General features: G+C 38.5%; 3 protein-coding genes and 1 long non-coding RNA gene across 4 annotated transcripts; 1 reads left to right on the top strand and 3 right to left on the bottom strand.

Annotated features, from left to right (window-relative positions):
• The first annotated feature begins 34,606 nt into the window (after positions 1 to 34,606).
• LOC121992617 (receptor-like protein kinase HSL1) lies at positions 34,607 to 38,001 on the top strand. Its single transcript, XM_042547111.1, has 2 exons — positions 34,607 to 37,280; positions 37,361 to 38,001. Exons 1-2 carry the CDS (start codon positions 34,703 to 34,705, stop codon positions 37,666 to 37,668), a joined length of 2,886 nt encoding a protein of 961 aa, XP_042403045.1. The 5' UTR covers positions 34,607 to 34,702; the 3' UTR covers positions 37,669 to 38,001.
• LOC121992618 lies at positions 37,807 to 40,155 on the bottom strand. Its single transcript, XR_006114964.1, has 3 exons — positions 39,817 to 40,155; positions 38,116 to 39,654; positions 37,807 to 38,031 (listed from the first exon to the last, which is right to left on the bottom strand). It is a non-coding gene; the product is annotated as an uncharacterized LOC121992618 (long non-coding RNA).
• Positions 40,156 to 41,629: 1,474 nt separating this feature from the next.
• Positions 41,630 to 45,213, bottom strand: LOC121992616 (ras-related protein RABA1f-like). Its single transcript, XM_042547110.1, has 2 exons — positions 44,771 to 45,213; positions 41,630 to 42,254 (listed from the first exon to the last, which is right to left on the bottom strand). Exons 1-2 carry the CDS (start codon positions 44,986 to 44,988, stop codon positions 41,825 to 41,827), a joined length of 648 nt encoding a protein of 215 aa, XP_042403044.1. The 5' UTR covers positions 44,989 to 45,213; the 3' UTR covers positions 41,630 to 41,824.
• Positions 45,214 to 48,185: 2,972 nt separating this feature from the next.
• Positions 48,186 to 49,983, bottom strand: LOC121992615 (uncharacterized acetyltransferase At3g50280-like). Its single transcript, XM_042547109.1, has one exon. The coding sequence runs from the start codon at positions 49,900 to 49,902 to the stop codon at positions 48,451 to 48,453; it is 1,452 nt and encodes a 483-aa protein (XP_042403043.1). The 5' UTR covers positions 49,903 to 49,983; the 3' UTR covers positions 48,186 to 48,450.
• Between the last annotated feature and the right edge of the window lie 22,106 nt (positions 49,984 to 72,089).

The raw sequence follows: 72,089 nt of genomic DNA, 5'->3' as shown, positions 1-72,089 counted from the left end.
ATTGCTTAATCTAGTGGCAAGTGAAGTACACATCAAGAGTTTTAATCCATTTAATTACATTTTTAGGATAGCTATATTCTTTTATATTGCAATGTTAGAATTAGTGGGCCTATTTTATCATAACCAGGCCCATTAACCTAGATAATAATGGGCCAATTTTAATCAACTATAATTGGGCCTAGGTGGAATGCTTCCATGTGATTCAAATCATTAAAAAAAAAGGTATAAAATATATCATATAATTCTTCTATTTTATATTACATGGACTACTAAAATCCCACTTGGCGCTAATATGAGAGTATCCATATTTATTACCTTTAATTAAAATTTTACTTTAAATTTTATATTTTATATAAAAAATATCTATATTAGTTACCCTATCCATTTTCTAAATATATATTTTTATGAATAGTAATTTTCTAAATTTAGGGAATGAATTTCATTCCCTAAACATTAAAATAGTATTTCTCTCTCCTCCCTTTACTAATAAAAAATTTCTCTCTCCTCTATCTAATAATAAAAAATATGAAGAAAAGAAAAAGAAAAATAAATATATGGTAAATTATAGAGAAATTGATGTATTATGTAGTAAAAAATAAATATTTAAATTTAATAACATAGTTCTTTTATCCTAAATTTTATATTTTAAATAAAATTCTCATGTGGATGCTCTAACGATATTTTGTTAACATGATCAAATTATAATCACATCATATTGCTTCAAATGTGGGGAGGATTTGATCCTCACCACTAAACCAAACAATTGGCGTTTTTGGAGTGGTGGAAGTTTTTTTTTTCCCGTGTGGATGTGTGTGGGGCTATACTTTACAAAGTTCAGTCATTTTTCCTATTCTCTTGTTGAATAATTGCAAAGTTCACATGTCTTGCGATGAGAGAGAGCAAAGTCACTTCACATCTAGAAACATGTTTTAGAATTATTTTCTTTATTTTTAAATATATAAAATATTTTTAAAAATGAAGGGGTTATTCAAACACCTTTGATGAAAAGACGATCACCAATTCAAAAATAAAGATAGAAAGCAAGTTGATATTTTGGAACCTAAAAATTTAATAGAGTTGTCCTTAAAACTTTATTATGTCTCAAGTCATCCTCTATACAAATGGAGAAACTAAAGGTAATTACAAGTTAGTAAAAAAAAAATATTTTTACTAATATATCCTTTGAACTTCTTATAAAGTTGTGATAAATTAGAATACTTTTTATTGAATTTTTTAGGGGGAACACTAAATAATATAAAGTTGATAATGAAATGAACAGCATGTTTACAAAGTTAGATTCTTTCCTTATTATGTGTAATAAAAATGAGAATATTTTTGTAATGCTTTATTGCACTAATGAAATCAACTTTTTTTTCTTACTAACTTTTGACAATAATGGTTCTCATGGAATATTGTTGGCAATATGCCAATACCCACTAAGTTATAAGGTAAGTGTGCAAATTAGTGTAGTTTAAGTTCAAAAGTGGCCCATTAATTACATATTAAATAATTGTTATCACTTAGGGGTGCTTGGTTCGCGGAAAGGAATGGAAATGAGAATAAGATTGATAGAGGTGGAGAATGAAAATGGAAAGGTTTCAATTCAAACAATATTTTTTTTCATTCCCCTCAGTTTACTTGATAATGATTCATTCCCATATTTGAAGGATGAATCCATAGGATTCACTATCAATCTCCCAAATTAAATATTAACTTTTAATCTCTTTCTTATTCCCCACTTCGATTCTATCCAACCAAATACCCCTTAGGGTATTGAGAAAAATATAATGGTAGGGTAGTAGTTTTTACAACTCTTTATTACACGTGATATTCGAGGAAATTAAGTATTAGGTAGAATATTCCTTTTCCTTTAGTTTTAAGTTGCATCCTTCTCTTAAAGCATGCCTCTACTTCAACTAAGCCAAACTTACCAGCGAAGCATCCAATCAACACCTCTACTCGTGAGTGGCGTCCACGGACATTGTGCAAGTATGAAATATATATATATATATATATATATATATATAATGTCCAAGTATGAAATATATATATATATATATAATTGGTATTATGTACATCTTATCATGTGCATCTCGTGTACATTTTATATATATATATATATATATATATATATATATATAAAATTGGTATTATGTACATCTTATCATGTGCATCTCGTGTACATCCAAAATTATTTTGGATTTAAAAATTTCTTTGTACTTAATACTATAAATAACTCCTAAGCCTTAAAAATAAAATCCTAAATGGAATATCCACGAGCAAAAAAAAAAAAATATATATATATATATATATATATATATATATATATATATATATACATTACCGCCTAAGTTGCTCACTATGGGTGTGCAGACTATATATAGAGAGAGAGGGGGATGATATCCAACCATTAATTTCATGACATATATATGAAGGGGTCATCTTGAGAAAGGTCTTTGCCACGATGGAGATTAAAGTCAAGGTGGTCAACACCCTCTATCACTGGCCGAGGGGCGAGTGATTCACCCGGTCAAGATGTGAAAGGCCCGATTCGACATCATCCCTAGCTCGGCCATCGGCTGAGCTGAGACGCTCAAGACAGGAATAAGCGGAGGCATGCCAAGCGGCCACCCCGCTCGGCTCTACATTAATGACCAGATCAGCAGAGTCATGGTCGAGCGAACCACACGCGTACAACGCTACTACAGCCGAACAGCTATCTCGCTTAGTCCAAACACGTGCAACAATTAGACAGTGGAAGTATCGGCCGAATGGCTAACGCGCTTGACCAAGTAGTAGATTCATCAACCAAACAACGAACACTCCAGCCGAGCGACCATCCCGTTCGGCTGAGCAACAGACACCAAGGGATATCCTTCGACATCCTTTTGGGAGTTAGTGCTCCCGACGGACGGTATGGTCAGGTAGAAGATCGTACGACGGAAGCTTCCACTGTCACTTCAGAGATATGCTCGGCTCATTAAGGTATTGTGTCAATGGTGCTTTACTGACATGACTATTCATGAAAAACTTGGGATGACGTGCCCGCTTTAAGAAGCGTACACACACGCTACAGGAGCCCTATATAAAGGGGGGTCCAGGCATCAACGGAGGTATGCTTTTCTTGCGATCTCTATAGTTGCGTTACAGTTTTCGTTGCTTCTTGCTTTGCCGGAGGCTGACTTGAGCATCAGAAGGCCATCGCTGGGGATCTCTTCCCTGGCTCGGCACTGTCGCTGCTTGTGTTGCAGGCAGGTACGAAGTCCATCGGAGGTCAGCAGGAGCACCACGCCCCCAGCATCCACTTCCCCGACTTTCAGACAGAATTATATTTGACATTGTTTGTGGGAACGTCGCATGAATCCGAGCCGAGGAAATGGAAGACGCTGGATGACTAACCACCGTGACGCTCACGCAAGAAGAGTTGGAGATGCTTGTGCAAGCACGAGCAGCAAAAATGATGGAGCGACAGCAACAGCAAGTGATAGCCGATCGGCTAGCACCTCAACCCGCAACCTCGGCGGTCGATAAGCGAGCGGGGCAAGAAGACCAAGCGGAGCAACTTTCCGTATGGGGACAAAATCGTAGGCCGACTGACACCCAAGGGGAGGCACCGCCCACGCCGATCCCTTTCCATTGGGCTTTGTTCTAAACCCCCTCGGAGATAGCTTAAGCACATCAGGAGCGGGGGTCATCTTCTGACAAGGCACCCATATGGGACGCGAGGAAAGGAAAAGTGCCCCAGAGTGTTGCATCCCCCGAATGGATCAACAGGCAATTGTCAAAGGAGATCTTACAAGACCCTCTACCTTGACACTACACCCCGCTGGCGATCGAGACGTACAACGAAACAACCAACCTAGACGATCATCTGGATCGGTTCGACAACGAAGCCACACTGTACCAGTACACGGATGGAGTAAAGTGCAGAGTCTTTCTCACGACTCTCTCCGAATCAGCGCAACGCTGGTTCAGAAGGTTGTCGGACGGCTTGATACGAAGTTTCAAAGACTTTCGAGCCGCTTTCTAGCACCACTTCGCCAGCAGCCGACGCTACTAGAAGACGAGCGTCAGCCTCTTCACCCTGAAATAGGGGCCCAAGGAAGCACTCCAAGCATACATTCAGCGCTTCAACCAGGTGGCTATGAATATCCCCTCGGTCTCATCCAAGATCATGATGAATGCCTTCACCCAAGGGCTCGCTGAAGGGGACTTCTTCTGGTCACTTATCAAGAAGCTGCCCCGGGACTTCGACCACATGCTGAAAAAGGCCAACGAGTACATTAATGTAGAAGAAGTCCAGGCGACCAGAAGAAAGGAGGCACCGATCAAGAATCCAACGCCAATCGAGCGTCGACCTACTAGCAGCCATTTGCTGCCAAAGGGGCGGAGAGTTGAGGGAGCACGGCCACACCAAGAGGCCCGGGCGCACGCCGTACAACATGTGGCACCCGGACGACCCAAGGCATCAAAGGGCAAGGTATAGACACTTATGTTTTGTTCGTTCCACCAATCGGTGATGCACAATACACGGGATTGCTGAGGACTAACGTCGATCGTCAGCCGATCGACCCCTAGGGGGTATCGTTGTCGCTCTCCATCTACCAATCGACAGGACCGTCGCCGTTTAACCGAGCGGCAAGGCCACCACCAGCGGAGGGAGGAAACCTCTCCCTCTAAAATCCTATCCAAGCGGAATATGCCCTCCGCCTGGGAAGAGGAGAACCGAAATAACGCCTCCCGGGGTGAGATAGGCATGATTGCCGGAGAGCCGACCGACAGATATTCTAACCGGGCTCGAAAATCATACGCTCGGCGGTTAGAGATCCACATCGTCGAGTGCAGCCAGGAGAAAGTCGAAGGGCCTCAGATCAACTTCGGCCTGAACGATCTGGAAGGGGTCGAGATCCCTCACGATGATGCTTTAATCATCCGAGCGGTGATCGCTAACTACACCATCCATCGGACCTTCGTCAATATAGGGAGTTCGGTAAATATCATTTTCAAAAAGGCGGTTGATCAGCTGCAAATTGATCGCAACGAGCAACTACCCATGGCGACCCCGTTCTATGGGTTCACTGGCAATGAAGTCTTGCTGATCGGCCAGGCAAGATTAGCCATCTCGCTGGGGGAAAAGTCATTGAGGAAGACCTGGACCACCAACTTCATAATTGTGGATGCACTTTCGGCCTACAACGTCATTTTGGGACGACTGACCCTCAACGAATTTCAGGCGGTAGTATCCATGTACTGTCAAAAGATAAAATTCCCAGTATATGACCAGGTGGACGAGGTCAAGGGCGACCAACTGGCCGCTCGGCGATGCTACGTGGAGATGGTCAAAGCTGAGGCCAAAGTAGCACGGAAAGCTGCACGACTAGAGGTAAATGCTATTATCGAGAAACCTCCTACCTTGATATATGAAGAAAAGGAGGAGGTGCAGATCCACCCAAGTCGGTCGGAAGCCACGACTTTCGTGGCTGCCGACTTGGAGGAGAAGCAGAAGGCGGAATTGATCCTCTGCCTTAAGAGAAATTGTGACGAGTTTGCATGGTCAACACATGAGCTGCCCGGCATCTCCCTAAGCATGGCCCAGCACGAGTTGCACGTCCGGCCTAACACTCGGCCCGTCAACCAGAGGAAATAGGATTTCAGCACCGAGCAGAACGCAATCATCTAAGCGGAGATAGAAAAGCTGTTAGAGGTCGGCCACATCAAGGAAGTCCAGTTCCCGAGCTGGCTTGCCAATGTGGTGCTAGTCTCAAAGTCGGGCAACAAATGGCGGGTCTGCATCGACTTCTATGAATTAAACAAGACATGCCCGAAGGATTTCTATCCGCTGCCCAGGATAGATCAACTGGTGGACTCGACGGCGGGTTACGAGCTAATCTGCATGCTCGATGCATATCAAGGATACCATCAAATGTCACTCGCCCGAGAAGACCAAGAAAAGGTCAGCTTCATCACGGCCGACGGGACATACTGCTTCAACGTCATGCGTTCGGATTGAAGAACGCTGGAGCCACCTACCAAAGGCTAATAAACAAAGTGTTCCGACGACAGATCGGTCGAAACATGGAGGTATATGTCGATGACATACTCATTAAATCCCTCCGAGCAGCTGGTCTGTGCGCAGATATCGACGAAACCTACCAGACGTTAAGAGCATACGAGATAAAGCTAAATCCAAGCAAATGTCTGTTCGGCGCAAAGAGTGATCGCTTCCTAGGCGACATTGTCACTGAGTGGGGCATCGAAGCCAACCCTAGTAAGGTCCACGCCTTGCAGAACATGCCCCTGCCTCGGAACTTAAAGGAAGCTCAGAGGCTGACCGGTCAGATCATGACATTGTCCCGGTTTATATCCAAGTCATCCAATCAGAACTTGCCATTTTTTTAAGATATTGTGTCAAGGTACAAAATTCTAATGGGACGCTGAATATGACCGAGCGCTGGAGGAGCTGAAGACATATCTTAGTTTACTACCTGTTTTAGCCAAGTCAGTCGCGAGTGACCCGCTCTGGATATATTTGTCATCCAACGAACATGTCGTTGGATTGGCTTTAGTTAGGCAGAGCGGCCAGGACCAGCAACTTTTATATTTTCTGAGTTATATATTGAAGGACGCTGAATCTCACTTCACCGGTTTCGAAAAATTGACTTATGCACTGGTACTTGCCGCACGGAGGCTTCACCCGTACTTCCTAGCACACTCAATAATAGTGCTGACTAATAGTGCACTAGGGAGAGCCCTCATCAATTCAGAAGCGTTCGGAAGGCTAATCAGATGAACGACCAAGCTTAGCGAGTTCGACATCCAATATCAACCCTGAGCGACGATCAAGGCTCAAGCCTTGGCGGATTTTGTTACAGAAGTCCAGAGTGACGAACCACTAGCGACATGGAAGATATATGTGGATGACTCGTCCACTGGCAGGGCAGCGGGATTGGCTTAATCCTCATCCCACCTCAGGAACATTGAATGCAGCTGTCCGTCCGGCTGGATTATCAAGCTACTAACAACGAAGCAGAATATAAGGCACTAATAGTTGGCCTACAAACAACTCGACAGGTGGGAGTGGATAGAGTCCTCATCCATTCGGACTCCCAACTCGCCTCTTAGCAACTATCCGGGACCTTTGAAATAAATAGCCCATGGTTAAGACTCTATGCAGAGGCTTTCAAAAAGCTAAAGGTCAACTTTCAATAGGTGGTTATGCAGAAGATCCCTCGATCGGAGAATCAAGCGGCGGATGAGCTAGCAAAGTTGGTCAGCTCATTAATGTCGATCGTCATAGGTCAGCCGATCGAGCAAGTATCACTGGTGGCTCACATCGACCGTATGGAGGGAATCATCTTTCCAAACAAATAGAGGACGGGCCTAACAGAATTCTTGCATTCGGGGATTATGCCTACCAATCCGGAGGATGCTCGCCTAATAAAGAAGAGAGTCGGTCGATTCATCCTGATCGGTGACCAACTCTATAAGAAGGTCTTCGCCCGACCCCTACTCAAATGCGTCAGACCAGAAGACATCGATTACATCCTGAAAGAGGTACACCAAAGCGCTTGTGGAGGTCACCCGGGCGGCCGCGTGTTGGCTCGGAAAATACTTCTGGCTGAATACTTCTGGCCGACCCTCCAGGAGGACGTTGTTCGGGCGGTGGCCACTTTCTTATCCTTCCAGAAGTACCACAACCTTTCGCACCGACCCACAGAGGAGATGAAGGTTTCCACTATTTCCTGTCCGTTCGACCAATGGGGCATGGGCATCGTAGAACTATTCCCCATGGCGACCGGTCAACGGAAGTTCTTGCTCGTCGCAGTAGATGGTCATGAAGCCGAGCAGATGGGCATGAAGTTCATATGGCGGAACATCATCTACCGGTTCAGCATCCCTCGTCGACTCGTCTCAGACAATGGAAGACAATTTGTCAGTCAGTGGTTCAGGGAATGGTGCGAAGGATATGTCATTCAGCAGGCCTTCACTTCCGTAGCCTATCTGCAGAGCAACGGGAAAACAGAAGTCACCAACCAGGAAATCCTCCGAATCTTGCGCGCTCGGCTCGATCACATAGGAGGCAGCTGGGTCGACGAGCTCCCCAACGTGCTATGGGCGCTCCGTATGACTCTAAAAGAGGCGACCGCCGTAACCCCATTCCAATTGGTATACGGTGGCGAAGCGGTCGTCCCGGTGAAGGTCAGAGTAGAGTTCAATTGAGTGTAGCACTACGATGAAGGGAACGCCGAGCGGAGGAGGATGGAACTTGACTTGGTGGATGAAACAAGGGCAAGATCCGCCGTTCGACTAATAGCCTACCGTCAACGCATGAAGAAGAATTATAATCGGCGGGCGATCCCTAGATCCTTCCAAGTCGAGGACCTCATCTAGAAGAAGGTGAAGTCGGCCGGCGATGTCGCCAAGCTCGAGGCACCATGGGTAGGACCACTGAACGTCGTGCAGAAGCTCCGTTCGGGTGCCTATTATTTGGAGGACGAAGAGGGGAGGCAGCTCGAGAGGCCTTGGAGCGTGAACCATCTACAACCCTACAGGACTGGATGAGAGGTGCGCGAGTGAATCCTGTATTTTGCGGCTATTGTGTTTACCGAATGCAAGGAAAAATTTGAATAAAAAGGACAAAGACCTCTCTTAAAGTGTGCCTCCATCAACGGTCGAGCGGCGACCTTAAACCCAGGTGCAAGTATAAAAAAATCATCGAGTGGAGACATTAAACGCGAGTCTCCGCCAACGGTCGAGCGACGACCTTAAACGTGAGTCTCCACTAACGGTCGAGCAACAACCTTAAACGCGAGTCTCCACCAACGGTCGAGCAATGACCTTAAACGTGAGTCTCCACCAACGGTCGAGCGGCGACCTTAAACACGAGTCTCCACCAACGATCAAGCGACGACCTTAAACCCTCATCTCCATCAACGGTCGAGCGACGACCTTAAACGTGAGTCTCCATAAAAGATCGAACGACTACCTTAAACCCTCGTCTCAATCAACGGTTGAGCGGCGACCTTAAATGCGAGTCTCCACCAATGGTCGAGCTGCGACCTTAAACCCTTGTCTCCATCAATGGCCAAGCACCAACCCTAAACGCGAGTCTCCACAACGGGTGAGCGGCGATCTTAAAACTCGAGTCTTCACCGCGATGTTAAACGCGCGTCTCCATCAACGGTCGAGCGATGACCTTAAACACGAGTCTTCACCAAATCGTTGAGCGGCGACGTTAAACTCGAGTCCCCAACAAATCGTCGAGCGACAACGATTAAACGCAGGTTAACTAGACAAGCGGCGACGACAGACCCAACACTACGCAGGCGGTCGAAAGGCTGACTACAGATAAGGGTTGCCCAAAAGCCCCCAAAAGGGCAAATGAAGGGCCCGCTCAAGAGAATGCCATAGAATATTTGCAGGCCCAGAAAAGAAAGACGAGTCGTGGGGCACACGTGCGAAGCACGGCCGAAAGGAAGAATTATGAGGCTACATCGCAATTAAAGGAAAAACAGAACGTGAAAACAAAAAGAAAAAGTCACGCCAAACGGCGGAGCATGCATTGATACTGGGAAAAGCTTACAAAAGAAGTACAAAGATCAAGCTCTCAGCCTCACTTTAATTAGTCCAGCACATCGCCAGGCAGAGCGATTGTGAGCTTATCCCGACTTATGACTTTGCCCGTCACAGCGGTCGGCAAATGGCCCCCCGCCTCGTGAAGCTGGCCGATCATCCATTCGATCGCCAAGTCAAAAAGGCAAAGGGCTCGATCAAAGAATCTGTCGCAGAACGCATCTGAATGGAGGTAGACTTGCTTCATGGTTTCAAACCTGCTCCCCAGGTTTTGATGAATGACAAATAGGTTAAGTTAGTTGTGTTGTTGTCTGACACTTTGATCAAGTGTGCAGGAAAAGTCCAGCTAGGTCGACGGGCTGACCGGATAGCTGGCAAGAAGTCCAAGCGGGTCGACGGGCTGACCGGACGCTTGGCGAGAAGTCCAGCTAGGTCGACGGGCTGACCGGATAGCTGGCGAGAAGTCCAAGCGGGTCGACGGGCTGACCGGACGCTTGGCGAGAAGTCCAGCTAGGTCGACGGGCTGACCGGATAGCTGGCGAGAAGTCCAGACGGGTCGAAGGGCTGACCGGACGTCTGGCAGGTAAGTAAGGTAAGGGAGTGATTGCGAGGACACGTTCCCGGGAAGGGAACATTAGGCGTCGATCCGGCTTAGATCCATTTCGGATATCTAAGTCGAGATCGTGACTAGATTCCGGTCTCGGAAAGACGGAATCTAAGTCATACTTTGCTTATCTATAAAACTGTGCTAACAATCTTTGCTGCAGGGTACATTTTGCCTCGGACTAACCTTTTCTTGCAGGAGAAGGACTTTCTGGAGAAGAGGGGTCCGGGCGCCCGGAGGTCCGGGCGCCCGGAGGTCCGGGCGCCCGGGAGGCAAGTTTTATCCTGATTGCACGTCGCCACGTGGAGCTCACTGGTTGGACCTGCCACGTCCCACCAGGGCGCCTGGAAGGGATCCGGGGCGCCCTGAGCTTCATATAAAAGAAGGGGCAAGGGTGGAGCTTTATATCAACTAAGAATCCAAGATCTGCTGCTCTGTGCTCTTGCGACGCTACGAAAAGCTCTCCGACTCAGTGCTGGTTTTGTTTTAATTCTATTGTCGGTATTTTCTTTATCTGTCAATTCTTGTACTTAACTCTGTAATATTCGAATTGATAGTGATTGCCCAATGAAAGTGGTCAAGGACCACGGGCCTTCGAGTAGGAGTCGTCACAGGCTCCGAACGAAGTAAAAAATAACTGTGTTCATTTACTTTTCCGCTGCGTATTTATACTCTTGTTTTTCGAATCGATATTCACCCCCCCCCCCCTCTATCGAATCTAATGGTCCTACAAGTGGTATCAGAGCGAGGTTCCGCTCTGATTTGGTGCAACCACCAATCAGACAAAGAGGGGGTCTTTTTAAAGAAAAATTATATATCGTTCGTTTTTAAAATAAAACCTTACGCCTTTCGTTTTTTCCCTCCAAAACTGTTTTTGAAAAATACATCGTCATCTTTTCACTATTATTTAGTATCGACAAAATATTACATTTTCAAAAATTTGAGATAATATTTTTTATTAATATTTTAATAATATTTTATTATTTTTTAATAATATTTTATTATTTTTTAAAAAAAAAATTAGTGAAATATTATTTTTTCCAGCACTGCTAATCCAAGACCAAGTCTTGGGATTTTGTCTTTGTTTCATTGTGTGCAAGAACAATGTCTTTTTAAGAAGGATGGAACCCCAATGAACCACCACCGTACGATGAAGATTTCAACTACTGGAGGCGAAGAATGGAATGCTTCTTAGGAAGCGTAGATATCGATTATATGCTAATATTGAAAAAACCTTCTCAGAACTCGGAACTGAATAAAAATGTAAGTAAAATTATTTGTAATATTTTACCTAACAATATCATATGTAGACTAGAAAAATACAAGAATGCATATGAGCTGTGGACCCAGTTGATCAAGCTTCACGAGACGCCAATGGAGCTAGAAGATCAAGTTAAAGTCGAATCCGGACTCGAGTCAGATCCAACGGAGAAGCCTGCTGAATTAGGGGTTGCGCTCAAGGTTAGTAATATTTACCAAAACACCCTTGCTAGTAGTAGTTTAAAATATGTGCATGTTAATTTGGATATATCTGAAAGTATATGTGAAAATAGTGTACATGACAATACTTGCGAAAATACCCCTAGGATATTTTCTGATAAAACAAATATAATTAATTTAGAAAATACAGAAAATCTGAAAATAATTAATAAATCTAAAAATTCGAATTTAAACCTAAACAAATTTGAAAATTCAAACAAAAAGGATGACAAGGTCAATATCAATCTAGACACAATTAATAAATTGTTTAATAATCTAGACAATATCAATCTAGAAAATTCTATCCAAACCCAAGATAATTTAATTAACAAAAAATTAAATTTTAATGATAAGACTTATTTAATAAATTCCACTAATTATATCAACTTAAAAGGTAAAGAAAATATAAGGATAAAATCAAAACTTTGATAAAATAAGTTAACAAACTTAAAATTAAATGTTAAAGATAACATATTAAACAAAAATAATCTAGAAAATTCAAAATTAACAATTAATAAAAAGTTAAAAGATAAACCCTTAAAGAAATATAATTCAAACAATTTAATTAACTCAAAATTAAATAAAAACCTAAATTTTAAAAATAAGCTACTAAAGAAAGATAAGTCAATTAACCCAATAAAATTGAAATTGAAAGAAAATTCAAATATTAAATACACTCTCTTAAAGAAAGATAATTTGACCAATTTAATTAATTCAAAATTAAAAACTTAAATTTAAATTACAAATTAAACATTAAAACTTAACTAAAACCAACTCTAATTATACAAAAATCTTAAATTAAAGGCCAATAATTCAGGGGAGGCTCCAGAATAGCTGGCACCTCCAAAATTAATCTACCCGACAAGGGTAAAATAAGAGTAGACTACCTGGCAGGGTAGTTAGGAATAGAATAAATAGAGACAAAAGTTTAACTTGACAAGTAGTACTGGTGAAGTTTTGGATGATAGTACGTTGGGGAAGCTTGGGCATCGCATGTCTAGAAAGATATGGCTTCGATCTGGTGCATTTGGCCAAGTGGAACTGACCGAAGCTACCCCTTACGGATCCTAACTAGGTAGACCAAGGTTTGGTACTAAGCTCCGTGGATAGGACTATTCGGAAAACCTCGAAGGGTTGATTACTTCTAATGATGTCCAGGTGACTCACCAAGCTTAGAAGTTTATCCGAAGAATGCCAATTTGTTGAGACCAAAGCCAAACCTGAATCTAACACAAGTTAAACCAAACTCTGTAATTAAATCTAATTCATCTCACAAAATTATAGGATTCCCTGATTGATAATCTAGATCGGGTGAGATGAATAAGGATTAAATTAAATAAGTTTCAAATTAAAATTAATTTTCAATTTTCAAATTAAATTAAAATTAATTAAAATTAAAATTCGAATTTCAAATTGAATTTCAAATTAAAATTATAATAACTTTAAAAAATCTATTTTAAAAATTCTTTAAAAAACTATTTTAAATCCTTTAAAAACTATTTTTAAAAATTCTTTTAAAAAATCTATTTTAAAAATTCTTTAAAAAGTATTTTAAAAATCCTTTAAAATTTATTTTAAAAAATTCTTTAAAAAAAAACTATTTTTAAAAATTCTTTTAAAAAATCTATTTTAAAAATTCTTTAAAAACTATTTTAAAAATTCTTTAAAATCTATTTTAAAAATATTTTAAAATCTATTTTAAAAATTCTTTAAAAACTATTTTAAAAATTCTTTAAAATCTATTTTAAAAATCCTTTAAAAACTATTTTAAAAAATTCTTTAAAAAAAAACTATTTTTAAAAATTCTTTAAAAAAAATCTATTTTAAAAATTCTTTAAAAACTATTTTTAAAAATTCTTTAAAAAAATCTATTTTTAAAATTCTTTAAAATCTATTTTAAAAATTCTTTAAAAACTATTTTAAAAAAATTCTTTAAAATCTATTTTAAAAATCCTTTAAAAATTATTTTAAAAAATTCTTTAAAAAACTATTTTAAATTCTTTAAAAACTATTTTAAAAATTCTTTAAAAACTATTTTAAAAATCCTTTAAAAACTATTTTAAAAATTCTTTAAAAAAATATTTTAAAATTTTTTTATAAAAAAAAAATCCATTTTAAAAATTATTTTAAAAACTCTTTTAAAAATCATTTTAAAAAAAACTTTAAAAATTCTTTTAAAAATTATTTTAAAACATTTTAAAAACTCTTTTAAAATCATTTTAAACTTTAAAAAATTATTTTAAAACATTTTAAAAACTATTTTAAAAATCATTTTAAACTTAAAAAAAAAAAATTCTTTTAAAACATTTTAAAAACTCTTTTAAAATCATTTTAAACTTTAAAAAATTATTTTAAAAATTATTTTAAAACATTTTAAAAACTATTTTAAAAATCATTTTAAACTTTAAAAAAAAAAAAATCTTTCAAAAATTATTTTAAAACATTTTAAAAAACTATTTTAAAAATCATTTTAAACTTCAAAAAAAAAAAAAAATCTTTTAAAAATTATTTTAAAACATTTTAAAAACTCTTTTAAAATCATTTTAAACTTAAAAAAATTATTTTAAAAATTATTTTAAAACATTTTAAAAACTATTTTAAAAATCATTTTAAACTTTAAAAAAAATTCTTTTAAAACTTTTTAAAAATTATTTCAAAAACTCTTTTAAAAAATCATTTAAAATTATTTTAAATTATTTTAAAACATTTTTAAAAATTATTTTAAAAACTCTTTTAAAAATCATTTTTTTTTTAAAAAAAACTTTAAAAATTCTTTTAAAAAATTCTTTTAAAACCTTTTAAAAATTATTGTTATTTTAAAAATTATTTTAACTTAAAAATTATTTCAAAAATTATTTTAAAAAAAAACTGTTAAAAATCATTTAAAAAATATTTTAAAAATCATTTTAAAACTATCTAAAAATTTTGTATCATTTTGAATGAAATTTTGTTAACTTAAAAATAGTAATAATAAATTATTTCTATAGATTATTTTCACTTTAAAAATTATTATTTTGACTTTAAACTCATTTTTAATCTTAAACATCATTCTAACCTTAAAATTAATTTTTAATTTGACTTAACTAAAAATTAAATCTTAAATTAAAACTTAATATTGAAATTACAATTAAAATTAAAATTTTTAACTTAAACTTGAAATTAAACTTAAACTTAAATTAACCACTAATATTAATTTAAATCTAAAATCAAAACTGAATCAAACATATGTTAATTGACATAAAACATATTATAAAAATCATTTTAAATTCCTTTTAAATGCTGTTTTAGAAATCCCTTTAAATTTTTTTTTAATAATAATAATAATTATAACTAACACTTTCGTTAACCAGCTCAATCAAGTAATATGAAATTTAAATTATTTCACTAAGTATTAAATTATTAAATCAAGTAAAAACTAATCAATAAATTATTGATAATGCTTAACTGTTATTGAATTAATAAAATCTTATCTTATTTAACCTTAAACTAAAGTTAAGCACCTGAATCTAAAATTAATTAATAATTGATTAATCAAATTCAAATAAACAGTTATACCAAGGATACAGAGATAATAATATATGTATTACTAAATTAGACAAATGTGTTAGGGCTTTGAAATTTAACACAACCAAACCTTAGTATTAAAGGGGAGATATTAAATTAAGGGGAGTAACCAATTCAGGGGGAGGTTCAATTTCTTTTAAATCCCCTAGAAAAATTAATAAATAAGGAGGATTAATAAATTAAAGGAATATCAATATCAAATTCAGGGGGAGGTTTATTTTTTAATTATCTCCTTAAACGTTATTTTTTAATCTTCTCTTTAAAATCTCTCTAGAAAATTCTACCTCATTTTAAAAAAAAAAATTACTTTGAATATTTTTAGCAAATATTTTCAAACTTTTAAGTATCAAGTTCAGGGGGAGAAATTAATTAAAATTTTGTGTGTTTGAAAAATGTTTTTTTACATCTATTTTAAAACTAACTTATTTTTAAAAAACACCAGTTTTCAAAAAGTTAAATTTAACTAAGTTTAATCCCACCTAATTTTCAAACCTGATTTGAAAAATTAACTATTTCCAAATTTAGCCTTAAAAATTAATTTTGGCAAAAATTTTATTTCTTAAAAAGTTTAATTTTTGCTTTGTTTTAAAAATCGAAGTTGAAAAATTTACCTTTTTGAAAATTAAATGTTACTTAAACATAAAAAGTAAATTTGAAAAACCTGTCATGAAAATTTCTACACGCTTGAAAAGTTAAACTTGATTAACTTTAACTTTTCAAAACTCAACTTGTCTACCCCAAGTCAACTTGACTATTTTTTAACTTGGTGTTAAAAATTGCACTTTTATCTTTCAAATTTTGAACCAAACTTAGTTATCTTTCAAAATTTGATTACCTGTTACAGTAACTCTTCACTATGATTATTTACCTTTGTTCATTTTTGATGAATGCCAAAGGGGAGGAGGGTTAGGTGGTTAAGTTAGCTAAACCAATTTGAAAATACAAACTAACAAACTTTACAACCACATAAATGCATGTTGTTTTCTTGCATATGTTTTCACTAACTTAACCAGGTTGTCATTCCATCAAAAAGGGGGAGATTGTTGGTGCGGGTAGCACTAACGGTCTAACCCAGGTTTTGATGAATGACAAATAGGTTAAGTTAGTTGTGTTGTTGTCTGACACTTTGATCAAGTGTGCAGGAAAAGTCCAGCTAGGTCGACGGGCTGACCGGATAGCTGGCGAGAAGTCCAAGCGGGTCGACGGGCTGACCGGACGCTTGGCGAGAAGTCCAGCTAGGTCGACGGGCTGACCGGATAGCTGGCGAGAAGTCCAAGCGGGTCGACGAGCTGACCGGACGCTTGGCGAGAAGTCCAGCTAGGTCGACGGGCTGACCGGATAGCTGGCGAGAAGTCCAGACGGGTCGAAGGGCTGACCGGACGTCTGGCAGGTAAGTAAGGTAAGTCACTGGAGGGGAGTGACTGCGAGGACGCGTTCCCGGGAAGGGAACATTAGGCGTCGATCCGGCTTAGATCCATTTCGGATATCTAAGTCGAGATCGTGACTAGATTCCGGTCTCGGAAAGACGGAATCTAAGTCATACTTTGCTTATCTATAAAACTGTGCTAACAATCTTTGCTGCAGGGTACATTTTGCCTCGGACTAACCTTTCCTTGCAGGAGAAGGACTTTCTGGAGAAGAGGGGTCCGGGCGCCCGGAGGGGATCCGGGCGCCCGGGAGGCAAGTTTTATCCTGATTGCACGTCGCCACATGGAGCTCACTGGTTGGACCTGCCATGTCCCACCAGGGCGCCTGGAAGGGATCCGGGGCGCCCTGAGCTTCATATAAAAGAAGGGGCAAGGGTGGAGCTTTATATCAACTAAGAATCCAAGATCTGCTGCTCTGTGCTCTTGCGACGCTACGAAAAGCTCTCCGACTCAGTGCTGGTTTTGTTTTAATTCTATTGTCGGTATTTTCTTTATCTGTCAATTCTTGTACTTAACTCTGTAATATTCGAATTGATAGTGATTGCCCAACGAAAGTGGTCAAGGACCACGGGCCTTCGAGTGTAACGACCCAATTTTCCCTATTTCAAGTTCTAAAAGTCCATAAAAATATTTAGAAATACTTTTAAAATATTCTAAAGATTTTTAGGAATTTTTAGAGTATTTTTACGTAATTTTTGGAGGTCGTTTAGTAGGGTTACAAAAAGAAAGAAGTTTCTTAAAAAAATGTTGAAGGTGAGATTCGAACCCACGACCTCGGGTCGGACTGACCCAAGCAAAACCGGTCCAACCAACTGAGCTACACGGTTTTGTTAACCTTATATGGTGAGAACTAAGTTTATAGCATAGTTAAGGATTAGGAAATAAATAGGTATTAAAAGGAGAACTTGAGTTTTACCCGAGACCTAATTTTTCCTCACCTTTCTCTCCCGACGGCGCTGTTCCTCTCCTCGGGCGAAAACGCAGCGACGTTAGGGCTTCGATCCGGCGGCCGACGAGCACCTTTCTTCGAGAGCTCTTCACACATTCGTGACCGGCTCATCGAGGGGAGCACGCAGACATGAAGAGATCGAAGAAATTTCAAGTCTCTGCAAGCCCTAGAAGCCGATCTCGGCTGTAAGTCCAAGAAATCCAAGGTGAGTTGCTTCTCACCTGCAGTAGGAGTTGCTCCGATCTTTCGGTTTCGTTTCCTTGTTTCCCGAGTTTCTTGAATCCGAACCATGCTATAAAGATTTTTGGTTTTGGGTGTTCTGCCGTGGGTTTCAAAGAGGGACCAAGAACTGGTTTTGTTTAATTGAGCATGTAGGATAGTTTTGCGCCGAATCTAAGCTTGCTAGGGATCAAGTTTTTGTTTCTCCTTGTTTTTTTTGAATCTGCCGTGACCTAGGGATGAGTTTAAAGTTCCTACCGTGACCTTCAGGATGGAGAAAGGGCTTAATGGATTTAGCCTTGATTGATGTTGCTTTAGCTTTTATTGATTCTGTAATTTCTGGACAAATATATTGGCTTGGGTCATTTCCTTTATGCTGTCGTGAGTTGATTAAGAAGAGGAGAAGGGATTTAAATTGTCATAGCAATCACCCCTTTTAATAGCATGTGCTTAACAGAAATCTGCCAATGCATTTCTTAATAGAATAGTTGACTTCCTTTGCTACCATATCAAGCTTTGCATAGGTGTAAACTTCAGCAGATTATAGCCTATATAAGTAGAAGAAGTATTGCAGATTTGGTTTAGCTTATGTGGCTTGCATTATCTCGGATTAATGGGGCTGGTAGTTAGCTTTCTTTTGCTTTTATCACAGCATGTTTAGAAAGCTTAAAGTTACTTTCTTTTGCTCTTATCACAGCATGTTTAGAAAGATCAAATTAGCTTTCTTTTGCTCTTATCACAGCATGTTTAGAAAGTCCAAGTTGCTTTCTTTGTTCTATTTTTATAGCATGATTAGTAAGTTTAAAGTTGCTTTCTTTTGCTCTATTTTTACAGCATGATTAGTAAGCTCAAGTTGCTTTTCTTTGCTCTATTTTTACAGCATGATTAGTAAGCTCAAGTTGCTTTTCTTTGCTCTATTTTTACAGCATGATTAGTAAGCTTAAAGTTGCTTTCTTTGCTCTATTTTATAGCATGATTAGTAAGCTTAAAGTTGCTTTCTTTAGCTCTATTTTATAGCATGATTAGTAAGCTCAAAGTTATTTCCATTTGCTATTTTAACAAGCATGAACAGCCATGTATTCTAATGGAAAAATAAGAATCCTATTAAATACTTTTAGAAGTATTAACAAGTAAAAGGAAGATAAAGAAAAGAAAGGGAAAAGGCTAAGGCCTTAAGTAAAATCCCGAATTCAAGACTTTAGGGATTTTGGCACACAAGGTGCTTATTAAATGCCAAGGCATTTTATTATAAGAAGTATTTAAAGATAAAAAGTATTTTACTTTTAAATGGCATGTACCGGACACAAGATTCAAGGGATGGGCTCCAAGTTGCCCCTAGGCACATGGCCTAGAAGGGATGGGCTCCAAGTTGCCCCTAGGCACAAGGCCTAGAAGTATCTTAGTAGTTTCGGGATTAGCTACCTCGATTCTTATTAAGAATGCGCGCAAAGTGGTACAATGCCGGGCCCAAGAGAAGTTGATTATTATTTTAAAGTATTAAAGTATAAGTTTTGAAACAAATGAAACAAGCTTCAAATATGTTTAGAATTAGAAAGTTTGGTTTCTTGTTATTTGAAGCATGCAGTAGTAGTTTATTTGTTTCTTGCTATTAGATTATTCAGCATGTTTAGCTTTATTTGCTTTCAGCATGCAGTTAGTATATTATTCTTGTGAGCATGAGTAGCTTTACAAGTTTAGTAGCTTTACATGTTTAATATTTCAGTTAGTATGCTTCCTTTATTGGATTATGAGCATGATTAGCTATACATGTTTAGTATTTCAGTTAGTATGATTCCTTTATTGGATTTTGAGCATGATTAGCTATACATGATTAGTATTTCAGTTAGTTTGATTCCTTTGCTATTTATGAGCATGAGTAGCTTTACATGTTAGCATTCAGTTTTAGCATGTTTTTATTTATATACATGCATATCGAGTTTTTGTGAGTAGATAGCGCTCACTAAGCTTTATGCTTATAGACTGCACTTCCTCCTACTGCAGATAAAGGAAAGGAAAAGATTTAGCAAGGAAGGCGACAAGGTGGTGGTGATGAAGGTGTGTGATGCCAGGACTATGGAGAGATCATGAGTTTGCTAAGGAAACTATCAAGACTCCTTTGAGTTTTCTTTCAGTTATTAAGTTGATAGAGATTGTATTAGTTGTTTCCTTTGTCTATGTTGATTAATTGAGTCTATTCCGCATTGTTAGTTGAGTTATTTCCTATTGTTGGAGCTATATAGTTTTCTATTGCTAGAATAGTTTCTTTTTAGTGTCGTGTTATTATTTCTGCGTGGTTGTGAAAAATATGTTCCAGCCGCCTGTGGCTGTGTATATAGTGTTTGTATCCCAGTTTGGGGTCACCGGTACAGGGGAGACTCTGCCGAAATTTTCGGTAGGGATTCCTCGTAGTTAAGTAGCGTACCGGTTAAGTAGAGTTAGTAGTTAAGTAACGGTCATCCTTAGAGTGTAGTAGCAGTATGAAGAGTGGTCGTTACATCGAGTAGGAGTCGTCACAGGCTCCGAACGAAGTAAAAAACAACTGTGTTCATTTACTTTTCCGCTGCGTATTTATACTCTTGCTTTTCGAATCGATATTCACCCCCCTCTATCGAATCTAACGGTCCTACAATTTGGTCCCGGAGGGATTTCTCTTTGGCCAAGCGGCTGCTCTGCTCGGTCACCAGGAAGTCTTCGGCCTCCTTGAGCTTCTGGGTGAGCTTCTGGGTGAGCTTCCTGGCCTCCTGGTTCTTCAGATCGAGGTCGTTGATGGCCCGTTGCTTCTGGACGGTAGCCGACTCTATCTTCTTATCGAAGATGGCGACTTGTTTTTGTATTAAGCCAGCATCCCTTCCTGGTCGGCAGATATTTTCCGCTCGACCTCTAGGAGCTTGTTACTTCTCTCCAGATCGGCCTTCAGCTTCTCGGCCTCGGAGAGGGATGGTCGTGGGAGGAAGAGGCGCCGCCCGAGACTTTGAGCTTCCTGAACTCATCCTCCAAATAAATCAGCCTGTGGCACATGGCCAGGCTCTCCACCTAGTACTGCAAGTAAACAAAAAAAGGTTAAGGTCGAGCGGAGGTGAACCATGAATTTACAGTAAAGAGCTTACCTCGGTAGCCATTTGGGTATGGTTGTTGGCCAAGGTGCCTGGAGGAAGCATCATCGCCCGAGCTCGGGTGTCCTGCCAGACTTCAGCGAGCTGCCCCCGAATAAGGATCTAGTGCTCAGGGGTCCGGGACTGAGCACTCGGCTCGTTGTAATCCTCCGTTGGTAGGTGGAGGACAGTCGTGATAAAGCGTCGGTCGCCCAGAGTCGAGTGTGAGGAGGCCGCTGTGCCAGAAGTCGGTAGGATCCCGGACCGTTGGACTGCTACGACTTTCGGTGGTGGCAGTATGAAGGTCACGGGCGATGCGGCAACGACACCTGGCGGCAGCTCGGCCAAGGAAAGTGTCCGGTCGAACGAGGAAGCCTCCACAGTTTCAACGAGCATGGCCAAAGTCGAGGTTTCGACCCTCTCGATTAGTTGCGCCCTCAAGGTAGCAGAACACGGAGATGGCTCTGCTCGATGCCTCTTGCGCCTAGTCAAAGGCACGTCGGAGGAGGTCGACCACGAAGGTTCTTCAATAGGGATTACAAGTCGTCGCTTCATCTAGAGCTGTGAGCTCGGAGCATCTCCTCCGCTCGGCGCATGACTAGCCGCACCTTCGCCTACTTCTGCGAGTGTCTCCCCGCTTAGACCGAGCGGGTCTTCATGAGAGCTGATTGGTGGTTGACCTCGGCTCGCCAGCTCTTCGGTGGCCACCGCCTCGATCACGGCGTCCGAAAGCTTCACTTTACCAGACACCCAAGCTCGCATCATGACTTCGGCTGCAGAAGAAAAAGAAAAATCAGTTAGCATCAAAGGGAAAAGATAAAGTGGTGGGCATACCTAGGCTGGTTGGCAGCCGGGTGCAAATCGGGCTGAGTCCGAAGATATAGAGAACACCTTCAAGCAGCAGCTTGTTGATGTGGTACTTCTAATCAGCCAGCATAGAAGTCGCGTGGAGATAATCCAATCGGCTCTTATATCGCTTCAGGTCGGGCTAAGGCACCACTTCAATTTGCCAATGGCTCGCGAACTCTGGCCGCTTGGGGAGACGTATGAAAAAGAAGTATTCTTTCCAGTGTTTATTAGAGGTCGGCATTTTGTCAAGAAAAACTAAGCCGACCCGAGACTGGAAAAGGAAGGTCCCCAACTCAGATTGCTTGGGGTAATAGAAGTAATGGAAGACCCGAGGAGTAAGGGGGATGTCATGCAGCCGGAACAAGACAATAACACCGCACAGCAGAAGGAAAGAGTTCAATACGAGTTGGGGGAGAGAGATGCGGAAGTATTTACACATGGCGATAATAAAAGGATGGATGGGGAATCGCAGACCAGCGACAAAGTGGTCTCGGAACAGGCAGATGATGTCGGACGAGGGATTATTGGCCGATCAGACGGAGAAGGTAGAACGATCTCGTAACCAGGGGGAGTTCAAAAGTATTTCTCAAAGCCTCCGTGTCACCCACATCAAACCGGGACTCCATAGTGGTGTACCAGAGTCTGAGAACGGCAGTTGACGGTTACGAGGAGCTCGCCATTACAATAGAAAGTAAAAACAGCGGAGGAAATGCGAACGAAGGAGCGAAAAACCCATGAGGAGGACACCAGGAACAAGGAGAGGCTGGAAACTGAAAGCGAATAAGAGAAGGAAGCTTACGGGACGAGGATCGTAGGAGCAGAAAAGGAGAAATGGTCGATAACGCGCAGAAGGCCGCCGGAGAACACACACAGAATCCCCGGAGAGCACAAACACAGGAGCACGAAGGTGGAGAGGGCAGTGAGGCGAGCTCATTGTTGGTTAGTCCTAGGAAAACGTACCGGTTCCACTGTACAAAAAAATTTTTTGTACAAGTGTCAAACCTTTCCTTAAATAACCTATTGTGTTCTTTAGAAGTTAAATTAGGAATCGCAGACGGAACTTAACATCATTGATTCCAAATTTAATTTATCTGTTCTTGATAGTTTAGATTTGGATCGCAAGCAGAACTTAACATTATTAATCCAAATCCACCTATGCTATTAATTCCATTAAATATTAATTTTCAAAATTAGCTTCCAGGACTGCATGGCGAGGCACATGACCTTCTTGGATATGGAAGCAACCACCACCGCCTAGACAAAGCCTTTTAAGGAAAGCTAATATTTAATTTCCTTAAATAACTCTAGGTTAACCAAAAGGAACAATCGAATCACAAATTCGAAAACAAAGAAAACACAAATTTAAAAACTCTAGAATCATATGCCTCTTGTGTTTGGTATTTCCAAAAAAAACTTATACAAAGAAAATTAGTATGATGCGGAAAACAATTACTAATTATACCTTTCTTTGTAAGCAAATAACTCCTTGATCTTCTACCGTATTCCTCTTCTTATCCCGAACGTTGTGTGGGCAACGATCTACCGCGATGAGAATCCACCTAAACCACCTTCTTCTCCAAGCAAGATTCGGCCATCACAATTCTCCAAGAGAAGTAGAGGTCCGGCCACCACCACCAAGCTCCAAGAGATGCAAGAAACAAAACCTCCTTTCTCTCCTTCTTCTCCTAGCTAGAACCGGCCACCATCAAGAGATCCAAGAGGGGATAAAACCGGCCACTAAAGAAGAAGAGAAGAGGAGAGGGAAAACCTCTAGGGCCGGCCACACCAAGGAGAAAAAGAGAGGAAGAAAATAATAGAGTTCGCACCCATGAAGGCACTTCTACCCTCTCTTTTATAATCTTTGGTTTTGGCAAATAAGGAAAATTTAAATAAAAACTTCTTTATTACTTTGCCATGAAAAGAAAAATTTAATTAATTAAAATTAAAATCCTTTTCACAATTGTAATGGCCGGCCACTTTAATCCCCAAAACAATGAGAGTTTTAATTAACACAAGAATTAAACTTCCTAATTTGTTTCCAGAAATTTATAAAAAATTTCTCCAATAATTTTTCCCTTCATAGTGGTTTATAAAAAAGGAATTTTTTTATAAATTAAAATCTTTCTTTTAAACATGTGGATAAAAAGAAAGTTATCTCTAAAAATTAAAATCTCTTTCAATTTACAAATAAGGAAAGATATCAAATCTTTTCTTAATCTTTTATAGAAGCTTTATAAAAGAAATATTTAATTTTTAAACTCTCTTTTAAATCATGAACATGGTTAAAAAAAAGAAAGTTTTCTTAAAATTAAAATCCACCTTTTAATCTACAAATAAAGAAAGATTTCAAATCTTTTCTTAATCCTTTGTAGAAAGCTACAAAAGGAAATATTTAAATTTTAAACTCTCTTTTAAAACCATGATATCCACATAAGAAATAATTTTAATAAAAAAATCCCTTTTTAATATGATATGGCCGGCCACACCAAGCTTGGGTTCAAGCTAGGGTCGGCCACACCAACTCAACTCATCCTATTTACTTGGTCGACCCAAGCTTAGGTTCCAAGCTTGCTTGGTCGGCCCCAATAGGATGGGTATAAAGGTGGGTAAGAAGTGGGTATGTGGTGGGTATAAATCTCTATATACAAAAGGTTACGATAGGGACCAAGAGAAGGAATTGGTTTTGATCTCCCGATGAAATTAAGCTTCCCGTATTCTCCCCGAACACAACTTAATTTCATCAATAATAATTCATTCCACTAAAGAACTATTATTGAACTACCGCACCAATCCCAAATTACATTTTGGGCTCCATCTTATTATGAGTGTGTTAGTCTCCCTGTGTTTAAGATGTCGAATGTCCACTAATTAAATGAGTTACTGACAACTCACTTAATTAATATCTTAGTCCAAGAGTAGTACCACTCAACCTTATCATCATGTCGGACTAAGTCCACCTACAGGGTTTAACATGACAATCCTTATGAGTTCCTCTTGGGGACATTCTCAACCTAGATAACTAGGACACAGTTTCCCTCTATAATCAACAACACACACTATAAGTAATATCATTTCCCAACTTATCGGGCCTATTGATTTATCGAGCTAAATCTCACCCTTTGATAAGTCAAAGAAATAAATACTAAATATATGTGCTTGTTATTATATTAGAATTAAGAACACACACTTCCATAATAACTAAGGTCTAGTTCTTTTATCAAGTCAGTATAAAAAGAACTTACCTTAAATGGTCCTACTCAATACACTTAGAGTGTACTAGTATAATTTATTAGTCAAGATAAATTAATACCTAATTACACTATGACTATTTCAATGGTTTGTTCTTTTTCATCTTAGTCGTGAGCAATTGTTTATAATTTATAAAGAACCGACAACATGATCTTCTGTGTGTGACATCACACACCATATTATCTACTATATAAATTAATTGAACAATTACATTTAACAAATAAATGTAAATATTGACCAAGGTGATTCTTTTATTTCTAAATAAATGTTTATACAAAAGCTAGGCTTTTAGTATACACTCTAACACTCATATACCCCGAGCTCGGCCGACCAGAGCCGTCCGATCTAGGTCATGAAAACCTATGCAAAGATCCAACTATTGAATTTAAACCACCAAACGTCGCCATCAATGCCCGTCACGTCAAGCGTGCGACGGCTGCGGGTGACCACGTGGCGTGCTACCATGGGTCGGCAATTAAGGCCGGCATGGGAACCTACTCCGCCTTAATGAAAAAGGATTTGTGCGCTTCTCGAGAAATCAGGGTGACGTTAGGCTGGCCAGCGTTCGCCCGGGACAAACGGACAAAAAAGTCTCCAAGTGTGGCCTTTTGATTGTCTGAACGAATCAAAGGAGCATACTCATGACTGAGCGACAACTTTTAAAAGGCCGATCGGCAAGGGTCAAGCCAAGCCTGATCAGGCCATACAGAAAGGAAGATCGATCAGGACGGAATATGCTCGTACAATGGTCTAGTCAGTCGGACCATGACCTCCTTCGACTAGACTTGAAGGGGAGACATGTGATGCGGTGATAAGGAGGAGCCCACCTTAAGAAAGGTCTTCGCCACGATGGAGGTCAAAGTTAAGGCGGTCAACGCCCCCTATCACAGGCCAGGCGAGCGAGTGATTTGTCGGCCAAGATGTGAAAGCCCCGATCCGTCATCATCACTAGCTCGACCATCGACTGAGCTGAGACGCTCAAGACAGGAATAAGCGGAAGCATGCTGAGCAGCCACCTCGCTTGGCTCTACATCAATGACCAGATCAGCAAAGTCATGGCCAAGAGAACCACACGTGTACAACTACAGTCGAACAATTATCCTGCTCAGTCCAGACACGTGCAGCAATCAAACAGTGGAAGTATCGGCCGAGCGGCTAACCCACTCGGCCAAGTAGTAGATTCATCAACCAAACAACGAAGACTCCAGCCGAGCGACCATCCCATTCGGCTAAGCAATAGACACCAAGGGATATGCTTCGACATCCTTTTGGGAGTTAGTGCCGCCGACAGACGGCATGGTAAGGTAGAAGATCGTACGGCAAAAGCTTCCACTATCACTTCAGAGATATGCTCAGGTCGTTAAGGTATTGTGTCAGGAACACTTTACTGATATGACTATTTACGGAAAGCTTGGGATGGTGTGTCCGCTTTAAGAAGCATGCACATACGCAATAGGAGCCCTATATAAAGGGGGGGTCCAGGCATTGGCGGAGGAATGCTTTTCTCGCAATCTATACAGTTGCGCTACAATTTTCGTTACTTCTTGCTTCGCCGGAGGCTGACTTGAGCGTCGGAGGGCCATCACCGGGATCCCTTCCCTGGCTCGGTACTGACGCTGCTTGTGTTGCAGGCAGACACGAAGTCCATCGGAGGTCAACAAGAACGTCATGTCCCTAGCATCCACTTCCCTGACTTTCGGACAGGATCAATATATATATATATATATATATATATATATATATATATATATATATATATATATATATATATATATATATATATATACCCTTATCCTATACATACATTCATGGGTGACCCTCACAGGTCTGGACACCCTGATTTTAAAAAGTGAATAGTGAATTAGGACACCCAGAGAGGGGTTCTGAGCACCCGGACCTATAAGACTCACCCATGAGTATGCAGGATAAAGATATATAGGATATCAAATCTCTCTATATATAGGGGAGGTGGATAACATAGATGGAACAAGTGATTCAAGCAAACAAAATGTCTCGATGGATTGAATGTGCATGGTTAAATAGATGGGTCAAAAGGGTACATATATAAGTTTGGGTAGATCAACTTCGATAAATCTAATGGGTAGGTTGGACGAAGCAAGTTTATTAGATTTGACAAGCATGATAAATTGAGCAAGATAGAAACAGAGCGGTTAGACTCGTCCTAATGAATTAGATAGATCAAGCAAACTAAGTGAATAAACAAGCTAAGCAAAAAAAAAAAGTGAAATAGGAAGATGTGCGGACATAGTGAATTAGCCTAATTATGAGAGCGATATTTCTCTTGTAGTCATATTTTAGTATATGATAGTAGTATTTTATTTCATTGATCAAATCAAGAAATAAATATTTCTTCATCTTTTATTCCTACTGTAATACAATCTTTAACAAGGATAAGTGGCTCCCAGGACACTGTTGAATTGGCTACTATGAGATAGATATTACTACGGTTGACAAATGTCTTATATTTGAATGAAGGTCAATGTGAAAGATGTCTCAGATGAAAAGAAAGAAATAGTGAAAAAAATATATATTACTGTTTTTCATAATAGAATTTTGTTAAGATTTTTTTAACAGAATTCTGTTATAATTTTTTGTAATAGAATTATGATACAATTTTTCGGATCTATTTTGGCATGTTGGGGTTTGGATAACATTTATAAGGATCATTATAAACTTATTATGTCAATCATTATTATGATGAGGACTCTTTTGTGTAGAGAACATTCTAATAAAGTTTTGATCGTTTTGTGGAATAGGCACACTGTCAAACCACAATAAATTTTCTCCCTCTTCTTCTTCTTCTTCCTCCTCGTAGTTGCTCTTTCTTGTGCGTTTATGTCTTGTTACTCCACGCAATCTCTTTCTTCCTCTTCTTCCGCATTAGAGATTGAGAGGTATTGCCTCCTCTTTGCGCAACAATTAGTATTAGAGCAAGGTATTGGTCGATTTCTTAAACATGTCGGGGTTGTCTTTAATGATGTTTGATCTAGTGAAATTTAACAGAACCAGGAACTTCGGATTATGGCAGAGGAGGGTCAAGGACTTGTTGGTGTAACAAGACATAGTAAGGCGCTAGGAGAAAGGAAACCAGAAAGCTTAGAGAGATCAAATTGAGAAGAACTTCAGGTGAAAGTAGTGACAACAATCAAGGCTTATCTTACGGATGATATGATGTGCCATATCTTAGAAGAAGAGTCACCGGTGATAGTTTGACAAAAGTTGAAAAGTAGGTACATGTCAAAGTAATTAACAAACAAACTGTATCTCAAGTAAAAGTTATACGGACTGAAGATGATAGAGAAAATTGATCTGAGCCAACACAACAACTTATTTAACCATATTGTAAGCGAGTTGATGTGACAATCGAGGATGAAGACAAAGCGCTGATGTTACTGAATTCTCTATCTTCACTCCTATGCACAAGAATTTGGTTAATACTTTAATATAAAGTAAGGAAACTCTTAAATTAGAGGACATTATAGGTGCATTGCTAGGTTTTCATCAAAGGAAGAAAACAAGTGATGAAGTTTCTCATGGAAAAGGACTTGTGGTAAATAGCAACTAAGAGTGTGGTAAGAGAAAATCTCGACATGGATCGGGCAATGACAACAATGCTCATTCTAAGTCGAGAAGGAAGAAGGTGATCACTTGCTATAAATGTGGAGGAAAAGGTCATCTGAAGATAGATTATCTAGAAATAAAAAAACATGTTATAAAGAACAAAGGTAATTCGGCGAAGTATGTAAACATAGTTGAAGAGGAAAATTCAAAGAACGATGATGGAGATATGTTATCAATTTTGTCAAGTTCGGAGCAACTGATGTATGTATGAATCTTAGACTCTACATGTTCATATCACATAACTCCAAACAAGAAGTGATTTGATACCTACAGGACAGTGAATTCTAGTTCAGTGTTGATGAGAAACAATGCGTCATGTAGAGTTATCAATATAGAAAACATCATAATCAAAATGTTTGATGGTGTGATCAAAACCCTGTATGATGTCAGACATATACCAGAGCTAAGGAAGAACTTGATATCACTAGGCACATTAGATGTATTGGTTATACTTACAAATCAGTGCGTAGGGTGATAAAGATCTGCAAGGGAGCTTTGACGGTAATAAAAGGATAAAAATTAGCAAAAAAACATATACAAGTTGGTAGGGATTACAGTTGTAGGTAGAGTCGCCTCGGTGGAATTTGAATCGGACAATACTATCTTATGGCATATGCGATTGGGGTAAATGAGCGAACATGGGATGCAACGAATGTGGAACGTGGCATATGGATTTGACGCAAGCAGTTAGTATGGTGAGCAAGTTTTTATCAAATCCCAGTCAACCACAATGGGGTGTGGTGGTGAAGTAAATTTTTAGATACTTGAAAAATATAACTGATTATACAATCATGTTCAGTAGATAATCAGAAGATCCTTTAGTTTTTGGGAACACAGATACAGACTAAGTAAGAGATTTAGATGACAGAAGGTTTACTATAGGATACGTGTTAACTGTGGTGGGATGACCTATCTATTGGAAGTCTATGATACAATCTATTATTGTATTGTTTACTACAGAGTCGGAGTATATGATAGCAACTGAAGCAGTGAAGGAAATTTTATGACTTACAGGGTTGGTCAGAGAATTGTATTCAGCAAGTTGAAGTCAAGTTATTATATGATAGTTATAGTGTTATCTATTTGGAGAAGAATTAAGTGTATCATGCAAGAACCAAGCATATTGAAGTGAGGTTTTACAAGATCAAAAAACTAATTGCTTCTGAAGAAATTCAACTTGAGAATGTTCACACTACAGATAATGCTGTAGACATGTTGACAAAGCCAGTGACCACAAAAAAGTTCAAGCATTGCTTGAACTTGATCGATATCTCTAGATGTTAGAGGAAGGAAGCTCAGACCTAGAGATCCATATGAAGTTTTGCTCAAATGCTCGTGTTCTTCGAAGGAGTGAATATTCACCAAGGTGGGGATTGTTGGCGGGTGACTCATATCTAAGTGAAGGCCAATGTGAGGGACGTCACGAATGAAAAGAAAGAAATGGAGAAAAAAAATTATTACGATTTTTCGTAACATAATTCTGTTAAGGTTTTTTCACATCAGAATTCTGTTATGATTTTTCGTAACAAAATTACATTACAATTTTTCATGTCTGTTTTGGTATGTTACAGTTTTGACACTATATATAGGGATCATTGTAAACTTATTGAGACAATCATCATTATGATGAGGACTCTTTTATGTAGAGAGAATTCTAATAAAGTTTTAGTATTTTTTGGAGTAGGCACGCCACCAAATCACGATAAATCTTCTCCCTCTTCTTCATGTTTGCTTTTTCTTGTGCGTCTCTCGTTGCTCCGCATGATTTCTTTCTCTCTTTCTCTTTTTCCATGTTAGAGGTTGACAAGTATTGTCCTCTCTTTGCGTAACAACTGTAATGGGCAAGGGGTCGAATCTCGATAAAGCTAAGTCAAAAAAAATATCCTCCCCACAATGGTCAACTGTAACTTCCTAATTTAACTCCTCACAAATGATGATGGAACTAGCTAGCTGTGTAGAGCTACTGGGGTGACGGATTCCATCTTTTCTGCACTTGAACAAGGATAAGTGATACCCTATATAATTTTTTAAATTATTATTATTATTTATTAATTAAAAATATAAAATTTTCTTTAGACAACTCAATCAAGTATAGTGTGGCACGTTTTATGACTAAATGATCCTTGTTTGTCTCATAATTAACGACGTGATTCACGATCGATTATTGTTCCTAGTCAACTTCTTTGTCCTTGCAAATCTCCAGCCCTCACAATCCATCGATCAACGTCTAGCACATTCAATTACAACTCTCTCCTTGTGAATTCTTCTTTATTAGCTCTCATAGGTGGTGACATCCTCTTTAGCTACCAAGACCCTCCCTTTGGCATCTTCTTCCATAATTTCAACGTCCACTCACTTACGAACAATCTTAATTGCTACCAATTAGATTGTTGTCGGAGTTATAGGAAATAATCTGTATTTAATTTTCGTTAAAAATAAATTTAGATTTATCTGTCAAGATAATTTTACTTCACAGTTAGGAGGTCTGAGTGATGGGAAGAAGTTTCTGATTGCTGTCCGAGTGCTTGAGTGCTCGATTGGCCCAAGTGCCGAAGGGTCTGATCTGAGTGTTGAATATTGAGAGTCAAGTCGGTTGAGTAGTCGTCTTCCAAGCTACCCAATGGACTGCTCGAGCATGAGTGGGATGTTACTAGCCAAATACCGAGTGCTCCCGAGTAGGCCCGTGTGTCATCCGAGTGGGACGTCAAGTGTTGAGTCGAGAAGCCGAGTGGTTGAGTCGCCTAACTATTGACTGTCAAGTCATCTGAGTGAGTCGTTGCTACCTTAGCGCTGAGTCGAGAGCTAGTGTCGTGAGTTGCCCGAGTTTGAGATTTGAGCACTCCTAGGAATGAGCGCCAAGTGTCGAGTTGGGAGGCCGAGTCTGAGATCAAGTGGGAAAGAGATATGCTGAGGCTTGTGTTCGACACGATTTCCTTAAAATAGTTTCACCCCCTCAAGCAGTGCTTCATGATCATGTTAGACATCTGTTTCTCATGATACAACAGTATAAGCATGTACACAACTGAGCAAGAGTTGTTCGTAGGAACCGAGCATGTCCTCGAACACTATCATGAAAAACATTGTGAAATGCATACTAAAGAAAAAGAAGTTATATGTTTCCATATGCGTCTACTTCTCAAGTCGTAGGCTCCTTATATAAGGGCTCCGACCCTCAACTGTATTGAATAATCAAGCAATGACTATTTAATGTTTGGGGCATAATGATAGCTGTCCACCATCAATCATGGGTTATTTTTGTCCGAGCAGTTATATATTAACCATTAACATCAGACTATTTCAGATCTGATACACTAATACATATGCTTCATACATTAGCAAGTAGGAAAAAATTGATCTAGATGACAGAACGTAGATTAATATGCTTAAGCAAATTTTGCCTACCCCGACTGGTCCGATATTTAATGCATGCAGGTAGCTCTCGCACAAAAGCTATACGAGGTTAGTACTTACACTCCTCTCCTATAAAAAGTGGGCGTATTCATGATTTTAATTATTATAATTCATTATAAATCAACCTTCACTTAACTCCGGTTGTGAGACTGATATCTCATTCACAATTGAATATCTTTTTATTTATTTTTCATTCACATGTCCAAGTCCTACTCAAAAGAAAATCTAAATTTTATTATTAATTTCTAATAAGGTCATTTGCCAAATGATGATCGAGCTTAAGAAGGCTGCCAAAAATAATTAAGATGGCCTAAAATTATTCGTTAGGAAGCATGCATACGGAATTGTCGACAAGATATCAATTAAGCTCTTTATGCAATATAGTCATGTGGCCAAAGAAAATTGTTCAATAATTATAAGAATTTATAGACAAAATTAAAATAGATGGACCCCAGTGGTTGACCAACCCACTAACTCATTGCCGCAACAACAAAAAAATAAAGCACGTGGATAATAAGAACTCGTAACAGCTGCCAAGTTTGACATTTCGGCACGGCTCATTGACTACTCTGTTCAAAATTGATTCAGTTCTTAATGGTCAGTTTAACCTAAAGGCAGTCCATATTCATTCTGTTAAAAGCCGAAATATATGTTTGCACACATATATATATATATATATATATATATATATATATATATATATATATATATATATATATAATGATCAATTTAAGTTACAATTATTAAACAAATGCAAAAGCATCAAAGCAGAAATCCGATCATAGTTTTTCAACGCATGCACATTTATAATTATTTGGCTATTTATCCCCAAATTATAGGGTGGCACGTGGAAGGAAGGAGGCGGGACATCCATCTACCCATCTAGAGAACGGATCCTCTGCGCCCGCGTCCCCTGTGCCCTCTACGCCCGTCGCTACACGACAAAAAAAAACACGTGCTTAGCGCAAAAAAAAAAAATAATAATAATATTTGCCGCGACAATTCGCCGTGACAATTTGCCGCGACAACGCACTGATCGGTCTGTAGACCGATCAGGAGGTAACCTGATCGGTCTAAAGACCGATCAGTAATGGCTTTCTCGAATCTTCTGCTCTCAATTCCTCCTTTCCATCGCTTGGGTCAGCGTGCGTGTCCACGGATACCACTCCCTGAAACAAAAAGGCATCAGTTGGCCTGCGGTTTCTGGCCATCGTTCACAGGTTCCAACCAAAACCATGGGGCTCCTCACTCGCTATATACCCATCACCACCTCACTCTGCAAACCTCACTGAAAGCACCAGGAAGAGAAAGAAGAAGAAGAAGTTGATCTCCTTGCAGTCATGGGTCGCCGAGCACAAGCTCACAAGCATCGGTAGCCATCACCTTCCCTTGCTCCATCACTCTGTTTTCCGGTTCGGCGTTCAACTAATCCCGTAGAGTTTGTGTTTGTAATGAATCAAGGTGCTGTTTGGGCTTCGGCGCTGGGGACGTCGATGGCGGTGGGAGAAGAGGGCTTTTTTTTTTTTTTTGCGCTAAGCACGTGTTTTTTTTTGTCGTGTAGTGACGGGCGCAGAGGGCACAGGGGACGCGGGCGCAGAAGATCCGTTCTCACCCATCTAACATCTATTGGTGAACTTAGACCGTTGACCGGTCCACTTCGATCCCCATCTGACGTCCGGTTCATATTTTGGTTTTTAGTTTTTTATATTTATTTATTTATTCATTTAACAATATGAGATTGAAATTGTGGCAACTTTGATTAGATTATTTGAAATTGTTGTCTTAAATTTATATCTTGTCCACGTGGCATGATCCGATTAGATTATTTTTAGAAAAAGCCAACATGTTTATTTACGATAAACGAACCGAATTAAAATATTTTAGGATATTTAAATTTATTTAATAGGATAGTCGAATCAAACCGAATTTAAAATAAATTAAAATTTTAAAATAATTATTCAAACTTAATTTAATTTATTTTTTATGAACTTGAATTTATTTAAAATTTGACTTGCTATGAAACAAGCTATTATTGCAAAAATTGATGAATACAACCAACTCTCATTAAGAATTTCATCTTTGGACCAAAAACAAGCAAGAGGTAGAATACCACAAATAAGTGTACTTAATAAAAAAAGTAATTCTTGTAATTGGAACATATCTTTTTAAACCGTCTATCAGAATCATATTATGACTTTTATCTGAAATTGACTCATTTAGATGTTGTCAAATTCTCAATATTATATTATCAAACTTTCAATTTAAACTTATCTAATTATTTAAAAATTTTTAATTATTTAATTAATTATTAAATTTGATAATTTAAATTTATTTTATTATTTATTTAATATATTGATAAAAAAATTTATTAATTAATATAATTTATAAATATTATTTATAAATATTATTCACATTTTCTAAATATCTTGATTACAAATATAGATAAAAATATCTATTTATAGAAAAAATAATTAAATTTAAATTAATCGTCGCAAAAAGCAAAGCTTGACTTCTCCGCGACTTGCCTCCTTAATTATCACCGTCATCCTTCACAGTCACTCATTCACGCGCTCCTCGATCGCCATGTCGTCTTCCACCTCTGCTTCTCCACCTTGAAACAGAGGAATCAATAAACACAGACGCCATGATCGCACCTCGCCGCCGTATTCTCCTCTTATTCCTCGTCTCTGTCTTATTCTTCTTCTTCTTCCATGGTGCCTCCTCGCTCAACCAAGAAGGCCGCATTTTGCTGGAGGCGAAGGGCGGCCTGGCGGGGCAGCCCGACGCGCTTTCCTCTTGGAACGCCAGCGACGACACGCCCTGTGCGTGGCAGGGCGTCAACTGCACCTCCGGAGTCGTGACCGCCATTAACCTCTCCGACGCCAACCTCTCCGGCCCCTTCCCTTCGGCCCTCTGCCGCCTCCCCCACCTCGCCTCCATCGACCTCTCCGTTAACTACATCAACGGCTCCCTCACTGACGCCGACCTCGCCGGCTGCGACGCCCTGTCCTTCCTGGATTTGTTTTTCAACAACCTCGTCGGCCCGCTCCCCGACGCGCTTGCGTCGCTGCCTAACCTCACCTACCTGGATCTCTCCTCGAATAACTTCTCCGGCGGCATCCCGCAGGCCTTCGGCCGGTTCCCCCGCCTCGAGACGCTGGCCCTCGTCTACAACCTGCTCACCTCCACCGTCCCCGATTTCCTCGGCGATGTCTTCACGCTCCGGGATCTCGACCTCCGGTACAACCCATTCAACGCTGGTCACATACCGGTGTCGCTCGGAAACCTCCGTAATCTCGAGACGCTCTCCCTCGGTCACTGTAACCTCGACGGGGAGATCCCACAGTCGCTCGGCCGACTCTCACGGCTCGCCTACCTAGACCTCTCCTGTAATCATCTCCGCGGCGGCGTGCCGGAGTTCCTTTCCGGGCTATCCCACTTAACCCAGGTCGAGCTGTACAACAACTCGATATCCGGTCGCATTCCGAGAGGCCTCGGTAAGCTCCCCGCGCTGCTTCGCTTCGACGCGTCCCTGAACCAGCTCGAGGGCCCGCTCCCCGACGACATCTTTGACGGGCCGTTGCTCGAGAGCTTGCACCTACACACGAATCAGCTGACCGGTGGGATCCCAGCCGGCGTCGCGCGGTCCAAGAGCTTGTCCGATCTCCGCCTCTACAATAACCAGCTCCATGGCTACCTCCCGGCGGATTTGGGAAAGATAACACCGTTGGTGACGGTGGATCTGTCGAGGAACTCGCTCTACGGAGAGATCCCTGCGAGCATATGCGACCGCGGCGTACTGGTGCAGCTGCACCTGATACAAAACTCCTTCTCCAGCAGAGTTCCCGACGGCCTCGGACGGTGCCGGACGCTGAACCGCCTTCGGCTCCCGGGCAACGCCCTGAGCGGCCCGGTTCCCAGCGGGCTCTGGGGGCTGCCGCATCTCTTTCTGCTTGATTTGAGAGACAACGCTTTGTCCGGCCGCATCTCTCCGGTGATCTCCAGCGCCGCCAACCTCTCGTCGCTCCTCATCGAAGACAACCAGTTCTCCGGCATCATCCCCCCAGAGATAGGAGCTGCGGTGAACTTGCAAGAGATCGCCGCTGGGAACAACCAGCTCGCCGGACCGCTCCCTGCCACGCTCGGCAACTTGACCATTCTCAGCCGGCTCGACCTCCACAACAACTCTCTCTCCGGAGAGCTTCTCCGAGAAATCCAATCGTGGAAGAAGCTCAGCGACCTCAATCTCGCCCACAATAGCTTCACGGGCGGAATACCCCCTGAGCTTGGCGGCCTGCCGGTGCTCAACTACCTCGACCTCTCCAACAACGATCTCACCGGCCCAATCCCGGACCAACTCCAGAACCTAAAGTTGAGCCGGTTCAACTTCTCCAACAATGAGCTTTCCGGCGCAATTCCGCCCATGTTTGCCAACGAGGCCTTCGGGAGCAGCTTCTTGGGCAACCCAGCGTTGTGCGGGGACATGGCAGGGCTTTGCCCTGCCTCAGGGAGAACCACCGCCAACCGCTATGGATACCTCTGGCTGCTTTGGTTCGTCTTTATCCTCGCCGGCTTAGTCCTTGCCGCCGGCGTTTCTTGGTTCACCTGCAGGTGCCGCAAGTACATGAATGCCATAGACAAGTCGAAGTGGACGCTGAAGTCGTTCCACAAACTAGGATTCAGCGAGCAAGACATCTTGGGCTCCCTCCGCGAGGTCAACCTCATTGGCAGCGGCGCTTCTGGGAAGGTCTACAAGGTCGTGCTGAGCAACGGAGAGACTGTCGCAGTGAAGAAGCTGTGGGCCGCAAACATGAACGGGGCCACCATGGATGATACCTTCGAAGCAGAAGTCGCAACACTAGGCAACATAAGGCACAAGAACATCGTGAAGCTCTGGTGCTGCTGCACTCACAAGGATCATAAGCTGCTGGTGTACGAGTACATGCTCAATGGAAGCTTGGGGGACCTGTTGCACGGCAACAAAGGGAGTGTTCTTGATTTGCCGACGAGGTACAAGATTGCGCTAGACGCTGCAGAGGGCCTCTCCTACCTGCACCATGACTGTGTGCCGCCGATCGTGCACCGGGATGTCAAGTCTAACAACATCTTGCTGGATGAAAAGTTTGGAGCAAAGGTAGCCGATTTCGGTGTGGCCAAAGCTGTTGAGAATGGGCCTAAATCCATGTCTGTGATTGCTGGTTCTTGTGGATACATTGCTCCAGGTCAGACACTCTCCGAACTCTGTTAATCACCTGAAAAACCTCACAATCCATAACTAAAGATTCAATGCTTACTGCTGCAGAGTATGCTTATACTCTCCGTGTCAATGAGAAGAGTGACATCTACAGCTTTGGAGTGGTAATTCTCGAGCTGGTCACTGGGAAACTTCCCGTCGATCCAGAGTACGGTGAGAAAGATCTCGTGAAGTGGGTGTGCAGTACGATAGAACAGAAGGGCATTGAGCATGTGATTGATCCAAAGTTTGATATGCGCTGCAAGCAGGAGATATTGAAGGTACTAAACATTGGTTTACTCTGTGCCAACTCTCTCCCAATCAATCGTCCGTCAATGAGGGTGGTGGTGAAGATGCTGCAAGAAGTTCGACTATAGAACAAGGCCAAGCGGGTAACGATCATGGCAACATAATCTAAGTAGTGAAGGAATTGTTTCAAATCAATGGTGGTTTGGGGCAAGAACTGCTAAAGAATGAATTCTCCTTGTGCTCTATTTTTATCCAACCTTTTTTCCCCCTTCTGTGGTATCTTCGACGGTGTTAGTAGTAAAAGTTGCATCTGTACCAATTGGGAATGTGGCAATTAGCTCAAGTGTTTTGCCGTCAGCTATATTGGCATCTCCTCCTTGTACTATCTGTGCATCTCAAATTTCTTGGATTCATGGGAAGAGGAAGCAGACCTCTGCAAAGATCTATAGTCTTCCCTTTCATGCTGCCCAATAACTTTGCATTGAATTATCCTGCAAGGATTAAAGTATCTTTGACTAGAATTAGTAGACTAGGATTAATTTAGTGTTCTACAACAGTATATCTGAATTGCTCACCATAAAGAACAGAACAGCTATACCCTGTCGGTGGAGATTCTGGAAGCACATCTACTTTTCCAGCTGCAGGCAATCTACAAAGAGGGGGCCCTTAATGCTCAAAGGAGACTCCATTTATGCTGAACAAGAAGAAACTAGATGAGTGTTGGTCATGCCATCTTTAACCATGATCCAATCCATGCTTTCTTCTCCTGCTTAGGCTTGTTCTTCATCTGCTACCGTTTGTGTAAGATAATCAGCAAACGGTAGAAGGCCTTTATCTCGTCGCTCCTCATCACCACCATCTCCTGACCGCAATGGTGACGTCCACCACCAACTTTCTCATATGGCGTGGGCAGGGTTGGTTCCAACAAACAGATGTTGGTCATGGCTTGAAATTGTCACTTTCTTTCCCTTGACATGAGATCAATCATACATTTAGAAACAAGGGGTTGGCTTCAGAGGTGGAACCAATCACCATTTCAAAAAACTATTACAACAACCACCACCACCACCAAGTTTTATCTCACTACATTGGGTCGACAAAAAACTATTATACATGAAAAAACTAATCTTTAGAGCCTGGCCTATCTCCTTCAGTAACCATCTAAACCAACCATTTGTCTTGAACCCGTAAATGAATCATCAATCATGTGTACAGATTCTGCCGGGACAGCTGGCTAAGTTAAGATGAACATACTGAGAATATTGTTCCTCTCTGGTGATAAAACTAAATTGCTCCACAAAACATAGGCATCCAAGATTCTCTATTAAACTGACTCATAGTATCAATATTTTACATTTCCTGAGTTCTGCTCCAGACCATCCATGTCGTCCTCCATTGCTAGACAACATTCTATAGGTGGTGACTTGTTAGTCCAGTTGGCTGAAGTTTGAGACTTGTCCATGCCAAGATCAATGTACAAAAGCTTAGAATTGGCTCACTTGTTTGATTGATGAATTCAATTATTCTAAATGACCTACAAATACCGATTCCATAGAATAGGGATTCTAAATTCATGACTAGTTATTCTTTGTTCTGTTATAAAAATATTTATTCCTTCTTGATTTCATCCTCACGTTGTTCAACCCTTTGAAAAATATATTATAAACTTGAGTTGGATCCATTTATTAGGTCAAATGCGTTTGTCAACTAGACCAGTTAGTGGGGTGAGTAGATTGAGCCACATGAGTCGATCAAACTTCTTGGAGAGAGGTCTAAGTGGTCGATTGGCATAGTAAGGGCAGATAGGCAACGTAAACTGGTCACATTGAGGTCTAGGCTGATCATATGCATCATACGAGTAGAACAAAATATTCCATATGAAGAAATCTATTATCTATGAAAATTATTTCTAATTTGTTGCTCATAACATTTTTATGAAGTAAATAGGAGAATAGTCATTATGCTCAAAATACTTCCGCACAAAATGAAAGGGAAGGACAAAAACGGTGACAAAATTGGCATATATTGCATTGGGAGATGAACAAGACTTACAACTATGGATTGATTAGTTCATGGTGGCTTCTGGATCCCAAGTGACATTATCAGCGCCCTTCCTGAGATAAACAAATTGAAAGTGTTTTGGAGATAGACAAACAGGAAAAGAATGTGAATTTGACAGAACAATTGAACAAACATACTGGCCGTGACGGACAGGGCCCAATTTCAGGAGGTCGAAGGAAGATAAGAGCAAGAAACAATTATCATTGAAGACTAACCGAAAATTAATCAGAAATAGCTCGGCGATGGTAGAGCGCTGACCTGCTGCGGAGGGTGGTTCCCCAACCTCCAATGGAGAAACGCCAACCGCCTTCGATCTACCCAATGATAACTTCTTTAGGTTTTTCTTGTCTCCTCCCCGCTCGATCTCACTTTCACATCGAGTTCCCCCCAAAAAAAAGGCATAAGTAAGGAACGAAGGAGAAGAGAAGGGGATCGGTTCAATTGGATTCATCCTGAACGACGTCGGAGACATCTGAAGAGGAAGACCGAGATAGCTCCGGCGGCGAGGAGGACGCTTGTAGGGTTGTCCTCGACAGCCAAGTTGTAGCAGTTTTCCCATCATCGTTTGAAGTGGCCTCTATTTATTAATAATATATTAAAATTACTCTAATAACTATTTTTTAAACAATAATAATAATTAATTTTAAAAAATTAATAATAAAGAGCATTTTAAAAATAACCTTATTTAATTTGAAAAAAAATTGATAAAAATTTTCATTTCACCATCAACCTTTGCAAAACAACAGTGTGAGTTTTGCCCCACTAACTTGACAGCCCTACAAGGTGACAACCAAAAGACAATTGGCACGTGTAAATTATCAAGGACAAGGAAGCTCTGTGTTTTTTAAAAAGTAAAAAAAAAATAAGAGAAAAATTGGATAAAAAATTAGAAGGAATACTTTTGTTTTTTCCTTTATTTTTAATCAACAAGCTGGTATATGTCTTACTTTTATAATCAAAATACACTTTACCCTATCCGGGCTCTTTGAAAAATAACACAGTTGCTTTCAATTAGATTGTTAGATATCATTATTCCTATCATATGAATTAAATCTTAAATCGATTAATTGATTATATGAATATGATAAGTATGTGTTGTAATCATTATAAAATTATTATTATAATTATAGTAATTATAGTTTCATAATTACTATTTAAACTTGTTCATTTATATTAGAACAATTATAAAATTATAATTGTTATAACAACTATAATTTTATAATTATTAGGGCAGCTGTAGTGCTTATTAATAGGGGGTGTTATAACACTCCTAGGTATTAACCCATTATGGAGGGGTGTTATAACACCCCCACTTTGAACACGTTCAAATAATTGAACACCTTCAAAGTACAATTCTTATACTGTGGGTGGGCCAGCCAAGGGCCCACCCATGGTGTTTTTTTTAATTTTTTAATAATTGTATAAAATCTTAAAATTAGAAAAAATAAATAAAATGGGTAACTAATAAATAATAAAGATATTTTTAATAATATTAATATTCATTTAAATTTTATTTATTTAATATGATATAATTTTAAATTATAACCCATGAATAATGAGTATTAACGTTAAAAAGAATGTGGGTGAAAGAGATGTTATTATAATGACTATGTGACAATGGATCCTATACTTTTTGATGAGGTGACGGACGTTATAACACGGATACATTACGGATGTTCTTATAACGTAAACTTATCCTAGTCATATAACTGACCAACCGATAGAGAATTTAATACATGTGATAAGAAATAATAATACTGAATAGTTTATTTGAGAACTCATGTGATGTGATATGATTTAGAAGAAAAAATATATATGCTTTTTTTTATTTTCCCCATAAAAATTAAGATGATGCTATTGCAACAGCAAAGTAAATATGGATTTGCACAGCAACTCAAGTATCAAAATTTTACTATGAAAGAAAAAAAAATGAGGTATTTATAAGCAAAGAATCAACGAAAGTTTACAAATTCCAGTTGTTGATGGTTAATAATTGAACAAAGCAACAAACAAATTTAAGAAAACATATTTGTTGTCAAGTGAGACGAGAAAACATGTTTGTAACCAGAATGCAGATGTTCATCCTCTTTTAAGTCAGCTATAAAACTTCATGTGGTGCTTCATGTTTTCAGAATCATGCATTCAAAAATTTTACTATCTTGAGTCTCACGAAAAATGCCAAGCAGCACACTGATAAAGATCATGAAAACGGTAAGAAACAGATCAGCCAGCCGAGCAGCAACCCGCATTCTTTAAGGCTTCGTCACCCTCCCCTATCTTAATATTCTGCCCTTTAGGCACAGTTGAAGTATCGTCACTGGCATCAAGCATCTTCTTGCTGACCACATGGTAGATCTGAGTGAGCACTTCAGTGAAGGCATTATCTACGTTCATGGACTCAAGGGCTGAGGTCTCTACGAAGAAAGCCTTCTCTCTTTGAGCAAAGGCCTGTGCATCTTCTAGAGGGACGGACCTAATGTGGCGCAAGTCTGCCTTGTTGCCCACGAGCATGATGACTATATTTTGATCTGTGTGATTCTTGAGTTCCTTCAGCCATCTCTCCACATTCTCAAAGGTGATATGACGAGTCACGTCGTAGACAATAAGGGCACCAGCAGCTCCTCGATAATAAGCACTAGTAATTGCACGATACCTACACAAACAAAGGAAATTTTGAACCAAGTGATCTACTGATTGAGGAGCAAGTTAATATACAAGTCAGGGCACAAGTTTTAGGTATAATGAACCATCTTACTTCTCAAGCTGTTAGCAAACAACCCACAAAAAGGAACTAAATGGAAGGGGTAGGTTTGTGCATGATACGACACTAATACTGCATTAAGGAATGATTGGCTAACTAGTTATCCCAAAGTTATCTAAAGGACCACTGAGGAATTAAACTTATCAAATTATTGGTCTAATGCAGACAAAAATGCTGGTAGGATGGTACATCATCAGTAATTTCATTATCTCAAGATCATTGTAAGGGATGCTAGGGTGGTTAGAAATGTGGATGTGTAGCATAAGATTCCTTGTTCATTGGTTAGACAATCTTAACAATGGTTGTCTAGGCCTAACATTATTCTCAGCCTTTTCTTCTGGGCCTGGAATCAACATTGGAGATTTTATGTCATCTTTTATATCTTACTTGAAAATAAAAAGATTTCATCCTTCAAATCTTAGGTTGAACCATGTTGGTGCCATAATTGTTTTTTTGTCAGCGCACATTCCTCATGCATGCATTAAGCCAATTCCACTTTGGATTTACTTGATATATAAGTCTAGGCTTCCTAACAAGAGAAAATGATAATGCTAGCTACAACAAGTAGATTGACCCCAAAATCAACTAAAACATGCATTATGACACATTCAGGACACGTCCAAAGACTTGATAGAAAATGCTCGAATAGTAATAACTTACCATCGCTTGTCATCATCAAAAAGCATTTTTAAAATGTTCATGCATCCGACCTCTTCCCTTATCCATAATGCCGAACAATCTATCTTTCCAAGAACTTGTCTGATAATGTATTATTATTATTTTCATACTTTTGTTGTTGGTTGAACTACATAAGAATTTATATTATTATATTCTAGTTAGATTTGTCAATTTTGGTTGGGCCCGTCGGGTTGGCCTGTCTTGCCAAAAAATTTAAACAGGTTAGGTTGGAATTTTATCAACCCAAGCTTGATGCGGGTCGACCCTCCTAGGCCCACGACCCGTGCGGGTCGGCCCGCGACGGACTTGGGTTGATCTGCAGATTGAGAAACACATGTAAGCCAAATTTTATGTCAATTTATTATCTTTATTTATTATAATTTTGAAATAAAAATGGTACTTTTCATCAAATATGAATATTCGTTTGCGTCAATTTATATTTACAATACTTGTTACTAATATATTTGGTTGATGAAACTTTTCTGAAATAAAACGTTAAAGATATGAAACTTTTTTAATTTTTTTTTTTAATTTTTGAGGGCCCATGGGTTGGCCCCTCTAACCCGCAACCCGCCTTGGATTGGGTTGAGTTACGGATTTCTCAACTCGTCAAGATGACGGGTCAGCCCGCCCCGCCAAATGGTTAGCCTGCCACGGGCTTGACTAGCCGTGCCACGGGTTGGCCTGTCTAACCGCTCTAATTCAGGTCTATTAAGCAAATATTTGAGTTATATCCTATTCATGCAAGAATAACTTTTGCTACTAATTGAATCTTCAAACAAAATAAGAAATACTGATTACAAAAGTTTTAGAGATCACATAATATACAAGATTGAACAGAAAAATTGGTTGATCTTCTTCACGAAAATCCACATGATCCAAAAATAAATAAATATTGAAATTAGGTTTATAAATAGCAGACAACTAATCAAAATTCTGAAACTGCAACATTCCAGCTAAGCGATAATAAGTTCTTTATATCAAAGTTTTGTGCAGAAATGAGAGAAAGAAAAGGGTTTCAGAAATCGATAAACAAAACCAAATCACATGCACCAACCAATGCACGTTTTGGTTGGACAAGTAATGGGAGAGATTAATCAGGTCAATATAAGGCAAAGGAATCAAATTAGCTAATAGTTGTTTTGGAACCATCAAACCTGATGGAATTGGAATATTCTAAATCTAATATTCTACTGCATTCATGTGTTCGGTGCTCAACTGAAGGAAACTGAGAATCAGTATATTCAAAAAATTCCTGATTAAAGAATTCAAAAAATTCCTGATTAAAGAATTTTCAAATATATTCAGATGTAGTTGACCTCAAATAAATGGGAAATTGTGGTAAAAAAAAAAAGAATGGCAGTATTGTGTTACGTCGATGTATCCATAATCTAAAGTTTCTTGCATAAAAAACAAAATTCTAACTCTTGTTTTTCCAGTTAAATTCAAACATGAGAATTGGAATCAGAATTCTTTGGAATTCTTTTTTAATACCTAATTAGAAATTTTTATTACATGAATCGGATTGTAAAAGAAGGGTATGATTAATAATATTAATTTACTCGGAATCTGGATTAGGAAACCCATTCATTTATAAAGTATAATCTAAAATAAAAATTTGGTACAAATTGTGAAAATCACGAGCTGCATTGTTTTGTTGATTCAGGAATTAAAGGGAAGAAAAATGCATGCAAGCTTGAATCTGAATGCCATGGTTTACACACACGCACCTTTCCTGTCCGGCGGTATCCCAGATCTGTGCCTTGACGAGCTTGTCGTCGACGCAGATGGTACGGGTGGCGAACTCGACGCCGATGGTGGACTTCGACTCGGTGCTGAACTCGTTGCGGGAGAATCGAGAGAGCAGGTTCGTCTTCCCCACCCCGGAGTCCCCTATCACCACCACCTTGAACAGGTAATCGTAATCCTCGTCCGCCCTATACGCCATTCCTCTTTTCGATGTCAACAACAAATCGCGCCCTCTTCTCCTCCTCCTCCTCTGTCGCTACGAAAAACCAGATCTTCCTCCTCTTCTCTCGTGATCGAAGAAGAAGAAGAAGAAGACGGAGAAGGAATCGATGATCAATCAATGATTTGGGATCGAGAGGGCGGTGGGATTAATCGCTCGCCGCAGAGACGACGGAAAGGGAGAGGAAGGACGGGAAGCTCGATGAACAGAATTTGACAGAGTCTATGCTCACGTGGCAGATCGCTGCTACTTACCTCACAATATTTCGAACATATTAATTCCCACCAATTAAAGCTACCGTTTCGTTTACCGATCTGTAATTGGTTTGCTTGTGCGGTTCTCTGCGGAGGTGGCATGCCGCACCTTCAGTATTTCTCAAATATCGTTCTCCGCCAGAAAGTACCCATTTCCTACCGCATTGTTATTGGAAGTAAGTTAGGGTTTCTGCGGACTTGGCACTTGGCAGATCTCTGTAATTATTTTTTAGACATGTAATAACTATGATAGATTATAAAATAAAATATATCATAGATCAAATAAGATATAAAAATATATGATAAAATGTTTAAATGTTTAACATAATAAATTAATATTTTAATAAAATATTTTATTTAATAAATGATGACTAAATTAAAAAAATATTTTATTTCATGATGACTAAATTAAATTGGTAAGTTTTTTTAGTTTTATTTAATAAGGTAATAATATGAAATTATGAGAATAACTATAATTAAATCTTCTAAAAAATTTATTATTACTAAAGCTTGTTTATGATTAAAAAAATATTAGTTTGTATAAAAAAAATGAATAGGCTTTAGATATTTCCTATTATTACACTCATATACAATTTATTTTTTTTCATAATTATTTATTTTTCTTTGAAATTAAGCTTTATTTTTATTTTTTATAATATTATGGAATAGATATGACATCTCGCATCAAAATAAAATTGCATTCAGCTAAAAATATTTTTGAGTTGGACCAAAGGCACAAGTAGATTTAAGAAATTCTTAAATCATTTATGAAAAAAAAAAGTACACTTATTTGGATGGTCTTTTTGTTTACCTCTCCCGTCAAGATTAGCTTTCTACATGTTAATTTCTAATATATTTAAGTCACATTTTTAGAAAATCTAATTGAAAAGTAATTTCTATTTCATCATATCTCTCACCATCTCTTTCCAATGTAACATTGAGTTTCATGCTTACCATACATCTTTTTATTATTATAAATGCAATGTCGAAAAGCTTAAAATAAGCAATGAACGATACAGTTAAACTCCTTAAAACCTAAAAAACTCACATGATTTGAAATGAGTCAAATCAGACTTATCTAACTCGATAAATGAATTTTGACTAAAACTCACTAATGAACCTAAATTATTTAAATTTCTATATACTTACAACCACTAGGAAGGGTTGAGTGAGGACATGGTACTACAAACCTTGGTTTCGATCAAGGAACAACGTGAGTATAGTGTCGGGAGATCAACACTACCACAGGCTCGTAGGCCTGTTCTAGAATCAGACCATGCTCATGTTGGGCAAATTCGAGATCAAACTAGGCCCATGTTGGACAAATCTGGGATCAAACCAGACCTGTGGCAGTGCTGATCTTTCAACACCAGACCCACGTTGTTCCTTGATCAAAAATACAGTTTGACATCTATGTACCTTGTCCTCACTTAACCCTTTCTATTAGTTGCAAATTTGTAGAAATCTAAATAACCTATGTATATTACTGGGGTTCGATCAAAATCTATTACGACTTAGACAAGTTCGATTGGAACCATTTCAGATTCTGTGGATTTCCGAGGTTGCAAGAAGTCAATGTCTTCCATTGCTTATTTCGATCTCTCCAGAGGTGCTACAAGGTTATACTAACTTTCAGCTAAAACGTGAGTCTCGTGCTACCATGGGTCTGGTTTGATCCCAAATCAGACTCAATGGTGGTCTGGTCTCTTGGAGATCAGGTCCACGTTGAGCCTAATCTGGCATTAAAAAAGGCCCACGTTGGATAGATCCGGGATCAAACTAGGGTCGTAGGAGTATTGATCTTATGATACCAAACTTACGTTATTCCTTAATTAAAATTAAGATTTGACATCATATGTACCTTGTCCTCACATAACCCTTCCTAGAGGTTGTAAGTATGTAGAAATTAAATTCAAATAGTTTCACTGATTGACTTAGACAAGTCTGATTAGACCTATTTCAGGTAATGTGAATTTTTGAGGTTATAAAGAGTCAAACGGTGTACTTATTTCGGGCTCTTGGATATTGTGTTTATAATAACATGAAAATGTATGGTAAGAGTATTCACATTAGATACCTTATTCAAATATTTTATTATAAATTTTAGTTAGGATAACTAAAAAACCTTTACATGTGATACCCTATTCATTTCCTAAATTATGCATTTATAAACAGTATTTCTCTAAATTTAAAAATTATATTTCATTCCCTAAAATTTATAGAGGAGAAAGAAGGAATAGGAAATCTGATATATTATATGATGTATTGAAAAATGGATATCTAAATTTAATAAAATAAATTTTTTATTTTAAATTATATATTTTGGATAAAAAATTGATATGAATATCTAAATAGAAGCTTAATGTCAGACAATTGAGAGAGAGTGTGAGAGACATGATGAGACATAAATTATTTTAAAATTAGATTTTTAAATATAATTAGGATGCATTAAAAATTGACGTGTCAAAAGTTAATATTGACGAGACATAAATTACTTTAAAATTAAATTTTTTGAAAATATAATTAGGATGCATTAAAAATTGACACGTGTAAAGTTAATATTGATGGGAAGAGTAGAAGTATCATTTGATCATTCTCAAATATAGTGGATGATTTGAAATTTTTCTAAATCGGCGTGCACCCTTGAGAATTTCTTTTTTTATATTTTTCAAAAGCTCAATAAATAAATAGAATATTCTTCATATTTATTTAATAGCTAAAACTACATAAAATAAATAAAATCTTATTACTTTGCCTTAATTATAATCTTATTGGATACATAAAGAAATAATATTCCATAATTTTATTTTTTCTCCAATCCGTAAATATTATATATTATCTGTTATATTAATATTTTAAATAAATCATTATGATACTATCGCTTGAGCTTGCCAGAAACAGAGCTTTCGTGCTCAGTTCAAATTGAGATTTCTAATAAATATATTTGAACGTAAGTAAATGAACAATCTAGAAACAGTTAAATTCATCTTCCAAAAAAACAAGAAAAAAGAAACTGAATCAGAACAAAATCTAAGATCAAACCTTGAGCACACAACGTGATGCCTTATTAGATAGCAACAAAATCTAAAACTAGCAAAAAAGTGACAGCTTTTAGCACTTAATTGCAGATTTTTTAATATTAACTGCCTCGAAGCGGCGGCAGCGGCGGCGGCCGCCTCCCTCTACTTTAGTCTTCGTCCACGTAGCTCATGAACTCGTTGTCGCGCAGCAGGGTTGCCATGGTCTCCGGCGCCAGGCACACCTCCAGCTCCACGCTTCCCCCTCCCTCCCTCCCGGGGAAAGCCGACATTTTTCCGTCGAACTTGTTCGCTCGCCCGCTCCTCACCGCCACCGGCAGACCCCACCCGAAGTCGTTCCCTTCGTACATGGGGAAGCGGTTGGAGCTTCCCATGGTGAGCCCCGCGCCGTCAGGATTCCCCAGGGGGAAGCACCGCGGCGCCGCCTCCCACTCGGCCACCCCGCGCCGCACCACCTCATCGCCGTGCGCCGCCACGCCGCGGTGCAGCAGCGCCGCCGCCCATCGAAGATCCCGCGTGGCCACCTCCCCCACTGCCGCTTGCGTCGGGATGCTCTGTATCGCGTTCCCGAAGTAGTTCGCCGACACCGACGGCACCACCCGGTGCCGGCAGTTGACCGCCATGCGGAACGTCGTCGTCGCTTCCGGCGCCAGTCGCTTACGCGCCCTCGTGACCGACACCCACATCAGGGCGCAGAGCGACTGGAACGCCGAAATCTCCTCCTTTTTAACATCCGGCGAGGCCGCCTTCTTGTCGTGGACTTGCTTCCCGCAAATCTCGGCAGTCGAATGACCCCCGCCGCCGTTGGCTCTCGATTTGAGCGCGAGAATCGCGTGGCGGCTGAACCGGAAGACGCGCTCCCGAAGCGGTGCTCCCACCGGGAAGGTCACCTCGGGGCCGCGGCCGCCGGGGAACCGCAGCACCGCCTTCGATTCCCCGAAGTAGTTCCTCCGGAAATCCGGCGGCGCGGGGTGACCCCCGCGGCAGAGCTCCGCCCAAGCATTAAAAAAGTTCCAAAACGAGGTCCCATCGACGACGGAATGGTTGACGACGGCGCCGAGAAAGACCGCGCCGTCACCAAACTCCGTGAGCTGGAAACAAGCTAGCGGGCGGAAGTGGCCGTGGAAGCTCACGGCGCCGTCGAGGGGGAACAGAGCCTTGACGGCTTGAGGCACGTCAGCGTTAGGTGGAAGGAGGTCGGACGTCAACAGCGACGGAGCAACCGCGTAGGAAAACTCAGCACCCGCGTCGTTGCAGAGGATAACGACGCTACCATCGGCGAGGGTGTCGAAGCGGCCGGCGAGGGCAGGGAAGAGGGAGAGCGCGCGGCCGAGAGACGAGACCAGGAGCGAGACGAGTGCCGGAATGGGCATCGGCGGAGGCGTAAAAAAGAGGCCTTTTTGGATGTATTGGCAAGACAGCATCGGGAGGTCCGACACCGAGAGCCGGAGCTCGCCGAGCTCCGACGCCCGGTCCGGCGTCACCGTGCACTTCGACACGACCTCAACAGCTCCCGCACCGGCGGAAGCCACAGCAACCATCGAAGAGGAAGAAGAAGAAGAGGTATGATTGGGGGTAATCGCAAGGGTAATAGGAGACATGGCGATCAATCAATGAGTTCACCGGAAAATGCTGCTGCTCTTCTCTACTCTGCTCCGCTCCGGTGAGACGAATTGGAAGCAGAGGCAGGGATTTATAAAGGGGAAGAGAAGGTGGTGGTGCATGCATTTGGCTGACACACTCATCGTCCTCATCATCATCTGCTGGTAATTTACTGGATAAATTCATTGATTTTAGTTGATGAAAAAGACAGCAGCAATTGGGGAATTAATTTTGCTACAGGAAACAGGACTAAATCCTATGAATCATTGTGGGAAATTCTTTAACTATGAATTGATCGATAGATCATTCAGGAGAAGTCTCTACGATTCTTATTGTATTTTTAGTTTGATCAAATGGGACGGTTATAGAAAACTCTCAAGTTACAACACAATTTGAGTTGTATGCATTAAGCTATGATTAACTGTACTAACTAATGCATTATCTATTCAATCGGCAGATGCATAAACAAAGACTAATGATGGGGATGAAGAACATGAACAAGTCAACGATTTTTTTTCTTTATAAGAAAAAAACAAAGAAAAATGTCCACCTCATAAAGCACGTGTTATGTGCCAACCTCCTTGGACGGCAATAGTAATTGGAGTTTACAATAAACTTTGATTATGGTAAATTTAGCACCTCATAAGGCCCACGCATAACATCACAAAGACACTTACAACTTTCGATTAGAAACAACCTCAAGGTCACACTAATGAGACATCATCATCATCAATAGGGAGTGGGAGACATCATCGACAAAGACATGATGACAAATACATACTACCAATCTAGCATTGCCATATGCTAGCACAAGGCCGTATCGCAAGTTGCATACTAAGCCAAAGTTAAGATAGTCGTCAAACTAAGTTCACTTTGACCGTATTGTGAATTACCAACATGTTGTGTCAAACTAAGATAGGTCACACCATCCAACAAAGATACTACTAAAACACACCATTCACATTTCAAATTAAAATTGCATGAACATTCATGGAGGAGGCATGAAAAAAGTGTTGGCAATGTAATTGGAAAAATGCATGTGGAGAGAAAGGAGACTTTATTGTGTGTGTGGAAGTTTAGTTTGATTTTGGAAGTTTTATGATATTATGATTGACTTATAATATATCACAAATACTGAAGTTGTGAACATATATATATGGGCTGAGGTTCTCTTCCATATGTACACGCGTAGGGGGTGCAAATCTAGGACTCGGATTACATTGAACCAAAGGTGACTTGTGTGCGAGCACGACCTATACACGTTGAGTATTGGATTGGCCAAGGCAAAATTTGCCCAAGCGAATTAACCAACATAAGGAGAAGGTCATGACCATGAGTTAGTAGACGAACAGATGCAATAGTAAAGAAATTCTTCTATCTTCGTTCCCCTCATCTTCTCTTTGTTGTGCACTTTGGTCAACTGTTGAGTACCGACTTAGCAAAGTCATCTAGTCGGTTGTGATGTTGAGCTATCGAGTCAGGACGTAAGTCACTAGAGTTGGTCCCTGATGTTGGTGCAATCATCAGGTCAAGTTGACTAGTTTGACAAAGCTCGGGTTGGTTCGAGCTTGAGTTTCGATTTTTGACAATGTGTGAGAGAGAAGTCAAATAGGTCAAGAGAGATACTTAACTAGGAAAGTCCTAACTGGATATTAGGCGATAATAAAATCCTAACTGGAGGTTAGGCGATAAAAAATGCTAACTGGAGGTTAGGCAAGGGAACACCCTGATTAGATGTTAGATAATGAAAAGTTCTAATTGGATGTTAGATAGGTAAGAAGTCTACCGAGTGACTAATCCTAACAAAAGTTAGGCAAGGGAAAAGTCATAACTAGAGGTTAGGCAATGAGAAATCCTAATTGGAGGTTAAGCAGGTGAGAAGTCTACCGAGTAACTAGTCTTAACTAGAGGTTAAGGAAGGGAAAATTCAATGGGAAGGTTGGCAAGGAAAAATCCAAGTGGGGTCAAAGGGTGACCGAACACTTGATGATCAAAAGTGGATTTCGTGATGTTTTCGAGTAACCATTTCTTAGGAGTTTTGGAGCAAAATCTTATTGTATTTCCATACACCAAGAGGCAATCCAAAGCAAGAAAAGAGCAAGTAACGCAAGATTCCTGATTGTAAACCCTTAAGTCATTCTCGATTGTATTTTGTGTTTATGTTCTTGTTTTCTTATTATATTATTGTGCTCAAGGTAGTACAAGGCTTCTTAGCATTTGGAAAATTTCCGAGAATGAGGCATTCATAGTGGAGCTGTGAGTATAAGGAGTGGACCCTCGGATTAGTTACCTTAAGGAGGTGAATATCAAGTTAAATCGAAGTTGTTAGCAATTGAGAGTTTTGCTTTGAGTTTTCTGTTGTCATTTAAGTTCAAAGAAGCAAAGTGTGCTATTCACTCCCCTATCTCATACATGTTCTAACAAGTAGTATCAAAGTGAGATTACTCTTCATCGGACTAATCGCCAGAAGGAGGAAAGAGCTAGAGGAAGAAGGAGAGCCCTAGATATCAACAAATTAAAGACTTATCATCAAAGGAGCTCAAGTTCGAAAATGGATTTCTAAAATGGATTAGGATTTGACATCTGAGCACCTCCATCATTCAAAATGAGATGCTTTAATATTTGGAAATCAAGATAAGAAAATTTCTTGATGATTGATATAGAGCAATGGTTTGCTCTCATGGAGTGATTTGAAGCTCCCAAAGACAAAAAGGGAGAACCTCTTCGAAAAACAAATAAACCAAAAAGCAAATTAAAAGATCCGAGGCAAATGATAAAGTAATCAAATTATTGGTTAATTTATTGCCTAATAATCTCTTGTGCAAGATAGGAAAATATCAAGATATCAAGGAACTATGTAACAAATTGGCAAAGCTTTGTGAACATCCTACCTCAATGCAAAATGAAGTCAAATCCAAAGAGGAAAACTCATTGGATCAAGAACAAGAGGTTTCAGAGATTGAGAGATGCTCAAAATCCGAGAATGATATCAAAGAGGCATTCACCTCAAGGATTGATGGGGAGCAAAGTTAATTAACACCGATACAAGAAGAAGTGTATACATCCGGAATCAATGAAGGAGCATGTGCCACCTCTACAAATCATGAAGGTATAACTATTTTCATTTGTAAAATTAAAAATCATATCATATGTTTTGAGTGTAGGAAGAACGTACACTATAAGAGCAAATGTCCAAGATTAAGGAGCACTATCAAAATCAATATGTGTTTCTTATGAAGAAGATGGGTAAAGTGGCACTCAAGATGAAGGAGAAGCTAAAAAAGGTCAGTCCCATTATATAAATGTAACGACCCGGTCCTCTTGGCCCATTTGGCGACCCTCGGGTCATCGACCGTCGGCCCTTATGTCGTCGGCCGACGACCCTTGGGCGTGTCGTTACTCACTAGGACTTTCCACCCCTGGCAGTGAATTTTTGCCTCCCCCAAGATTCGAACTCTAAACCTCCAGGCTTAAGTATTAGAGTTTATGAATCCTGGTAACCAAGTGAGATGACAAATAGGAGTTAAAGTGATGACAAATGATCTGTAACGCCCCGGCCCGGGCGGGCCCCACCCGAACCGAACCGGGAACGCCACCAAAATTGCCTATCGGGTTGATGACTAGCTCCACAGACCACCGAAGGTCCTTTCAGCGTGCTTTGTCCTCACTCGCACGCACCCTGGAAAACTTCCCAGGAGGTCACCCATCCTCAGATTTCTCCAAGCCAAGCACGCTTAACTTTGGAGTTCTTAAGTTTGGATTTCCGAAAAGGAAGGTGCACCTTGGTGATATGGATAGTACCATCTAACCTTTTAGGTCATACTTAACCATAATCTTAGAACCGGGGTATTACAATCACCCCCACTTAAAGACACAACGCCCTCGATGTGTAACCATGAATCACACCACAGACAAATCCCAGAATCTCCCTTGCTAGGTGGTGCCCTGGGTGCTCCTGCCACAGGCACACTCACGGTCGCAAGGTTGCTCTGATACCATCTGTAACACCCCGGCCCAGGCGGGCCCCACCCGAACCGAACCGGGAACGCCACCAAAATTGCCTATCGGGTTGATGACTAGCTCCACAGACCACCGAAGATCCTTTCAGCGTGTTTTGTCCTCACTCGCACACACCCTGGAAAACTTCCCAAGAGGTCACCCATCCTCAGATTTCTCCAAGCCAAGCACGCTTAACTTTGGAGTTCTTAAGTTTGAGTTTCTGAAAAGGAAGGTGCACCTTGGTGATATGGATAGTACCATCTAACCTTTTAGGCCTTACTTAACCATAATCTTAGAACCGGGGTATTACAATAAAAGAACAAAGAGCATATTATGTGTTTCTTATGCAATCACAGGAGGCATTATCAAAATCAATGTCCAAAGAGGAGGCTTCAAAGTAAGAACAAAGGAGGGAGCTCAAATTAAGAGGGAACTTCTAAAAATAAACCTAAGGTACCATTAATTCATGGTATTTCTTTATATCATGATAAAGAGCATGTTAGAAATAAATGATATCATTTTAGTGCTATTTATTATGAAAATAGGAAGCATGATAATTCTAAGAAAAATTATAGATCATATCATGATAGAATAATCTTACCTAAGGATAGGAAGGTAGAGAATAATTTAAGCAAGAACTCTAAGGAAGTTAAATATATGCCTATTAAGAAAAATATTTAAAGAAATAATGGAAAATCTAAATTTTAGGATTTAAGGATTGAAAATTAAGTTTTGAGGTTAAGACTTAAAAAATTAGAGAAGCCCCTAGAGAAAATGACAAATAATGTCAAATGGTCCAAAAAGCAAAATCTAGGTTTAGGTAGACAAAAGTCATCTAAGACGAGAGCCAAGGAGAATGTGATATTATATCATAGAGTTTCATATAGCTATCAAACTAACTCTAAGTTTAGGAGTCAAGTCAAGGTTACAAGGAAAGTTGTCCCTAGTATTGAACTTGAGGAGACTAGCATGTCTAAGGCTTCCAAGAAGTTTAGAAAAGTCATTAGAAAGGTCTCTAGGGAAGTTATCCCTAGTGAATATCTAGTACACTCAAGGAGCACCAATAGATATTGAGTTCCTAAAAGTGTGATCTCTTCATACTTAATGAGTTTAGAGTGTGTCAACTCTAAATTGAAGGGTAGCTAACTCAACCATAGTAAAGTCAACATTTTATGGCATTTTCAAGGCATTATGATATCTTGAAAATGAAAATTCAATTTTTACTCTTGAAGAGTTTAAAATCTACCAATAAAATTTGAGGTATTAAGATTAATAAAATTGACACAAATAGAATAAAGGTCAAAAGTGTGTCGAGTTGGGATTTTGACACATTCGAGGGAGATAGAGTTGTTTATGTGAAATCATGTTTTAAGCATAATGATTAGTTATTGGAACTTAAATGAAAATCCATATATTTTCTTTATGCTATAATTGTCATATTTTGTGTGTCCTATCATATATCATGACATCATATTATTTATTCATCTTGACATGATATTATATTGTTAGTATTTTTGACACATACCATGTCATATATATATCATTTAAATATGATAAATTTTCTTTTGAAAAAATTATGCATGTGATATATGACATATTCATTATTCTACATTATTTTAATTTTTTGTAATTAAGGACAATGACATTAATTGACATCATAGGTAGGATGCTCAAAGGTAAATGTCTTAATAGAGATGCATGATCCGTTAGTTATGAAAAAATAATTTTATATTTCACAAGATCATAGGATGACTTGTATGTATATTGAAACACATTAGATATAAGTGAGATGTTAGAAGGATGAGCAAAACTTAAGATATTGATTTAGTGTATCTATTTGAGTTTTAATTTCATTAAAATACATGGATTTTATGAAGTCCAATTATACGGAAAACAAATGTGTAAGTCATGTGCATATTGCTCAAAGATCATGGTTGAAAATTTATTTTAAAAATAATTTCAAAAATGCTCTGAAAACCCTTGGTAAAGTCTATTTGTTGATATGAATTACCATTGATTAGTTAGGTATAAAGTTAGAGTGAAACATTAAAGTTTTTAATGATTTTTAATTCTGTATCATTCTTTAAAAATGATTTATATTTTTAGATAAAATTATTTTCCCATGATAGTAAATGACATAATTACTCTTCTACGTGAAATTTCATAAATTTTTGAATATCTTGGAATTATTTATGTATTTCTGAATTTTGATTAGAAATCAGATTTGAGAAATCAGTAATACCAATCGTTTGGGCACTATTGCCAATCGATTGGTACATGATGTAATCGATTGGCAGCTCATGCCAATCAATTAGTATAGGCCAAAAATGATTATACTAATACCAATCGATTGAGAGTTACTGATTTCGAATAAAATAAGTTTGTTTCAGTTGATTAAGCCGCGTTTAACTAATTTATCTATTTCTAACCCTATGAAATACTTGGGCAAGCATTTAAGGGTAATTTTATTAATGAAAATAAGAAAGAAATAGTTATAGGGGACAAATTTGGAGTTGATGAGGAGATTTAGGTTCATGGTTGAATTTCCTAACCTCTCGACTCAAATTTTGGGATTTTCTAAAGGTTTTGGAACTCCAAATATTTGTTAGTGCAATGAAAGAAGTTAGAGCATGCTTTGAGGATGAGGCAACACTTAAAGACATGATCTGAATATGAAAGGAGATTTATAAATGGATGTATGCTTAAGGTTTTGCATTAGATACAATGAAAGGTATGTGACTTTCATTGGGATGTTCATTGTGATAAGAGGAATCAATCTTGCGAGAAGATTTTTAATGTGTGTCAAGAGGGAGAATGTATAGTTTAAGTTAGGAAATCTTATTTATGCTTTGGCATAGGATGAAGAAGGAAGTTGGATTAATATAGGTTAGTCTAACTTAATCATGTTATCAAACATAAAAAAGGAGGAGATTGTTGGTATAATCATCCTCAGGTTAAGGTTGTCCAGTTTGACTAAGCTCGGGTTGGTTCGAGCTTAAGTTCGATGTTTGACAATGTTTGAGAGAGAAGTTAAGTAGGTCAAGAGAGGACTAAATACTTGACTAAAAAAATCATAACTCGAAGTTAGGCAACGAAAAGTCCTAACTGATGTTAGACAAGGGAAAACCCTAACAGAAGGTTAGACAACAGAAAGTCTTAACTAGAAGTTAAATAAGTGAGAAGTCTACTGAGTAACTAGTCCTAACTAAGATAGGTAAGGAAAAAGTCCTAACTAGAGGTTAGACAATGAGAAGTCCTAACTAGATATTAAGCAGGTGAGAAGTCTACCAAGTGATTAATCCTAACTGAAAGTTAGGCAAGTGAAAGTCTAACGGGAAGATTGACAAGAAAAAGTATAAGTGGGTCAAAGGGTACCGAACACTTGGTGATCTGAAGTCCAACAGAAAGTTGGCAAGGAAAAGTTCAAGTAGATCAAGGAGGATCAAACACCTGGTAAAGAAGTCATAGTAGACCAAGGTTAATCGAATGCTAGGTAACAAGAAGTTCTAACAAGTCACGGATGATTGGATGTTGGGCAATGAAAGTCCTGGTAAATTGAGGTCAACCAAATACTAGGCAAGATGTGATTTCAGCCTCAGAAAGACTGAAATTAGGGTTAGTAATTGATTGCTAGGATTTAGAATCAATTCGCAAACCCTAAACCCTAACTTCCTAATTTTACTGCTTGAATCGATTGGCTTAATCAATTGAGAAGCTCCAATCGATTGGTGTGGATCACCAATCTATTGGGAGCCTTTTCAAAAAAAGAGAACCAATCGAAAGGAGCAATCAATTAGTAATCAATTAGGATAATCGATTAGGCACTATTTTCTGCAAATAGAAGTTTTCTAAATCGATTCAGGCTTCACCAATCAATTGGGCTAATCGATTGGAGGCATTTTGCGAGAGAACAAAAAATTTCAAAATTGATTAGGGCAATTGATTAAAGGCTAACCAATCTATTGGTATGATTCACCAATCGATTGATTGGGTAAAAAGAGTCGTTCTACAACTTTGAAAGGTCTGATCCTACATGGCAATTAATTAGGGGTAAGGCCAATCAATTATAAGATATTTTCTAGCCCGAGAGAAACCCTAAAAAAAGGGGGTTTTGTGATGTTTTCAAGTAGCCATTTATTGGGAGTTTTGGAGCAAAGTGTTATTGCATTTCCACCCATCAAAAGACAATTCAAAGAAAGAAAAGAAAACAATGCAAGGTCCCTCATTGTAAACTCTAAAGTCATTCTCGATTGTATTTTGTGTTTACGTTCTAGTTTTCTTGTTATATTCCTGTGCTAAAGATTGTACGAGGCTTCTCCACTTTCGAAAAGTTTTTGAGAAGAAGACATTCATAGTGGAACTGTGAGTGTGAGGAGTGGACCCTTGAATTAGTCACCTTAAGGAGGTGGATACCAAATAAAAATAAAGGTGTTAGCGATTGAGAGTTTTGATTCGAGTTTTCCACTATCATTCAAGTTCAAAGAAGTGGAGCAAGCTATTCATGCCCCCTTCTAGCTCATACATATACTAACAACCGAGTACCCAAGGGAGTTGCTCAGTGCCAAGTCGGGAGAGTGATGCTAACTGCTGAGTTTGAGTGGGAACTTGAGACACCGAATCAGGAAAAGGAAATGTTGAGTCCTGCGTTTGTAGTTTTTGTAAAACAAATTTGTCCCCTCCAACTATTCATTAAGATCACGTTTGGATGTCTATTTCCTATGATATAATAGATGTTATTGTTAGACGTTGAGGAGACGAAGGGACACCGTTTTCCCTTCATTTCTCTCATTGCTGCAAACCCCAAGGAGATGAAGGAGCGTCCTTTCCCCTTCTTCTTCCTCAATCTTCTTATAAATGGTGCGTCTAAGCAATGAGAATGAATAGGCATAAGGAAGAAAGGAAGCGCTGACGGTGATCAGTGTGCGCAGAAGTGACGGTGAGCAAAGGAGAACATCCGAGAGGAAAGAGATTTGGCTCGTGAAACTCAAAGAGCTTTCCGGTTCATCTATGATCGCGCTTCCGACAGCAACGACGTCCAACAACTTCTTCGATTTCTTCGGGAGATTACTGTGAGTTATTTACAGTTTAATTTTATTCTTTGTTTCATGCTCTCAAAGATACTACATTGGTATCAAAGCATTTTTGAAAGCATGAATTTCAATGCACGGAACTGAGAAATCGCGACATTGCAATTTCACACGATTTCTGCAAGAATCGGCATCTCAAAGTCACGATTTCCACCCGACTACATGAAAATCGTGTAGTCCTCGGTGGCATAAATCGTGGCAAAGGAGTGTTGGCAACTGTGTTCAAATACCGGTGAAAGTCGGCCGCGGGAAGCCTCGCGTTTGTCACGAGAAGAAGATGAACAGTGCACAGTTTTTTTGTTTTAATCGATTGCTCAATTGATTCAATTATTTGAATCGATTGACAAGGAAATTGAATCGATTAAATTCACGGCACAGTGAATCTTGTATTTAATCGATTCTTCAATCGATTGAAAAAAAAGCGCAATGAATAGTATTTTGACGAAGCACAATAAAAGAAATATTTTTTTTTCTTTCATGCGTATGTGCTGGTTTAGAATTTAATTAAATATATTTATTAATTAAATACATATAGAAATGTATTATTAATTAATAAATATATATTTAATTAAATTTTGGTTCAATTAATTAAAAATTGAACTAGACCAACTTGTTCAATCAAACTCAGGTCTGATTTAAATCATCAGTTGATTTAAACAGACCAATTTGATTCAATGATACCCAGATCTAGTTCAAATCATTTGTTGATTTAACCATATCAGTTCATTATTGAATTAGTTGGGGTGATTTTTATTACATAAGTTGAGATGATCGGATATGACCAAATTAGTTCTATTGTGTCAGATTTGATCAAAAAAATTAGATTTGTTCTAATGGATTAGACTTAATCCAATGAGCATTAGATTGATCAAAGAGACCTATGTTTAGTCAATAAGTCTGAATTGACTTAAATGAGCTTAGATTAAAATAATAACAGAACATAGGTCAGAAATCCCTATCCAATTAGATTAGTTCTAATGAAGACAATAGACTAAGTTTAGGATCCGGATTCCTGATTGACCGGTCCAATCGGCCAGTCGACTTAATCTCCTGAAAATTGAGAAAATTTATTTTTCTTGATTTTTTAATGATGGCTCTATATATGTATAAATTGAATTAAACTAGTTTGTACTGATTAGTCAATTTTGTATTGACTTATTTAAATTTAATTTTTTAGATGGCAAGAACGATTACCACATTGACTCGTCGCGAAGTGCGGTGAAACCAACTCCAAGAGGAAATTTAGGAGATAGAGTATACGTCTGCTTATGGAGTCGACGGACATGTTAGAAGGCTTGATAGACTATTTTGGAAACTTGAGTAAGAAGAGTTTTCAGTCCTGGATGGTTATAGGATCTAGGCATTGATACTTTCATTGCCAAAGTATCCTAGGGTAATAGCAGACTATGTATGAGGGTGCCATGAAGGATGCATCACATATTCAGAACTGTGAGAAACTACTTCACTATATGGGTGAAAAAGAGCTTGAAGAGTCTGAAGAGGACCAGGAAATGTTCGAGGAAGATCTAGAAATGGATTTGATGGAGAATCCTGAAGTTGCCTCATCTGAAATTATCCCAAATTAGTCCAGGTTAATAGGGATAATGTTGGCCGTTGCACTAGTATTTGTCCTAGTGGGAGCGGTATTGGCCTATCTAATTTATTAGTGTTCTATTTACTGTCGTTATGTATGGACAGTATTAGCCCATTTAGTTTTTGAGTCATGTAATAATTTCTATCGTTATATACAAACAGAGTTATGGTATAAAAATAGTTATGTTATGTGTTAACTAACTTGCCCATGATTAGTTCATGTAAAAATGATTAGTTCATTTCATGATTTGTTCATATTAAATGATTCGTTCATTAGATGGGATGTGTGTGATATAATTGATCAATGTTGATTAGATTGTCACATACAAATGATGAGTGGAAATATAGTTATCACTTGATTTTGTAAACTAATTCTAATTTACACTAAGTCAATAATTAATTACATACATATGAATTACACTGAAATAATAAATAATGTATTTATTTATGTAGATCATGGCAACTAAAAACATCATAGTTGAACTTAATAAGGGAGAGAAATTATATGGGGATAACTACAAATAAGAAGTTCCAGAGGCTGTAAATCAATTCATGGATGAATCAGCTGATGGTTCAACAACACAGCATAGATGCGACCTTGATGCCCATAAGGCATGGAAAAGGAAAGACTCCATTGCTAAGGGAATATTGATTAGTTCAATGGTGGATGACATAGTATTTGAGTATGAGCCATTACCATCCACTCATGCTGTCTGCGTAGCGCTTAGAGAAAAGTATAGTAGAGTAAGTCTGAGTAAGCTCCGCTAGCTATAAAAAACGCTCGAATATTACCATGACCCAACATCTTAGGGAGATGGGTAATATGATTCGAGAGCTTACGACTATTAGTCATGCGTTGACTGTTGAACAATAGGTTCAAGCAATTATCCGTTCCCTTCTTCATTCTTGGGAAACAATGAAACAGAATTTGACTTATAGTGAAAGTATCAAGACTTTCACTGATGTATCACGCCATGTTGAACTTGAGGCGGAGAGGATTTAATCAGAAAGGATTTCTGGTCAAGCTTTTGTAGCTAAAGGTTCTGGTTCCAATAATAAGAAAAGATGGTTTAAGAAAGGAAAGAGAAAAGGAAAGGAGGCTGGTGTTGTTGCTGTTAAAAACCAAATCAAGAAGAAAGGAAAGAAATATGGACAAAGACCTAAGAGCAAGTTGACTTACTATAACTATGGCAAGAAGGGTCATTTTGCTCAAGATTGTACTGAGTCTAGAAAGGTAGATCCATTTTTATCTTCTTTCCATGAGTATTATGTTGCAAGTACAATATTGTTAGCTGATTCTTATCCTTTGTGAATTGTAGATTTAGGAGCAATGAACCACATAGCACGTGATCGAGCTACATATGTGGAGTACCGTCAGGTACCAGCTGACAACAATTGGATATATGTAGGAAACAATGTAAGAATTAAAGTTAAAGGAATTGACACTTGCAAGCTCAACCTACGTGGTGGGCGTACCTTGTTTCTACATGATGTCCTGTATGCTCCTGAGATTCGACAGAATCTGGTTTCTGTAATTTGTCTTATTGATTTAGGTTATTGTGTAAATTTTTATAGCCATTGTGTGAAACTTCGAATTAACTCCGTGTTAATTGGGCATGGTTATGTAACAAATAATTTTTGGTTCTTGATGTAGAACTAAATAATAATGATGGTTGTTTTTCAAACATTGCTTTTACTAGTAATGCTGATGTTAATAATGAAATTTGGCATGCTAGATTATGACATATAGAACAAGAACGAATGAATAGATTAGCTAAGGAGGGCCTTTTAGACATTTATGCTAAGATTAACTTGTCTATATGTGAGCATTGTCTTGCTGGAAAGACGACTAGGAAACCATTTGGTAAGGCTATTAGGATTGAATCACCATTGCAATTAATTCATTCAGATATTTGTGGTCCAATGAATATGAAGGCTAGAAATGAGAGTTCTTATTTTATTACATTTATTGATGACTTCACACGTTTTGGTCATGTGTATTTGATTTCTCACAAATCTGAAGCATCAGATTACTTTATTCGTTACTTGAACGAAGTTGAAAATCAATTGGAACATAAGGTTAAAACCTTGCACACTGACCATGGAGGTGAATATTTATCTGATTAGTTCAAGACAATGTGTAATGAGAAAGAGATTATTAGACAGCTAACTATCCCTGGAACTCCACAGCAAAATGGGGTTGCTGAAAGAAGAAATAAGACTCTTCTTGAAATGGTTAGGCTTATGATGATACCAACAATTTGTCAATCTCATATTGGGGAGATGTATTATTAGTTGTGGCCTATATACTTAACAAAGTACCTTCAAAGTCAATTCCATCTACCTCATATGAACATTGGACAGACAGAAATTTGGATTTAAGTAATTTGAGACCTTGGAGGTCTGCTGCCTTCGTTCATGATAAGACTCACGAACATGGAAAATTATGACCCAGAGGTAAGAAGTGTATCTTTATAAGGTATTCTGAAACTTCTAAGGGTTATGTTTTTATTGGTGAGTGACAAGATGAAACCATCTCTGAAATAGAGTCAAGAGATGCTACTTTTCTTGAAATTGAGTTCCCAACACAAGGTGAAGTTGATAAGACAATTCCTCTATATGAGATAGAGGAGGAGGATAATGTTCTTTTATCAACAAATCAGGAGATGCCTGAATCTAGTCAACCTAGTGGGAGTAATTTGCCACTGAATGAGTCAGTTTCTCAACAGTCTAACCTACGAAGAAGTAGTCATCAAATTATTTCTCGGAGAAGGTTTGATATTAAGAGTGAGGCATTGATAATTCTCTCAGTTGATGATGAGGAACCTCGAACCGTTGAGGAAGCTTAGTAAGAGAAAAATGGAAAATTGCAATGGATGAGGAAATGTAGTCAATGAGAAAGAATCAAGTTTGAGATTTAGTCGATCTTCCTCCAGACTGAAGGGCTATTAGGAATAAGTGGATTCTCAAAATAAAGAGGAAAGAAGATAGATCGATTAATTGATACAAAACTCGATTAGTTGTAAAAGAATATACCCAAATGGAGAGTATTGTCTTTGAAGAGACATTCTCCCCAGTTATGAAATTTGTGTCAATACGTGTCATCCTAGCTATAGTAGCACAATTTGACATGAAATTATATCAGATGGATGTAAAAATGACTTTTCTTAATGGTAATCTTGAAGAAAAAATCTATATGGTACAACCAAAAGGTTACGTTGCTGAAGGCCAAAAAGAAAAGAGTATATAGACTTAGGAAGTCTATATATGGGCTAAAGCAAGCGTCAAGACAATGGAAGATAAGATTTAATGAAGTTATTTTATCTTATGGTTTCAAAATGATCAATGAGGATCATTATGTTTACCTAAAAAAGGAAAAAAGAAAATTTGTCATTTTATCATTATATGTTAATGATATGCTAATAGCTGCAAGCGACATAAAGTGTGTAATAGAAGTCAAATCTTGGCTTCCATCACAATTTGACATAATAGATATGGAAGAAGCAGAGTACATTTTAGGAGTGAAGATCATTAGAGATTGATCAAAAAGGCTTTTGGATTTGTCTCAAGAAGCTTATATCACTAAAATGTTACAACACTTCAATATATCAGATTGCAATATTGAACAAATGTCTATAGCGAGAGGTACTATTTTGAGCAAAAGTATGTATCCCAAGACTCCTGAGGAAATAGTCGAAATGAATAAAAAAAATCATATGTCAGTGCTATTGGTAGTTTAATGTACACTATGTTGTGTACTCGTCCTGATATAAGTTATGTTGTTGACTTAGTTAGTCATTTCCAGTCAAACCCAGGATCCAGACACTGGAAAGCGGTGAAGAAAATATTTAGATATCTCAAAGGAACAATAGATTATTACCTCTGTTTCCAAGGATCATATATGAGCCTAAGTGGCTATACAGATGCAGATTGGACAGGGAACCTTGATGACAGAAAATCCAAATCTGGCTATGCCTTCTTGCTGAATGGTGGCGCCATCTCATGGAATAGCAAGAAGCAGGCTTGTGTAGCATTGTCAATAATGAAAGCTAAGTATGTGGCTTGTGCAACGGCTGTGCAAGAGGCTGTCTGGCTAAGAAAGTTCCTGAAGTATCTGAAGATTGCTGAGGACAATGAGAGTCCTGTTACAGTGTACTGTGATAATCAAGCTGCAATAGCCTTTTCCAAGGATCCCAAATATCACAGCAAAGGCAAGCATATAGAAATTAAGTATAATTTTGTAAGGGATATTATTGACAAGAAAAAGATAATTCTTGAGTACATCCCTACACGAAATATGTTTGCTGATCATTTTACTAAGCCATTAACTAAAAAGTCATTTCATGGACATGTGAAGTCTTTGGGACTTCAAAGAATGTAATTTATTGTAAAGACATTTCGATAAATAAAAAAATATCATGATCTATTCTATATCTTTGTTACATTCGAATAAAAGTTTCGATAAGCATATTGGTAGATTAAGATTGGTTTACTCACATGGACAATTATCTCTATTTGTTAAGTATAAATAGATGTGAGACCGTTGCTTATAGGACAACTTATGTACTTGTGAATAGAGACATACCCATAAGTTAAGGTCGCCTTGATAATTGTGTCAAGATGAGATCATTTATGTAATGATTGGAGTAAATGCACCCATCATTTACTGAATCTGCTTAAGGCCAGATTAGAATTCATATGTTGAATTCAGGATTATACATTAGGTATGTCTAGATCAAAATCTGTATGATGTTAAATTTTGGAAAAAATATGCGCTCTTTTTAGTAAAGAGAATAACATCGTAGCATGTGATTCATACCACATGTGCTATGGCGACAAGAAGGATAGTAGGAGAATGGATCTCTGCTTCTCTACTATGTGAGACCCTTGAGATTATAAGTTAATCTCAATCTTACCCTAAGTGGCTATTTAGCTGTCTACTTAAAGTTCTGATCAATGTCTGCTACTTTAGCATGTTTCATATTAGCTATGGATGATTCGGTCTATGGAGCATAACTAGGAAAGGGACTGATTAGAATAAATAGATTCTAGCTAAAAAGGAAGGTTAAGATTGATTTACATCTGTAACATTTATTCACTGGTACTAGTTACATTTTTAGTTCAGTACATAAAATGTAATTATGAATTATTTGTTTAATTGGGAATGTTGAACATGCTCTTGACATATAGTCAATATGAGAGATTAGAAATGTTTATAATAATGTAAATAATTTAATCTGGGGTAAAGACAAGTTATTGATGTCTCTGATTCGTTCTAAAGAGCAGTTATATAAGGTATAACAATCTTCTGAGCAATAAATGCTCAATATGCTTGCTGTCGCACAAACCATTTTTCCTAATGTATGAAATAGTTGTTCTTATTTGGTCCTTGTGACTAATTAATTTTACTTTGGTCTTCGTGACTTGATCGTCAAATAGTCTATGTGACTTATTTGGTTTTTGTGACCAATTAATGTTTGACTTTGGCATTATGACATGATCACCTTGTAGTCTATGTGACTGATATTGTCTATGTGACCATATAACCTTATGGATTGACTTGGACGAGTGGGAGATATTGGACGTTAAGGAGACGAAGGGGCACCGTTTCCCCTTCATTTCTCTCATTGCGGCAAACCCCTCTCATTGCTGCAAATGGCAAGGAGACGAAGGGGCGTCATTTCCCCTTCATCTTCCTCAATCTTCTTATAAATGGTGTGTCTAAGCCATGAGAATGCATAGGCATAAGGAAGAAAGGAAGAGGCGACGGTGATCAATATGTGCGGGAGCGACGGTGAGCAAAGGAGAACATCCAAGAGGAAAGGGATTTAGCTCGTGAAACTCGAAGAGCTTTCTGGTTCATCCATGATCGCGCTTCCGACAGTCGCGACGTCCGACAGTTTCTTCAATTTCTTCGGAAGATCACTGTGAGTTATTTATAGTTTACTTTTGTTCTTTGTTTCATGCTCTCAAAGATACTACAGTTATCACAGGTAGATCAGTGACTCGTGTGTGATCATGACTTTTACGCGTCGAATGTTGGATTGATTGAGATATAATTTACCCAAGCGAATCAACCAATATAAGGAAAAGGCCATCACCATGAGTAGTAGACAAGAAAAATGCAATAAAAAAGAAATCCTTTCACTTTCATTCCCCTCATCTTCTCTCTATTGTGCACTCCGCTCGATTGATCTACTCGTGATAGCATCTATGTATTCTAGGAACTAGATGTCCAAACATGACCTTGAAGCACAACTAGAGGGGACGAATTTGTTTTAAGAAGACCGCATCAAACGCAAGCCTCGATGTTTCCTTTTCCCTGATTCGGTGTCTTAAGTTCCCATTCAAACTTAGCAGCCTACATCGCTCTCTTGACTCGACACTAAGCAACTAGAGATGATAATGGGACATGGCAGGGAGGATTTGTCATCCCTATCCCTAACTCCGAATTATAGCCCCACCTCTATCCTTGTGTCCATTCTCGATTTTGTTTTGTCAGGGAATCCATATCCTTGACCCTGTGAGATTTAAATTCCCGCTCCTATCCTCACTACAAATGCCCGACTTGGTCAAAAAAAGTTTTTAATTTTCAATCCCTTTCATAAAAATATTAATACAAGAAATCAATTATAAAAAATTATATTATATTATTATTATTAATATCGGGGCGAGTTCAGGTATAGGGATAATATCCTTATACCCACCCTAATTCAACTTGCACAGATTTAAAATATCCCCGAACCCAAATCCGATAAAACTCTCCGAATCCATCCTTATTTCGGGTTTTCCCCATGTGACTCTAAACCCATGGAGAAAATTGTCATCCCTATGAGCAATCCACTTGGATACTCGGTGACTAACTCTAGTGACTTGCATTCCGATTCAATAGCTCGACACTTCGACTGACTCAATGACTCAACCAAGTTAGTACTAAGTAGTCGGGTGACTGAGCTTTCAATAATCAGGCTACTCGGCTGACTCAACACTTGACTTCTTGACTCAAACTCATCACTTAGCTTCACACTCGTACTCAGGAAACACTCGAGAGTCATCCAATGAAGTCCAACTTAAGCTCGGATATCCCAACTCAAATTTCATAGATAAGTTTGATTTTAATTTGTAATTTTAATTGAGACTATTCCTGAATAACTTTGATAATAATCTCCTAAAGATTGTGGAATATTTTCTAACAAAAAGGACTAACATTACTCATTCGATTCAATGATCTCTACACGCTCCTTCGACTATGCCCCTCATGCTCGTCGTCTCTCCCCTTTATTCCTTTCCTTCTCCATCCTTCCTCGAGGTAAACGGGATCGTCCAGCGTCAAAATGCATTGGTAGATTGAAGTACACATGGAAAAGCAATGATTAAGATACAAAGAATCTATGATTATTGAGTGATGATGATCAGGTGTCCTATTAAGTCTTCTTCCAATAGCAAGACAACAGAAAAAACAAAGTGCACCAGGATAAAAGAAAGGCCCCACTTAGATTGCAATCTATGGATTCTTCCAACTAGATAAGGTATCCAGCATAAAATCTATCCACTTAATTAGTTATCAAATGCTTTAGTTGATGGCTCCCATCAGAGGGCAAAGGAAAGAATATATATATATTTTTTAACAAAAAAGAGAGACCACAAAAAAAAAAAAAAACATTTTGGTGCGCTTTAATTTGTTCTTAGGCACTCTTTAGAACGGATGGATGAGTTTCAATGTGTAAGTCTCAACTAAATTACGGTGGTAAATATTAGTCAACTAATAATTATAGTAGTTTGGTACAAAAGTTTTCATTAATACGAAGTTCTAGAGAATAATTTATTGTGCATAATTTTATCTTGTATTATAAAAAGTTATTTTTGCAACTAGAATTCATAACCATCATACCACATACAATAACTTTATTATTGTGTCAAAACTTCCCTTCTAGAAATGGCATAAAAGAGGAGCCTAGTCGATGATATCTTTAGTAACTTTTAGCGGAAAGGAAGGGAAAAACAAACATTTGAGAAGTCTGTTCCCCCTATTCGTACAATTCAACCTCAAACATAGTGGGTTAGAGTTCACATCAAGTCCTAACTCTATTATCTCAAGGAAGTTGCTCTTTAACTCACATAGACTCAACTAAGATTTAGAGGATTTAGAGTAATAAAATGATGTCGACTTCTTAGTATCCATAAATTGCGTTCCAAATTATCTGGTAGATGAATCAAAGAAAAGACCGTCTATCTCCATAACTCGGAGAAACTCAACTACTCAATATACCTAATCCCTCATTCTCAAATTCATTTTCTTGGACTAACTTGACTATCATAAGCTTATCTTGCCTAACTAACTTGTTCTTGAAACTCACCTACATATCTAAGCTTAAAGCAAGACAGCTCGATTAGGTCCTCCACCTAGTCACTAAGGACCTCCGACTCACAATCCACAATCTGCATCCTCTCTTCTTTTTTTTTTAAAAAAAAAATACATTTATATTTAATATAAATAAATAAAAATAAAAATAAAATAAAATAAAAGTACCTGGAAGTTAGTGGCATTTGGTTGCATCACTACATGGAGTCACCTTGACCAGCAAATGCGGGAGACAATCTATCATGCATAAGCATAATGATTATGTGCCAACCAGGAAGTGGTGGGCCCATAAGGATTTAGTCACAGCACTAAGATAAGATTTAAAAATAAATAATAATAAGATTTTGCTCAGCAAAAACATTATTGTAATGTGGATAAGACAAAAGTATGTAAATATTAAGCAAAATGTCTTAGAAATGACAGCTTACGAGGCAATGCAATGCATGATCTAAGTGAAGAGAGAAAGTTCTACTCTCTTACTCTCTCTCCGTCTCGGCTGTGGGACCGATATTGACATTGAATGACGTTTGAGATATGTGAATCATCTTTTACCACATAAATGTGATAAATAAAAAGAGAAAATTTTATTCCTTATGCATTTGTGCTCCAAAAGGATGGAGGAAATCAAAGCCAATTACAAAAGCTATTTGTGTTATAGAAAGTGAGATTAGAGATTGTCCCTAGTGCCACTTATTTGACTTTGCTTTGTCAAATGGTGTATTTGTAGAGTAGAGTTTGGTATTGCTGTGACGCGAAATAAGAGACTTCTCAACCTTCGTAAGAGATTTGATGAGTTTGATAATCTTCTTCTCTATAACTCTTTTAGTCTTTTATCGAATTTTATAGTGTCTCTTAATTAGGCTCTAGTCTTACCATGTAAAATCATATTGAAAATCATCTTTAGAAATGCCAAATAGAGTTTGCTTGGCATTTGGAGCATAGTTGATACTTGCTAGAAAGATATCGCATCATAGGCATCCAAACAAAAAAAGATTCAAAGAGGAACAACCGAAGACGATGAAAAAGATTAGCTTACGGAATCTCTATCGTAATTTTCATTATCTCAAACTTATGTTACATACCAATTAATCAATGGACGAAACGAATAAATTTTGCTAGTGCCAACCGACATCAAGGAAGCTATGTCACCAAACAATGTAACCAAACCTTAGGCGCCGTTGCGGGTTTTCACCGTCTATTAAATTTTACCCGTGTTAACGGGTACCCTAACTCAAGTGAAAGAAAAGAGGTGGCTTTTGGTTCATGAAAAGCCATCCATTTGTTTGAATGAGTGGATGGGCAACAGAGCAGCCATGTGAGAACCTTAAAGAAAAGATGCATGTTCTAAAGTTCAGTGACAAGAAAAGAAGCCTTCCACTAGTTCAGATAAAGGGTGTGATCAATCAATCCTACTGTAATACACCAGCTAAAGAAAGCCTGTGTATGAGAACCCATGCTTACAACTGGAATTAATTAATTAATTAACTAGCTATTTGTCTAATAAAATATCGAGTCAGCCAGCATCTATACTTTCGGTACCATGCTTGCGATCCGTTAGAACAGGAGTGTCTTCTTAGTGGCGGATCGAGGTGGAAGTTTAGAGGCTGCAGCGAGAGTGAGCTTGTGCTAGATGGACTTAGACAAGCACCACAAGGTGCTTAGCTGAACTTAGTGAAGAGGGATAATTTAACTAAGAGCATGTGACTTCTTTTTTAACTCTTGATGGAACATTAGTTTTCATAACCAGGAAATTGAATAGGGATAAAATGATTAAAATAATTTTTTAAGTAAATGAGAAATTAATATATAAGATTATTCGAGTAATGAATGGTTAGTCTGTTATGACCGGACAAAAGTATATAATGACTTGCATATGAATTAGATTCATGAACGAGAATATGTACACGAATGCTAATTCAAATATATGTAAATATCAATTGAATCCTTTGGTTGTAAAAGAATTAATCATTGAATCAAAATTAACTAATGAATATAGTAATTGATTAATTAATTAATAGATATATTAATTAATTAATTAATTAATCTTTTTAATTAATTAATGAAAAGAATTTTAAAAAATTACAAATTTGTTTAGACACACTCCATATCTAAAATTCTTCAATTTGGAGTAGCTCAATAAAAGAATCTCACTCCTTTACTTGCCATTACCAAATTCAAATCTTTTTTAAGCTCTTTTCTCTCTCCCTCTTCCTTCTTTTATTTATAATTTTAAATTTTTTTTTATTTTTGCAACACAAAGGCTTTGAAAGTCACATAAGTAAAAAAACCTTAATCTTCTCGGCCCTCAGGGCTGGGTGGTGATAAGAGATGGAATACATTTTCTAAATAATCATAGTTATTGATTAAATTATTGATGAAGCTGAAACATCAGAGTTTGCTCAAATGTCTTGACTTTTATCCTATTCCAAGTTTATGTTGACCAAGTTTTATGTCGCGTGGAGCCTATATTTCCTCAAATGTCTTGAAAGAATGACCTTGACTTTAATATTCAAAGAGATAACGAGATTAAATCGGCAACGATGATACCAAAAATTATAAATCTATTATTTGAAGGGATGCCTCAATATCTGAAAAGGTATGTCGAGAGTTTAAATAGAATAAGATCCATTGAGTTGTTGACTCATCGTCGAACTATTGGATCAACACCAACAATTTTCAACAACTCTCAATCTCCTTAAAGTTGCTAAGCTGCCCGGCTTTACAAAAGCTAAGTTTACCCTATACTAGGATCTCCGGAGACTCTTTTGTTGCCGACTTGTATAGAATTTAAACTACAAAAGTACAGTTACAAAAATGTACACAAAGAACCAAAACCATAAACAACATACAAGTTGCATCCCTAATTTACAAATTACAATGGACAAGTAAATATTGGATCATACCATTAGTTTTAGTCTCTTCTTTCCTTACAAAACTACAAAGGAATACCAAGAAGGATGAGATAAGAGGAGCCTTTGCACTCAATCCTCACTCACTTCAGATTAAAGTTCAAAATGTGGAATCATATTAAGGTTTGATCTTTGACTAAAATAATATTATTTTGTATCTAATGTGTGATATCGATAATAGATTAGAGTTGTAAAAAAGAACAAAGATGAATTATAAATTCAATACAACTCAACTA

This window comes from Zingiber officinale, chromosome 6B, assembly GCF_018446385.1.
Source record: "Zingiber officinale cultivar Zhangliang chromosome 6B, Zo_v1.1, whole genome shotgun sequence".
Lineage (NCBI taxonomy): Eukaryota > Viridiplantae > Streptophyta > Magnoliopsida > Zingiberales > Zingiberaceae > Zingiber > Zingiber officinale.
This window is presented reverse-complemented; position numbering and strand designations above follow the sequence as displayed.

Coding starts and splice junctions, on each gene's coding strand:
- LOC121992617 (XM_042547111.1), top strand. CDS start 34,703: ATGATCGCACCTCGCCGCCGTATTCTCCTCTTATTCCTCGTCTCTGTC. Junction 37,281..37,360: donor TTGTGGATACATTGCTCCAG/GTCAGACACTCT, acceptor TTACTGCTGCAG/AGTATGCTTATACTCTCCGT.
- LOC121992616 (XM_042547110.1), bottom strand. CDS start 44,988: ATGGCGTATAGGGCGGACGAGGATTACGATTACCTGTTCAAGGTGGTG. Junction 42,255..44,770: donor GATACCGCCGGACAGGAAAG/GTGCGTGTGTGT, acceptor TTGTTTGTGTAG/GTATCGTGCAATTACTAGTG.
- LOC121992615 (XM_042547109.1), bottom strand. CDS start 49,902: ATGTCTCCTATTACCCTTGCGATTACCCCCAATCATACCTCTTCTTCT.